The sequence below is a fragment of the Schistocerca piceifrons genome, chromosome 1 (genome assembly GCF_021461385.2).
Source record: "Schistocerca piceifrons isolate TAMUIC-IGC-003096 chromosome 1, iqSchPice1.1, whole genome shotgun sequence".
NCBI classification, from domain to species: domain Eukaryota; kingdom Metazoa; phylum Arthropoda; class Insecta; order Orthoptera; family Acrididae; genus Schistocerca; species Schistocerca piceifrons.
This window is the reverse complement of record NC_060138.1, coordinates 206201165-206273253: the sequence shown is the minus strand read 5'-3', so window position 1 is coordinate 206273253 and position 72089 is coordinate 206201165.

Below are 72089 nucleotides of genomic sequence, written 5' to 3'. Positions count from 1 at the left end.
AAGAAACAACATTGGCATTGTAAATGTACGTATATGAATTTTGTTTGCATTTGAGGTGGTTATTATTACCACGCTTGTATTATTTGTTGGACATTTCAGGATGGCGTACAACCTTCGTTCCGCTTTGGGATTCAGAAGAGCAGACTATGAAACCCTTGCCAATAATCACCAATTAACCCAAGATTCTGAACGTAACATTACTAATTCTACGCAGGAGCGCCGGTCATGTCAAGGTGTTACACAATCTGAATTTGTCGACGGATGGAGATATGAAAGACAGAGCTGTCATTTGTACTCAGGTGATTCATGTGAAAAGTTTTCCGATGTGGTTATAGCCGCACGACGGAAATTAACAGATTTGGAACGCGGAATAGTAGTTGGAACTAAAGGCATGGGAGATTCCATTCCCGAAATCGTAAGCGAATTCAACGTCCCGAGGTCCACAGTGCCAAGCGTGTGCCGAGAATACCACATTTCAGGCACTTCCTCTCACCACGGCCAACGCAGTGGCCGCCGGCGTTCACCTAACGACCGAGAGCAGTGGTGCTTGAGTAGAGCTGTCAGTGCCAACAGACTAGTAACGTTGCGTGAAATAGCCGCAGAAATCATTGTGAAACGTACGATGAACGTATCCGTTAGGAAAGTGCGGCGGAATTTGACGTTAACGGGCTGTGGCAGCAGTCGAACGACGCGAGTGCCTTTTGCTATCAGCACGACATCGCCTGCAGCGCCTCTTCTGGCCTCGTGACCATATCGGTTGGACCATAGACGACGGTCAGCTGAGCCCCGATTTCAACCGATAAGAGCTGCTGGTAGGTTTCGAATGTGGCGCAGACCCCATGAAGCCATGGATCCAAGTTGTCAACAATGCACTGTGCAAGCTGATGGTGACTTCATAATGGTGCGGGCTATGTTTGTATCGAATGAACTGGGTCCTTTGGGCAGTGCCGCCCACTTGGAAACAATTTGTAGCCATTCAGCGGTGGAATTTTATGGATGACAATCCACCGTGTCACCGGGCCACAGTTGCTCGTGGTTGGTTTCAAGAATATTGCCGGCCGTTGTAGCCGAGCGGTTCTAGGCGCTTCAGTCCGGAACTGCGCTGCTGCTACTGTCGCAGGTTACAATCCTACCTCGGGCATGGATGTGCGTGATGTCCTTAGGTTGGTTAGGTTTAAGTAGTTCTAAGTCTAGAGGACCGATGACCTCAGATGTGGAGTCTCATAGTGCTCAGAGCCATTTGAACCATTTTGAATAGTATTCTGGACAATTCGAGCGAATGATTTGGCCACCCAGATCGCCCGACATGAATCCCATCGGATTTTTATGGAGTATAATCGAGAGATCAGTTCGTGCACAAAATCCTGCACAGGCAACACTTCCGCAATTATGGACGGCTATAGAAGCACCATGGCTCACTATTTCTGTAGCGGACTTCCAAGAACTTATTCAGTGTATGCCACGTCGAATTGCTGGACTACACCGGGAAAAAAGAGGTCCGACACGATATTAAGAGGAATCCCACAACTTCTGTCAACTCAGTGTATATATACACACACAAAGCTGTTCGATAGTTTTTGTATTAAGTGTTGCATTCTTGGTGGTCGGAGAACATTGTAATAAATAAAGAAAAGGTTTCTTAAATCCTGATAGGGTGCCCCCGTCCCGAGGTTTCCGTAGGCAGCAGAAGGAGTACACTGCCATTTATCTGCAAGTGTCTGTAACTGTTCGTTGCACATTTTTGACAAGGTTTTAATATCTTTGGAAATACCTTTTTTGAGTATGTTATGTAAGTCTTGAAACGATATGTTCTGTAGTTTTGGCGAATGCTTGAAAAAATTTGTAACACCAATATTATACATTAATGTAAAGTTGGTTTTCAAAAAATGGTTCAAATGGCTCTGAGCACTAGGCGGCTTAACTTCTGAGGTCATCAGTCACCTAGAACTTAGAACTAATTAAACCTAACTAACCTAAGGATATCACACACATCCATGCCCGAGACAGGATTCGAACCTGCGACCGTAGCGGTCGCTCGGCTCCAGACTGTAGCGCTTAGAACCGCACGGCCACTCCGGCCGGCAAATTTGGTTTTCTGTGAGATGATTTGAAAAAGGGTCTTGGCCCGAAACTAGTCATCTAGTGAATAAAAAATAGTAAAGTTTGCAACTTCGAACTGGCTTTTCGGTGATTGACTAACAGAAGTTGCTGACCCACAGCTATTTCAGCTGGAAGTTCGTAAAGCTGCTTGCCTTATTGTTGATTATTGTTTTGACAGGACCGGCAACGGGCTACGAATGGCTTGAGTATCTCTTCCTTAAGCTCCAGCGTCCCTCACATTCAGATAACTTAACTGCCACAACTCTGCCTCACTGTCCAACTCAAAACCATTTATATGGTGTAAAAATTAAAGTTTTACATTCTGTTAAGAAAATCACAAAGATGACCCGACTGTAAATATTAGAACTCAACAAACAGGCGGCACAAAATGCCGGTTTAACATTGAATGATCTGACTCAATTTCCTTTTTCTCTTTGTTAAATTAAATTTTAGTTACGAATACTAGATTCATTCTGTAAATTCATATTAATTCTCATCAGTTGTTAACGCATTTTTGCATAAAAACTTTGTTTCTACCATTTTTAGTTTATGTAGTTAATTCTACATGACACAAAGGTAATTGTTTCCTATGTGAACACCCTGTGTAATATTTGTATCTTCTGTACGAATAATACTTGTGTGTGTCGCACGTCACGTTTATCTGCGTGTAAGACATTCAGTTGTCACTTCAATATGGCCTCAGAAGCTATAATCTGGTTCGTGACGAAATAAATACAATTTTTCAGAACTTTAGGCAATGTTTTCCTTTTTAATTATTATTTTCTTAAAACTTCTAGTCCCAAGTTGAATGGTCTATTAATCAGAGTTGATTTGGTTTTCAGGCGGTTTTCCATATCTGACTAGGTAAATACCAGGCTGTTTCCCACGTCCCGCCTCAGTTACACGACTCGCAAACATTTCAAGACAATTCACACACTTTCACCGTGTAACACTAGACCCAAACAGATATTCCTAGACCTGTGAAACTTCACGTTAAGCTCACCAGACCAAAAAACTAGGCACCCGTAAAGAAATCGTTACAAGCATTATCTGGTACAGTATAATTCCGCCACTTAACTTGCTAACGGTTACGACGAGAGTCGGCAAGGTTCAGCAGGTAAGCTACTCGCTGAGGATTTAAATGCGCAGTTCCACCAGTTTGCGGGAATGCTGATGTCGGCGATTTACCCGCTGTTCTAACAGGTCCCGTACATTTTCTATGTGGTTCAAGTCAGGTGATTTTGCAGGGCAATAGAGAAGTAACAGGGTACGAGAGTGTTCAGAAAACGAGCCACATAGTCTTCCATTCCGATGAACTTTGATGTTATCGTCTTCATACGCTTGTATGAGCAATAGACTCTTGCGAGGTGACCGATTCCAACTGTTCGTTGCATGCAGTTCCCGTCGCAATATCCTCTCGCTAACAGGTTGGGATGGATCTTTGCTCACTTCCTGTAAGAATTCCTGTCGGTGCTGGAAGCAATTTTGATTCGCAAGCCGTGAAACGCATCCTCGGTTCTTCTTAGACAGAATCTTTTTCGACCGCAGTTCTGGTGTCGTATTTCGTAGCCACGCGTGCTATACCACTGCTTGTAAATACGTTGAACAGTCCGTCGCGAAACGGCAACAAATCTAGCAATTTTAGACATTGTATGGCCATGGGTACGGCCAACCAAGGTTTCCCCTTTTGCGCTAGTCCATCATGTCCTTTAATTTACCAATTTTTATGTACAATGTCGGCTTGAAACATAAATAACCCGCTGACCGTTACTACCTTAGGCAGTACACTCGCAGCTGAACATGTGAATCGATTGCTCCGCGATCTCCAAAGACGTAAGAGTTCATGAGTGCATGCCCGCTGGAGGACGGAATTCTTTATCTTGGGGTTTATTATTAAGATCCATCCATCGGCCCCGAAAAGTAATGACACTAACAGCACTCAGCGATCTGGCAACGCTGTGTTGTTCTACGTGTGTAGATCATTGTGTTCATCTCTTCTATATGCTCAGTCCGAATTTTATCCCCGTACAGCGAGCACGTGATTTTTGAGAGCGCTATCAGTGAATTTGTATTATTGTTGTGTATTACGAAAATGGAACAGTTGAATTTAGAGCTACGTTATGCCATCAAATTTTGTGTTGAACTTGGTGCATCCGCGAGTGTGCCCTTTGATAAACTGAGACAGGCTTGGGGAACATTCCTTGCTAATAGCACAAATTTTTAGTTGGCACAAGTCATTTCTGAAAGGTCCAGGACGCGTTGAAGATGAAAATCGCTCAGGGAAACCTTCAGGTTCAAAAAGAGTCGAAAACGGCGAACGGGTACGTGTTCATAAGAGATCATACCGACGTTTAACAAAAAGGATGATAGGTTACCTGTTAACCTTGAACACTTTCACCGTACATCAAACTTTGACCAAAATATTGCATATGAGGAGCGCTTGCGCCAAAATGGTGCCGAAATATCTCTCAGCTGAGCAGAAGAACAATCAAAGAAACGTGTTCGTTGATCTTGAGAGGATTGGCAGCGATCACGAATGGTTCAGTCATGTAATCACATATGGTGAATGCTGGATTTTGGAGTACGTTCCTGAGACAAAAATGGTTTTGAACACTATGGGACTTAACATCTGAGGTCATCAGTCCCCTAGAACTTAAAACTACTTAAACCTAACTAACCTAAGGACATCACACACATCCATGCCCGAGACATGGTTCGAACCTGTGACCATAGCGGTCGCGCGGTTCCAGACTGAAGCGCCTAAAACCGCTCGATCACACTGGCCGACGTTCCTGAGACAAAACGGCAAAGTGAGAAGTGGCACACTGAGACATTCCCAGATCTGTCCACTATAGAAGATATGTGAGAGCAGCTCTATAAACTACGTCCTATTGGCAGTATCCAGGACATCAGGGATCGGTTCCAACAGTAGTGGACATGCTTGTAGCAGGGTAGGATACAATGGCTTTATGGCACCCTTCTCTAAAGAATCGCAGCATGCAACCAGACCAGAGGGGGTGCAACATCACGTTCTGTCAAGTTTCCAGAATGAGATTTTCACTCTGCAGCGGAGTGTGCGCTGATATGAAACTTCCTGGCAGATTAAAACTGTGTGCCTGACCGAGACTCGAACTCGGGACCTTTGCCTTTCGCGGGCAAGTGCTCTACCAACAGAGCTACCCAAGGACGACTCACGCCCGGTACTCACAGCTTTATTTCTGCCAGTACCTCGTCTCCTACCTTCTAAACTTTACAGAAGTCTCGGTCGGGCACACAGTTTTAATCTGCCAGGAAGTTTCATATCAGCGCACACTCCGCTGCAGAGTGAAAATCTCATTCTGGAAACATCCCCAGGCTGTGTCTAAGCCATGTCTCCGCAGTATCCTTTCTTTCAGGAGTGCTAGTTCTGCAAGGTTCGCAGGAGAGCTTCTGTAAAGTTTGGAAGATAGGAGACGATATACTGGCAGAAATAAAGCTGTGAGTACCGAGTGTGAGTCGTGCTTCGGTAGCTCAGATGGTAGAGCACTTGCCCGCGAAAGGCAAAGGTCCCGAGTTCGAGTCTCGGTCGGGCACACAGTTTTAATCTGCCAGGAAGTTTCTGTCAAGTTCTTCGCAAATTTGACTCGATACTGTAATCACTGAAATAACATCACATTCCGTTCCAACCCGCAAGTTTTGATTTAGTTTCATCCTCTACTTCTGCGTGCGTCGCTTTTTTGTCAGATGGTGGAACTGTGAAGTTGTCAGTGCGTAGCTTGGGTCGAACTATACTCGAACTTCAACTAAAATCTGTGAGATGAATTCCTGCGACAGGAATGCTGCGGCGAGTCGGGTGTGCCCTATGACGTGTTGTGGAGCGAAATAGAGAACGTCATTCGAAAACTGTATTCGTGAATCAGTCTACGTATGAAATTTTCTACAAAACACTCATGCGAACAATCCTCCAATGCTTCTCTAGCGTGGGGGACTAGTACCGAAGAGGACAACAGGGGAAACTGAACGTACAGAAGAAAGGGAAGCACGAACGGTCACAGATTCGTTTGAATCGTGGAAGAGCGTTACGAATATGCTGAAAGAACTGGGCTGGCAAACGCTTGAACATAGACCAAAACTGTGCCGAAAAAGCCAGCTTACTAAATTTCAAGACCAAATTTAACTGATGAATGTAGTATCGTTCTAGCAGTCGCTTCTAAAATAAGATTAAGCAAATTACGCCACGCATAGCGGCGTTTAAGCAATCATTCTTCCCTCGCTCCATACGTTAACCGGACGGGAAAGAGACCTGTTAAGTGGTATAAGTAGGGAAGTACCCTCTGACATGCACTTCACAGTGTTTTCCAGAGCTTGGACGTAGATGTAGGTGTACAATGCACACCAATACTGTAACTGTAAAGGATTTGCTCAAGTTAGAGCTATCTTTCAAAAACGTTAGTCGGTTTTACATGACAATATCTTCCACACAAACAAAGATAGAAACTTGGAGTAAACTTAATGCGTGCACTACGAGGGGTTCAAAACAATTATTCCAATTATACAAGAAGGGCATATCAAATGGTTCAAATGGCTCTGAGCACTATGGGACTTAACATCTGAGGTCATCAGTCCCCTAGACTTAGAACTACTTAAACCTAACTAACCTAAGGACAACACACACATCCATGCCCGAGGCAGGATTCGAACCTGCGACCGTTGCGGTCGCGCGGTTCCAGAACCGCGCCAAGATCCACTCAGCCACATCGGCCGGCGAAGGTCATATCTTTTACAAGCACGTACAACACTGGGGTACTTCGATCAGGATCACAGTTGTCATTTACCTTGCACAAATGTTCAATGTGCCGTCTTCCAGCTGCATGATAAACACCCGGACGATAGCCAAATCCGTCCCATAATTTTGCGAGGCTGTCTGGAATTGTAGAATTACGGTTTTTCACTGCTGTTGCTATGAGACGTTACACTGAAACCAAAGTTGTTTGAAGGTGAGATACATAGACGTAGTCATTCACAAAACTCCATATTGTAAGAGCTAGTTGCACCAGTGAGAACCCTACCAGCAACCACACGTAGCAGCAACAACACGAATCAGCAGCTGACAACTGGTAACAAGGTAAACTTACAGTTTCGAAGTAAAAATCTACCCAATGTTTCTGTCTTCCTCCATGTACAACATGAGCAAATCAAAGATCTGAGCAATGCTCATTTGCTTTTTTGACAGTAGTTCAAACTGTCAGTCAAGGGTGCGGCCCCTGCCGCTGGAGGTTCGAGTCCTTCCTCGAGTATAGGTGTGTGTGTGTGTGTGTGTTGTTCTTAAAAGCACTCCGTCTTCAGGCCACGAGTTGCCTACCGGGACCATCCCACCGCCGTGTCGTCCTCATTTTCATTTCATTTGGCTCTGAGCACTATGGGACTTAACAGATGTGGTCATCAGTCCCCTAGAACTTAGAACTACTTAAACCTAACTAACCTAAGGACATCACACACATCCATGCCCAAGGCAGGATTCGAACCTGCGACCGTAGCAGTCGCACGGTTCCGGACTGCGCGCCTAGAACCGCGAGACCACCGCGGCCGGCCGTGTCGTCCTCAATGGAGGATGTGGATAGGAGGGGCGTGGTGTCAGCACACAACTCTCTCGGTCGTTATGATGGTATTCTTGACCGAAGCCGCTACTGTTCGGTCAAGTAGCTCCTCAATTGGCATCAAAAGGCTGAGTGCACCCCGAAAAATGGCAACAGCGCATGACGGCCTGGATAGTCACCCATCCAAGTGCCGACCACGCCCGACGGCGCTTTACTTCGGTGATCTCACGGGAACCGGCGTAACCACTGCAGCAAGGCCGTTGCCGTGTGTTGTTCATAGCATAAGTTGGTTTAAGTAGTGTGTAAGTGTAAGGACAGATGTCCTAAGCAGTTTAATCCCTTAGGAATTCACATACATTTGAAAAAATTTTTTGTCAGTCAAGTGTTTTACAGAGATGTCCTTGAAATGCGCAGGGAAAGGTTGAATCACGTGAATCCGGACACAGCAGACAAGTGAATGCTGCATCACAACACCCCATGTCACACGGCCTCTTCCATCACGGAATTTTTCACCTTGAAAGGCATTTCTGTTATTCCAGTGCCCCCCCCCCTCCTCCCCACCCTCCCTCTGCCCGTTCACCGGATCTCATTCCTTCTTACTTTATTCTTTTCCCGAAATTAAAAAATGCCTTAAAAGGACGCGATTTTGGGCTCTGGAGAGCATTGAAAAGAATGTGGCCTACGTGTTAAAGGCCTACCAGCTGAAATTTACTTTGGAGGGGACAATATTGTTGTTAAAAAAATAGTTTGGTAAATAAAAGTTCAGTGTCATTACTTTTCTCATACATTTCGCAAAATCCCTCTCATTAATTGATACAGATTTTCATGTATTTTTTAGCCCGTGTAGGTTCTCCTAATTAGTTCTACGTAATCATGGGACACAACTCTGGTAGCGCATGCACTGGGGCGTGTAGCGTTGCAAGGAAGTGACATAACTGTTGCAGCGGACTGGTAGAGACACACACACAATCGAGGCTGAATTCCAGCGGCTGACATTCGCTACCTAGCCGGGCGCGCGCATGGCACGCTGACAGGACGGAAGGGCGGTGGTGGGGGGAATGGGAGAGGGCGGGGGCGGTTTGCAACAATGACCGTATTCCCGTCACGGAGCAGCTCTGCGGGAGGGGGGAGGGGGGTAGACGTGCCTCGCTATGCGGCGGGCACGTGCGGCCCGAAGAAACCTGCCCTGCGACGGCTGGTGCATACACAAGGCGCGGCTGCGTTCGCGGGAGGTCGGATTCGCTTTGAAGAAAAAGCGAGGGCGGCGCCGTGTCTCGATTTATGGCTGCCTTGGCGGCGGCGCGCCAACAGACACCTGCCAGCGAGCGATAAGTCGCGCCCGGTGCAGGCTGTCTGTCCGAGAGCCGAGCCGCCTGCGGTCTGCTGAATATGTAACGCTTGTTAGCTGCCTCACTTCACTGTCGAGACGCATTATCGTCACCGACTGACAAATAAAGTAAGGCACCCGGAAGACACGTAACTTCACAGTCTTACAGACCACCAGCGGGTTTGCAAACGATTAGTGTTGCAGTACCCTCTGGCACCTGGAACCGCCACCAGAGCCCATTAGCGATGTTACTACGTCTGCTAGGCTATGTGACAGTGGTTTTCAGACCGTTCTGAGACCATTATTCCTAAGTTTAGTCATATATACCCCCACAACTCTCCCCCCCCCCCCTCCGCCCCCCACTCCCGTGATCATCAACATTAATGCCTTACTAAACTTTAGAATGAAAAAGTATTTTCTTTGAACACTTCTGTATTTAAAATGCCAAAAGATAAGTGGTTATATAGGTTTTGTAGGTGTTTTACAATGAAGAGCCAAAGAAACTGGTACACCAGCCCAATATCGTGTACAGCCCCCGCGAGCACGCAGAAGTGCTGCAACACGACGTAGCACGGAAGTGCCTGTCCATAAACCCGTAAGAGTACGAGGGGGTGGAGATCTCTTCTGAATAGCAAGGCATCCAAGATATGCTCAATAATGTTCATGTCTGGGGAGTTTGTTGACCAGTGGAAATGTTTAAACTCAGAAGAGTGTTCTTGGCGCCAGTCCGTAGCAATTCTGGACGTGTGGGATGTCGCATTGCCCTGTTGAAATTACTCTACGTAGAGGGCGCCGGATAGCAAGACGTGAGTGACGTCAAATGAGAATCGCGTATAACATGAGCTGTACTGAGTCAGGAAGAATGATCATCCATAGCGTGGCATAAACACCTACTGGGAAGTACGACTATTATCCAGGATGAAGCTCCGCTCCATATTGCTGCACGTGTGAAAGATCTCTTGCGCACATCGTTCGGTGAGGAGTGGAAGCTGACCCGCTATGTCCGTCATGCTTGGCCTACCAGAACCCAGACCTCAACCCGTGTGATTACTGGTTGTGGAGTTACCTGAAATTGCAAGTCTACCACCATTGTCCGACGTCATTAGGGACGCTAAAAGACAACATCCGACATCATTTTCTCACCATACCATTTCTTCACCAGTGCTGTTTACAGCATTGGCATAGATGAAAGGTAGTGTTGATGAATGACAGCCGACATGTTGAGCATCTGTTATGAAGAATATCCTCTATGCTAGAAATCAATTGTTATGCTAATCATTGCTTTTGCATCAAATGAAACACTACCTTTTTGTCATTTTGTACACTCGATTTGGGTTTCAGTAAGACCCCATGTCATTTCAGACTTGTGTCTCAATCTCTACCTACATTATTCAGTGAAGTATTGGATTTTCAAATGTTAATCGACTTTTGTGTCACCTTGCATATTGACAAAACATTATTGCTCAACAAATATTCAGGGCGTTAGGCACTTTAAAACATGCATTGGCGGAAAAAATCGTTAACACCAAGAATGAGTTGTGGGAACGAGAATTGGAAAGCGTGTTTTTACATCTGAAAGATGATGTCTATTCCAACTTCGGACCAGTCGTGTAAAAGTGCATGTTCCTTCTGCGATATTGCAGAAACACTTGGCAGGAATGTAGCCACTGTACGTGATTGTTGGCAGCGGTGGTCGTGAGAATATATAGCCGCCAGAAGAGCGGCCTTCGGACAGCCACGTGGCACTACCGAGAGAGAGGGCTATTGTGTTCGGCGCATGGCCCTGGCGCTTCGTACTGGATCTGCAGCAGCAATTTGAGCATCATTTGGCACAATAGTGACACAACGAACTGTTACAAATCGCTTATTTCAGGGACAGCTCCGATCCAGACGACCTTTAGCGTCCATTTCACTGACCTTAACCCACCGTCAATTGTGACTTACATCAAGTGATAGCTCATTGGAGGGCAGGCTACAGGTCTGTTGTGTTTTTTGATGAATGCAGGTTCTACCGGTAACGGCCATGCAATGTTTAGAACGAGGCCAGGTAAACGCGTGCAACCAACCTGTATGTGTGCCAAACACACTGGACCTACACCTGGAGTTTTGGTTTCAAGAGCCATTTCGTATCACAGCAGGAGCGCTCTCATGCTTATCGCACGCGTCCTCACTACAGATTTGCACATCAGCCTGGTGGTTGGGAAGTTAAGCGCTGTCGGGCGTGGTCGGCGCTTGGATGGGTGACCATCGAGGCCGCCATGCGTTGTTGCCATTTTTCGGGGTGCCCTCAGCCTCGTGATGCCAATTGAGGAGCCACTCGACCGAATAGTAGCTGCTTCGGTCAAGAATACCATCATAACGACCGGGAGAGCAATGTGCTGACCCCGCGCTCCTCCTATTCGCATCCTCCACTCAGGATGACACGGCAGTCGGATGGTCCCGGTAGGCCACTCGCGACCTGACGATGGAGTGCTGGTCGTTGGACTTGTTATGGTGCCAATCGTTACTAGCACTCCAGGATGTGTTTTCCAACAGGATAACGCTCACCCACATACCGGTGTTGTAACTCAACATTCCCTGCAGAGTGTCGATATGTTTCCCTGGCCTGCTCGATTATCTGATCTGTCTCCAGCCTAGCACATATGGGACATCATCGAATTACAGCTCCAGCAGCATCCACTACCAGCATTAAGGGTCCCTGTACTGACCGAACAAGTGCAACACGAATGGAACTCAATCTTACAAAATGACATTTGTCACCTGTACAGCACAATGCATTCACATTTGCATACTTGCACTCAACATTCTGGCGGCTACATCGGTTATAAATGTACCAGCATTTCATTTTAGCAATGGCTTATTTCGCGCTTACGTTAACCTCTGATCTTACAATGTTGATCGCTTAAATATGTTAGCTAGACAAATATGTTCCCGGAATTTCATTACTCTACCGGGTGATCAAAAAGTCAATATAAATTTTAAAACTTAATAAACCACGGAATAATGTCGATAGAGAGGTAAAAATTGACACATATGCTTGGAATGACATGGGGTTTTATTAGAACACACAAAAAAGTATTGCTAGAAGCGTGAAAGATCTCTTGCGCGCGTCCTTTGATGATGATCGTGTGCTCAGCCGCCACTTTCGTCATGCTTGGCCTCCCAGGTCCCCAGACCTCAGTCCGTGCGATTATTGGCTTTGGGGTTGCCTGAAGGCGCAAGTGCATCGTGATCGACCGACATCTCTAGGGATGCTGAAAGACAACATCCGACGCAAATGCCTCACCATAATTCCGGACATGCTTTACTGTGCTGTTCATAACATTATTCCTCGACTACAGCTATTGTTGAAGAATGATGGTGGACATATTGAGCATTTCCTGTAAAGAACATCATCTTTGCTTTGTCTTACTTTGTTATGCTAATTATTGGTATTCTGATCAGACGAAGCGCCATCTGTCGGAACGTTTGTATTTTTTTGGTTCTAATAAAACTCAATGTCATTCCAAGCACGAGTGTCAATTTGTACCTCTCTATCTACATTATTCCGTGATTTATTCAGTTTTCGAATTTATACTGACTCTTTGATCACCCGGTACATTAATTACTTTTTGGTATTGCGATTTATTTCCGTCAGTGTATTTTCGCGCAATTTTGAGCTTTTAGAGTTCACACCCTTTCTTTGTCAGTGTATTTTCTTCAATTTTTCCTCACTATGAGTCACGTGACATGATAAAAGCACATGAACGCCAAGTCCAACTACTACACTGAAGAGGGCCAGTGGAGACGTTGCAGTGTATCAACCGACAGAGCGAGGAAGTCATTGAGCGACTTTTTTTTTGCCCTTGCCTCTTTTCGTCACGTACTTCTACAGATCTATGAGCCTGCCTCCCAGTCCCCCCCCCCCCCCCCCTCCCCAGCCTCTCTGTGGGTGAGAGTCGGACTTAAGGGACGAGTTACGGAAATTGTGTCGTTTACTTGCGACGGGAGGGGAGAAGAAACGCCGACGGGAAGTATTATTCCGCACGAAACGGCCATAAACAGCAACAAAAGCCGAAAACCAATAGACGGAAGCAGAAATAAAATAAGGGATGCGCACCGCGGTCCCGCCGGGGGATGCCGCCATAAATAGCGCGCGCCTGCGCAGTCGCGGCCGCAGAAATGTATTCGGCGCGCGCAGGCAGGCGCATCACGTCCCGCGAGATATTTCACCGGGCTATCTGTAGGGGGATATTTCTTGCGCGCGTGACCCGGCAGCGCCTGAATTAATTACTCGTAAAGAGCGCCGGCGGTCGCGCAACTCCGCGCCGGTGGTCAGCCCCGCCTGTCGCGGTCCGCTTAACTCTTCTGGCCGCCATGATTTATTTATTCCGAGCGGTTCACCGCAGAGCACGGCGTGCGTCGCGGAATCGAATTACAGCCGCAGTGAAACGCGGGCCGGTGTAAGGCACGCGTGCGCCATTGTCATGTGGCAGCGAGATGCGGGCCGTCGGGGCTTTGTTCTCTGTGGGGTTTTAAAAATCCGTCTAATGGAATTACCGAGCGCACGACCTGACGGCGTAATTGAGGCACTACAGTAAACAAACCTACGGTCAAATGGTTCAAATGGCTCTGAGCACTATGGGACTCAACTTCTGAGGTCATCAGTCCCCTAGAACTTAGAACTACTTAAACCTAACTAACCTAAGGACATCTCACACATCCATGCTCGAGGCAGGATTCGAACCTGCGACCGTAGCAGCAGCGCGGCTCCGGACTGGAGAGCCTAGAACCGCACGACCACCGCGGCCGGCAAACAAACCTACGGCTCTGACTTTTGAACAAAGGTTGATACACAGTGGTCAGCCAGAATATTACGATCGACGTACTATGGATATAAAGTCTTCCAGGCTATGGCAGCGTCACTTGGCGAGGAATGACTGCTAATCACACACACCCACGACACCTGTAGTGTCAGTCAGAGTGCTATCCGTGTGTGGAACGGGGAAAGCGCCAGATCTGAGTTTGACCGCTGGTAGATTGTGATGGTTCGGAGGTTCGTCACGAGCATTTCGGAAACTGCAAAAAAAAAAATGGTTCAAATGGCTCTGAGCTCTATGCGACTTAACTTCAGAGGTCATCAGTCGCCTAGAACTTAGAACTAATTAAACCTAAATAACCTAAGGACATCACACACATCCCTGCCCGAGGCAGGATTCGAGCCTGCGACGGTAGCGGTCGCGCAGTTCCAGACTGTAGCGCCTAGAACCGCTCGGCCACCCCTGCCGGCAACACACGTACAATATGCACAAGTAGCTTCGTTTCTTTGAGTGTTCAGCAGCACGTTGAGCTCGGCACGTTCAACGTTGACGTTCAGAAGCACGGTCCGTGTCTCCAGACCGATCGCGCCACCACCGGGTCTATTTGTGGCGTGGCACGATGTCGCCGCGGCCGCCCTCGCCGCGTGTTTACCGGCGGGATGACGGCCGCTGCTGGACACGTCATTTCCAGCGACGCTCCAGCGCGGAATTAAGCGGCGGGCGCGGCGTGGGAAGGACGGCCCAGGGCCCGCTGTTATGACGGCTCCCGCCCCTGACAAACGGCCGCTTTCTCAACTCTCGCTGATAAATATTCCGCTATAAATACGCGAGCTGCATTCCGCAGTTAGCTAACCGTCGCACCCTAAATAATTGTATCGCCGCGCCTTCATATATCCCACGACGACTTCATTTGACCTCTCAGAGATGCGCCGGGAAAGCACTCTGTAGCGTCGCTTCCAAACTGCTATCCGCACGTCATTAAGTGCGGTCTTGAAAATAAACTTAAACTGGACTATGACTGCAAAATTCTTTGTGGTAGAAATTAAAACAATTACCAGCGTCAGTCACTTTTCTTTGCTCCCATGACGCTTTTACATCATCATCTTCAGCTGGATCACTGGATTACATTAGAATTTCTTTTCCTGGGTGTGACTAGTTGTCTGTCTTAACCTTCATTTCGCTGCAGATATGTTACTACGTGTCACTCATTACCATAATATGCCACTGAAGTTACGTACTACAAACACAACATTATAACACTATAACAGTATGTTCTGAAAAGTAATGCGTCCAAATCTTTTATGGGAAAATCCTTTTGAGCTTTTTAAATAAGTCAAACTTTATTAAAATTCCACATATTTATTTTTCATGCCTACATATTTATTCCTGGACATAGTCACTCTGACGACGAACATATTTCTTCCAAGGAGAGACCAGTTTCTTGATATCGTCATTGAAGGATGTCTGACTTTGTTGACGGAGTCACAACCTCACCTTTGACTGTACCGCTTCACTACAATCAAAGTGAAGTTCTGGAAGGTGTTCTTTAAGTTTTAGAAGTAGATGAAAATCGGGTGGGGCTAACTAGCGACCGTATGGAGGGTGATTGATGATAGTGAACCCAAGACGTCGGATTGTTGTTGATGTCGAATGTCGTTTGTTGTATGGCATTGTCAGGCCGAGCGTACACCATGTGTGGACGAATTCTTCGAGTTCGTGCTTTCTGTTTTCTCAGAGTCTCGCCGTACCTTACTAAATTTATGGTGGTGCCTTTAGGCATGAATTCCAAATGCACCACACCTTGAAGATCCCAGAACACCTTGTTCATGACTTTGCCTGTTAATAGTATGGTCTTGAACTTCTTTGTCGTCTGTGATCCGTTGTCGTGGAACTCCACTGATGCACTTTGATAGTTACGTTACACGCCGCCATCTTACACGGTAAAGTTCGGACCCCTCTAGCGGCAGAGGGCTGAAACTTACATCAGCGACGCGGTAAAGTTGAAAGGTAATACCTCAACCGACATTGAGAACAGAATAAAAAGTTCGGAGGCGTTACTTTTCAACGCGCCCACGTAACGAAGCAACTTACAAGATGTTCGAGCGAAAAGAGCACTCTGGATCATTATACATACACGTTTCTAATATTGAACAGCAGACAAACTTAAAAAAACCTGTCCGTAGATCGTAGATGCGCAGAAGTATAGTGACTCGTCTTGTAGTTTATGTACCTTGGTGGATCGTAGCTCATGCAGCATTACCACCTTACATTGCGAATCAAAGATAGGGACTATATGCAAATATGTTTTCATATCTTTAAAACACCTTCATATAAACCATGAAATGGATTCATCAAGAAATAAACATACTGAAATACATGTACACAAGATTTTTAATCAGGCTACGAATACGTGAAAATTTTCTAAGGATGTAAATACTTTGCCGGCCGAAGTGGCCATGCGGTTAAAGGCGCTGCAGTCTGGAACCGCAAGACCGCTACGGTCGCAGGTTCGAATCCTGCCTCGGGCATGGATGTTTGTGATGTCCTTAGGTTAGTTAGGTTTACCCAGTTCTAAGTTCTAGGGGACTAATGACCTCAGCAGTTGAGTCCCACAGTGCTCAGAGCCATTTGCACCATTTTTTTGTAAATACTTTGTTGGAGTGTGTTGAAATTTTCACATGAACCACCGCACTGATTCATTAACAAATAAAATTTTATTTAAATCTATGTGTGTAACTTCTTAATAAGACAACGTTTATGTGAAAAAGATCGGAAAACGTAGACACACATATGTGTGTTGTCTGTATCTTTATTCGCTGTGTAAGCTGGTAATGCTTATAAGGCACTGTATTTCTACACATGCACTGTCTCTGGACTGATCGTGTTTGCATGCTATTCAGTGATACAAATGCCTGTTTACGACGATCCTCAGTACCCTTTTGCTATAACATCCTGTAAGTGTGTATTTTTTTTACAATATTGTATGTTATAACGTATGACTTCAGTACTACGTTATGATAACGAAAGACACATTGACTATTTTTACTGAAGTGAAGGTTAAAAAAGACAAATGGCTACATCTAGGAAAAGAAATTGTAAGATATCCAATGAAACACCTGAAAATATGTGTAAACCCTCGAAACGCGTTGTGGAAAAAAACGAAAATCGCTGATAAAGACGCTTGTTTTACTTGATACATACAAATAACTTTAAAAATTCCTACCAATGAACTGTATGACACACAATATTGAGGTATCTTCCTTTTCTTTTCAAAAATGGTTCAAATGGCTCAGAGCCGCCATGGGACTTAACATCTGAGGTCATCAGTCCCATAGAGCTTAGAGTTACGTAAACGTAACTAGCCTAAGGACATGACACAGATCCACGCCCGAGGCAGGATTCGAACCTGCGACCGTGGCGGTCGCGCGATTCCAGACTCAAGCGCCTTTCGTTTCATCCATGTATATTTACGGAGAAAGTTTTATTTTGCCCCAGCAAGTTATTGTTACATTTTCCGCAGTTTCTATGAATACAGCATCACAGGTTGAATTAAACCTCTTAGGTAGTCAAGACACATCACCTGGGGAATAAAATTCTGTGTGTGTGTGTGTGTGTGTGTGTGTGTGTGTGTGTGTGTGTGTGTGTCTGTGTGTGTGTGGGTGGGTGGGTGTGTTGCTTATCACATCTGAAATACTTACTCGTTCAGTGTATCATATTTGTATTTGCATCTCATGCATCAAATGAGAATAAGAGAAGAAAACTTACCTTGTGGGTGGAAGGAGACACTGGGAGCATAGTAAAATGGTGGAAAGCATACTGATAAATACGTAATATACAGGGTGATTCAAAAAGAATACCACAACTTTAAGAATTTAAAACTCTGCAACGACAAAAGGCAGAGCTAAGCACTATCTGTCGGCGAATTAAGGGAGCTATAAAGTTTCATTTAGTTGTACATTTGTTCGCTTGAGGCGCTGTTGACTAGGCGTCAGCGTCTGTTGATGCTAAGATGGCGACCGCTCAACAGAAAGCTTTTTGTGTTATTGAGTACGGCAGAAGTGAATCGATGACAGTTGTTCAGCGTGCATTTCGAACGAAGTATGGTGTTAAACCTCCTGATAGGTGGTGTATTAAACGTTGGTATAAACAGTTTACAGAGAATGGGTGTTTGTGCAAAGGGAAAAGTTCTGGACGGCCGAGAACGAGTGATGAAAATGTAGCACGCATCCAGCAAGCATTTGTTCGCAGCCCAGGAAAATCGACTCGCAGAGCTAACAGAGAGCTGCAAATTCCACAATCAACTGTATGGAGAGTCCTACGAAAAAGGTTACTTATGAAACCTTATCGTCTGAAATTGGTTCAGGCGCTGTCTGCAGCTGATAAGATTAAAAGAATCGACTTCTGTGATTTTATCCTTGCTCAAATGGAAACAGATGAATCTTTCGTTTCAAAGATTGTGTTTAGTGATGAAGCAACTTTCCACACTAACGGGAAAGTCAACCGTCACAATGTCTGTATATGGGGCACTGAGAATCCGCGGGAAACAACTCAGTATGAACGTGACTCGCCTAAGGTGAACATTTTCTGTGCCATTTCAGCCAATAAAGTTTTTGGTCCCTTTTTCTTCGAAGGTGCTACTGTAACTGGACTACAGTATCAGGAGATGTTAGAGAATTGGCTGTTCCCTCAGCTCGAACAAGACGCACAACAATTCATTTTTCAGCAGGATGGAGCGCCACCACATTGGCACTTATCTGTCCGTAACTACCTGAACGTCAACTACCCGAGGCGATGGATCGGCCGCCAGGCAGCCCGTGACAGAGCACTTCATCACTGGCCTCCAAGAAGCCCTGATCTTACCCCCTGCGATTTTTTCTTATGGGGGTATGTTAAGGATATGGTGTTTCGGCCACCTCTCCCAGCCACCATTGATGATTTGAAACGAGAAATAACAGCAGCTATCCAAACTGTTACTCCTGATATGCTACAGAGAGTGTGGAACGAGTTGGAGTATCGGGTTGATATTGCTCGAGTGTCTGGAGGGGGCCATATTGAACATCTCTGAACTTGTTTTTGAGTGAAAAAAACCTTTTTAAATACTCTTTGTAATGATGTATAACAGAAGGTTATATTATGTTTCTTTCATTAAATACACATTTTTAAAGTTGTGGTATTCTTTTTTAATCACCCTGTACATTTACAGTGAGTTGACAAAAGTCAGGAGGTACCTTCTAATATCGTGTCGGATCTTCTTTTGCCCTGTGTAGCCGGACCTCATTTTGCACGCCGTAGTGCAGCAACTCGACATAGTATGGACTCAACAAGTCCCCTGGAGAAACACTGACCCATGCTGCTTCTATAGCCGTCCATACTTGAGAAGGTGTTGCTGGTGTGGGAGTTTGTACACAAAATGAGCTTTCGTTTATGCCTCATAAATGTTTGGTGGCTGGCCAGATCATTCCCTAGAATTATCCACAACATTCTTCAAACCAATAGCGAACCATTGTCGTCCCATGACTTGACGCATTGTCATCTATAAAAATGCCATCATTGTTTGGGAACGTGAAGTTCATGAATGGCTGAAAATGGTCTACAAACAACGGAACATATACATTTCCAGACAATGATAAATACAGTTGGACTATTCCATGTTAACACCCCACCCCGTTATGGAGCCGCCTTCAGTTTGCACAGTGCCTTGTTGACTACTTGGATCCATGGAATCGTGGGGTCCTCGCCACACTTAAACCCCACCCTCAGCTCTCACCAATTTAAATTGGGACTCTCCTGACGAGGCCACTGTTTTACATGTTCCTTGGGTTCAACTGATACGGTCGCTAGCCCAGCAGAGGTGGTTCATGCGCTGCTGTGCTGTTAGTAGGGACACACACGTCGGTCGTCTGCTGCTGCAGCCAAGTAACGTCAGATTTCATCGCACTGTCGTAACGGATACGTTCGTCGTACGTTCCACATTGATTTCACGCAGTATTGCTTGTCTATTAGCACTAACAGCTTTACGCAAACGTCGCTGCTCTCGGTCGTTGAGTGAAGGCCGGCGGCCACTGCATTGTCTGTGGTGAGAGGTAATGTTGGAATTGAGATGTTCTTGGCACTCTCTTGACACTGTGGATCTCGGAACAGTGAATTTCCTATCGATCTCGGAAACGGATTGTCCCATGCGTCTAGCTACAGCTACCACTACGCGTCCAGAATTTGTTAATTCCCATCATGCGGCCCTAATAACGTCGGAAACCTTTTCACATGAATCACCTGAGTATTAGTGACAGTGCTGCCAACGCACTGTCCTGTTATACCTTGTGTAGGGGATGCTACCATTATTTATATGCGTGCATGCTGATATCCCGTAACTTTTGTAACCACTAGCGACCCGCCCTGGCATCGCAAGTACAGCACTATGTGTCTACGACCCAACAACTTCTTTGGCGCAGTGGTAATAAATAACGCACACAAACCTAACTGATGAATCAGTCTATCTGTTAGTGAAAAACGAACTAAAATCCCTCCAGCAAATGTTGAGATTAGCCTTCACATACAGACAGGAAAACACGACCCGGAAACTGTGTAGATATACAGAGTGCCAGGAGTGTAAGAACAGATATTTCTGTTGATGACTGAGAACAGTGTACTGAACAACATTACATCAGCATTTCCTTCATCTGCAGACTAATACGAGGGCTTTTCGGAAAGTAAGGAGCGATAGGTCGCTAAATGGAAACCACAGTGAAAATCAAAACTGTTTTATTTGCAACGGTTAGCTGCACCTTCCAGCTACTTCTCTACACAGTCGACGCTCAGACTTAGACATAGTAACGTTGTACCAGCTTTTCAATTGTCTCGTTATAGAAGACAGCCGCCAGTGCTTTTCGACAATTTTATACTCTGGACTGCAGTTCGTTGTCTGTGTCAAAATATAGTCTTCATAGTCACCGATTCATTTGAGCAGAGATGAACCTCAGGCATAGCCAATTACGGACTGTATTGTGGGTGATCAAACACTTCCCATCGAAACGCTGCAGGAGCATCTTCATTGCCCCTCCAGAGTGCGGCCGAGAATTGTCGTGTAGAACAAACCGCATGACAGTTATGTTATGTGGATTGCATAGCTTCAGGCGAAATCTTTCGCCAGGCCCTCGTACTTCGTGGGAGACGCTAATTTCTAGCCATCTTTCTGATGTCACCGTGAGCTCAGAACTGAAAAGAGCGACATGATGCGATCGACGGGCGTACTAGACACAGTGCCCAACACATTTGTGCAAAGCTTCATCAGATTTTGACTGTATTTTCCATTTCGCGATCGATAGTTCCTTATTTTCCGAATAACTTTCGTAATTATAGCTATTAATTAATGTTCATTTTCTCTTGGGCAGCAGGTCACTTACGGAAATGTGGATGCATGAACGAAAAAGAGACAGTCTATACTGACAGGTGTAGTCCACTTTGTGCCACAGTTATGACCGTGCAGGAAACATTATGTAGTATATTATGTAATAAGTTTGTGTTCCGGCATAACGACTAGCGCCGGAACGACGATCAAGAACTGAAGAGCAGAGAGGGCTGTGATATGACGTCAGCCAATAGTGCGCTGACGAACCTCTCTCTAGGACGACACCGAGACAGGAGCGGCCTCTACACGCAGAGAATATAAGCGCCGCGCCACCCAGCCGCAGGGAGTGGAAGACAATTCGTCATATAAACGCCACAGCAGTGACTTATGAATTGTATTGTTTTGCTCGAAATGAAATTGTGTATACCGAAGGATATTGATTATTTGTATGTCGCCATTTGGTTGCGACACATCTTTGTGAATACGCAAAGTTAAGTATTGTCAATTTAACTTACTATAACAAACGGCATTAATACGATTTGCTTGAATTGTTGTCTAACGATCCGAGAAAACAGCTTCCTAGGCACCCTATATTAGACGAGCGGGCAGAACACAGTAGTTTGTGGGAGTCGCAGAGAAAAAAAATGATCACAATATCTGTGCGTATAACGCTAACACCCTGTATGTGTAGGTTATATAGCAGGGGCGGGCCAACGCTGCACGCGGCTCGTGAGCACACAGCGCCGCACGTGTGCTGCTCGCGTGCAATCGTCGAACGGGACAGTGACGACAGCCTGCAGGTTGCGGCAGTGTAGTGCCAGGCTAAGCTGCGGACGTTGAAGCGAAGCGACCACTGCGTAGTGAACGTTGTATTTCAATAACCGGAAAATGCAGAGTGAATCAAGGAAACGAAGAATTGGAGATTTGCTATCTTTTAAAAAGAAATGGGAGAATCATTTGTTCTCTGTGGAAAAACGGGAAAATTGAAAATGTATAATATGTGACAGTATTGTCGCTGGTGAGTGGAAGTTTAATATTGAACACCATTATAATAAATTTCAGTATGTTGCCGTTCTTAGTGCAATAAAAGAGGAATTTCTCAAGCGATTTGGGGATATATCTTACTTATCCCAAGGTTTTGAATAGTTCTCGAGAGAATCTGGTTTCTGTAGATGGTATTCATCTCAGTTTGCAAATGGAATTAATATATCTACAGTGTAATTCTCGTCTGAGAGACAAGTTCCTTTTGGCAAGACGTGTAATAGATTTTTATCACGACTTTCCACAGCAAGAGTTTCCTCGTCTCCATCATGAAGCCATGAAGATAGTCAATGTTGGGCTTGACATACTTTTGTGAGAGATTCTTTTCTGTTATGAAAATTAATAAGTCTCGGTTAAGAGCAAACATCAGTAATGAAAATTTACGTAACTGTTTGCGTTTGTCTGTATGTAGAAATTTTGTTCCAGACATTAAACGTATTGTAAACTCCACCTGTGATAATTAAATAAAACGTATCATAGGTAATAGTTACTCTTTCAAGCCATGATTTCTGTCAAGCACTCCTACTAACCTTATTCCTTCATTTAATAAAGCCGGCCAGGAAACAAAACGCATTACAGAGGAAGAAGCGGAGAGACGGTATGGTGGGGAGGGGTGAGAAGCGGGTGGGCAGCTTGCCCCTGTGTGCACGCAGAACACCTGTTAACTGCACACGTGCAGAATTCCTGCCCGCCCCTGTTATATAGGGAGATGTATCTTGGGAACATATACAACAAAAATTAGAAAACGTCATGAAGGTATATATGAATTATCTGAATCGAAGCATTTAAAGGAACGAAAGCATTCCAGGCAGGCTAGTTCACACACACACACACACACACACACACACACACACACACACACACACAAAAGCGCACGAGCATACAATGCACTAAATAGTTACTGGTCGTTCGGTTGAGCTAACTTTTACTAACAATGAGAATTATATCGTAAACAAATAATTGAACCGGATGCTTTAATATTTTGCGTGATACTTGACAACTTATGTTTCCGCTCGTCTCAGGATATTGCCGCATCTAGGAAGCAGCCTAGTATGCTGTACCGTCCGGACATCCGTCGTGCATATGTGGGACAGCTCGCGCTGAAAGATTGCCGCAGTTTGTCTTCCGGTTGCCGACCACTTTACTCTGACTATGTTTGTTATCCTAGAGCAAGAAAAAGTACCTTACTAAAATTTATATGCGTGTGATCACAGTACATGAAACATGATGAAAAGAAAGAAAACAAATTCCTTTCGTTAGCCTAGACCAGTTTCAATGAAACTTGGTAAAGATGCCACTTTCTACCATGATATAATAGCAATGGGGGAAAGACACACCTAGCAAACCCATTTGTGGAGAGGGGGATGGAGAGACTTTAAAGTTTTTCCCAATTCTGAAAGATTTAGAGTTATTTCAAGTAAACTTGGTACATGTATGACAATCTGTCTAGAAAAACAAGTACAGTGGCACACCGCTAGCACTCCTTGGGGTGAGCCAGGTGGTAGGGGAGGAGAGGAGGTGACATCTGAGAAAAACTATGGAAACATCGGGAAATTTCAGCTAAACGTAACACATGCGAGGTACAGATATTGTGATCATTGGTACCTTAACGTGTACTCATTTCAGTGTATTTGTTGTTTTTTCTCTGTGTCTAATAGTCTTCCAGCAAATACGTCACATAATTTATTGCACGATGTCTTGTGCACAGTTGTAACGGCTCCACGATATGGAATACACCACTCGGTATAGAATAACCGTTTTGCATCCACACGCCCACGCTTCAATACCTGACTGCTACCCTGGAGAAAATAAACATTGATGATTTACTTGTGCCATGCGTACTTGGAGGTACTAATGAACCTAAAAACACGTAATAGCTATAATTATTAGTCTGCAAATGAAGTAAATAGTGATGTAATGATGTTCAGCGCACTGTCCTCAGTGATCAACAGAAATATCTGCACATATACCTCTATCGGCTTGTTACCTACGAAAAATACTGTGTAGTTAAGACAACTTTTAACACCTCTATTTATAGAGCTTCGGACGTGATAACATATAAGCATACATCTGGAACAGCTGGCGACATTTCCGCCAAATTCATTGGCTATTGGACTCACTATGCCTCTAGCACCCTAATGCGTGATTTGTAGGTGTAGTGGGAGAGGTAGTGAAAATAAACTCAAACAAACAATATTAGCATTGAATCCATAGTTTTCAAGGTCGACAGGCTGATTGATGTCAGCCGTGTTTATATTTAAAACATTAGGGGCGGTGATGTGCTAGGAAGAAATGACATGTAAAACGATTGGAAACATTTCGTCTACAGTAAATTGTTCACTGCAGTACTACAGAAGATCGACAGGAAGAAACCAGAATCTGAGTTCTGCCAACCTGCTCTTGGTTAGCGTTCGTCTTCTGTCAAGAGGCTTCTTAGCGGAAAATCAATAATTTCGCCATGTCTACCTTTCATTCCTTATTCACATACGTAGTAAATGGCGGCACAGGATTTAATGTCCCTCCCCACCTAAAAGTAATGTAATCAAGCAGTACCTACGTCAGCGGCAAAAAACAAACACTCACTCAAAAAAGAAAGCATAAGACAGAGAATTTAACATCTCTATAGCTTCCGTCCATCAGCTGTCTTTCGTCAGTAACTCGCTTTTTTCCTGCAAGAGAAATTTTATAGGAGAAAAACCTTACGTACGTAATTATTTCGATTATATTTCATTCTACATAAGCCACAACAGTCTTTTTCTCATATCTGCACTCGGAAGAATGTTTAATGTTTCCGAAACGTAAAAATCCATTCTACTTGTTCAATAATTTCTGTATTAACTGCTTATAAAAAGAATTGCCAAATGGCGATATTTCACACGAGGAACCACATTTAGCGGAAATTATGTGCTTTCGGATAAACTCAGAAATGAATAGGAACATTTATCACGTATCGTAGATGCCGTCGACACCCGTCATTTGTTATCGGTTTAAAAGTAATCGCATTAGAGCAGCCAGGCAATCTTCTTTAGTGATTTACGACACCAAATAGAAGAGAAAAACAGCCACATTTTACGTTGAAAAAAGTCGCTATGGTTTCTTCCGTATCGTCCGCAAAAACATACCTAAAATCAAGTCAGGTAAACCACTAGATGAATCACTATTGAACCCGACTGACTCATTTCATTAACCACCAACGTGCAGAACTTGCACTCAGACTGAATTTGACTAGATAATGTGATAGTCGTCTCCAAGATAGAATAACCAGTTTCTATCAGAAAAATACTTCAGAATTGAAAATTTTGCGCTCCATGTTAAGGAATTTGGGCCTCTGCCTTCTATTTCGTGTCTCTCGCGGATCTTTCTTGAGCTCAATTTTGATAGTACATTTACGATACATCCTTACTCTTTTAAACTACTTTGTTTATCGCACCATTATATGAATGAGCATTTTTTCCCTCAAAATTTTACCAGTGTGTTGACAACTTACTTTTTCTGGGTGCTTCATTTCAGACTTTCACAATTACATTCCTCGGCAATTTTCCAGATCATTTTTGGCATCTTACCACCACTGGCAAATATATTAAATAGCTATACATTACAGTAGTTTTTTTCATCGCTGTGTTAAGTGACTCATTGTAAACAACTGCAACGTTTTTCGAGTCTTTTCCTCCATCTCCCGCTCCTGACAAAATTTCTGCAGACACTCATTGTTGTATCCCCGGTCACTTCTAGGACTTTTAGCTGTTAGTCACCACTTCTTTCACCTCTGGTAACGTTTTCTAATATGAAAAATGCCGTTTTCTCCGTGGTGCGGAATAAATATTAAACTGAATGTCCCTAAACAAATGGCTGGATAGGTAAGCCCCATTCTTAGCCATATTTGTAATTTTTCCTTTAAGAATGGTCAGTTTCCTGAACGATTAATTTACTCAGTAGTAAAGCCGCTTTATAAAAAGGGAGAAAGGGATCATGCAGACAATTTTAAACCTACAGCTGTGCCATCAGTGTTTGCTAAAGGTCTTGAAAAGGCTGTGTATGTAAGGACAGCTGATCATTTTATATCACATAATTTGCTGTCAAATATGCAGTTCGGCTTTAGAAGTCGTTTAACAACTGTAAACGATAATTTTCTTTTCTCTGTGAGGTACTGGATGCATTAAACAAAAGGTTTCGAATGCTAGGCATGTTTTTCTATTTAACTAAAACGTTTGATTGTGTTGGTCACAAAAATATTGCTCCAGAAGTTGGGCCATTACGGAATACGAGTAGCAGCTCACAATTGGTTCACCTCTTACTTTAACAACAGACAACAAAAGGTCATTATTCACAGTATTGAGAATGGCTGTGGGGTACAGACAAATGGGTGGGGGTACCCCAAGGATCAGTGTTGGGTCCACTCCTGTTCCTTATTTATATAAATTATATGCCCTGCAGTATTACAGGTAATTCTAAAATATTTCGGTATGCTGATGACAGTAGCTTGATAGTAAAGGATGTTGTGTGCAACATTGGTTCTGTTTCAAATAGTGCAGTTCATGACATACGTTCATGGCTTGTAGAAAATAAACTAAAGCTAAATCACAGTAAAACTCAGTTTCTACAGGTTCTAACACACAATTAAACAAAACCAGACGTTTTAATTTCATGGAATGGGCATATGATTGATGAAACTGAACGGTTCAAATTTCTAGGTGTTCAGGTAGATAGTAAACTGTCGTGGAAAGCGCACATTCAGGATCTTGTTCATAGACTTAATGCTAACATTTTTACTATTCGAATGGTATCTGAAGTGTTCGTTCGACACGAAAATTTGTCTACTTTTCTTATTTTCATTTGCTTATGACGAACGGCATTGTATTTTTGGATAACTCTTCCCATTACCAAAGGATATTTTTGGCTCAGAAATGGGTAGTTCCGGGCAATTAGAGGTGTAAGTTCACAAACCTCTTGTCGCTCCCTGTTCACCAGTCGGGGTATTATATATATAGGGTGTTACAAAAGGTACGGCCAAACTTTCAGGAAACATTCCTCACACACAAAGAAAGAAAATATGTTATGTGGACATGTGACCGGAAACGCTTACTATCTATGTTAGAGCTCATTTTATTACTTCTCTTCAAATCACATTAATCATGGAATGGAAACACACAGCAACAGAACGTACCAGCGTGACTTCAATCACTTTGTTACAGGAAATGTTCAAAATGTCCTCCGTTAGCGAGGATACATGCATCCACCCTCCTGATGCGCTGATGCAGCCCTGGAGAATGGCGTTCTGTATCACAGCCGTCCACAATACGAGCACGAAGAGTCTCTACATTTGGTACCGGGGTTGCGTAGACAAGAGCTTTCAAATGCCCCCATAAATGAAAGTCAAGAGGGTTGAGGTCAGGAGAGCGTGGAGGCCATGGAATTGGTCCGCCTCTACCAATCCATCGGTCACCGAATCTGTTGTTGAGAAGCGTACGAACACTTCGACTGAAATGTGCAGGAGCTGCATCGTGCATGAACCACATGTTGTGTCGTACTTGTAAAGGCACATGTTCTAACAGCACAGGTAGAGTATCCCGTATGAAATCATGATAACGTGCTCCACTGAGCGTAGGTGGAAGAACATGGGGCCCAATCAAGACATCACCAACAATGCCTGTCCAAACGTTCACAGAAAATCTGTGTTGATGACGTGATTGCACAATTGCTTGCGGATTCTCGTCAGCCTACACATGTTGACTTTGAAAATTTACAATTTGATCACGTTGGAATGAAGCCTCATCCGTAAAGAGAACATTTGCACTGAAATGAGGATTGACACATTGTTGGATGAACCATTCGCAGAAGTGTACCCGTGGAGGCCAATCAGCTGCTGATAGTGCCTGCACACGCTGTACATGGTACGGAAACAACTGGTTCTCCCGTAGCACTCTCGATACAGTGACGTGGTCAACGTTACCTTGTACAGCAGTAACTTCTCTGACGCTGACATTAGGGTTATCGTCAACTGCACGAAGAATTGCCTCGTCCATTGCAGGTGTCCTCGTCGTTCTAGGTCTTCCCCAGTCGCGAGTCATAGGCTGCAATGTTCCGTGCACCCTAAGACGCCGATCAATTGCTTCGAACGTCTTCCAGTCGGAACACCTTCGTTCTGGAAATCTGTCTCGATACAAACGTACCGCGGCACGGCTATTGCCCCGTGCTAATCCATACATCAAATGGGCATCTGCCAACTCCGCATTTGTAAACATTGCACTGACTGCAAAACCACGTTCGTGATGAACACTAACCTGTTGATGCTACGTATTGATGTGCTTGATACTAGTACTGTAGAGCAATGAGTCGCATGTCAACACAAGCACTGAAGTCAACATTACCTTCCTTCAATTGGGCCAACTGGCGGTGAATCGAGGAAGTACAGTACATACTGACGAAAGTAAAATGTGCTCTAACATGGAAATTAAGCGTTTCCGGACACATGTCCACATAACATCTTTCCTCTATTTGTGTGTGAGGAATGTTCCTGAAAGCTTGGCCGTAACTTTTTGTAACACTATATATATATATATATATATATATATATATATATATATATATATATTCTTTACTGTCGTTTCATACTAACAATATCAGCTTATTCCCAAGAGTGAGCAGCTTTCACTCAGTCAATACTAGGCAGAAATCCAATCTGCGTTTGGATCGCACTTCCTTAACTCTTGCTCAGTATGCAGGTATGCAGTACACTGCCGCATACATTTTCAATACGCTACCACAACAATTCAAAAATTTTAGCAGTAATCCACGCGCTTTCAAATGGAAACGGAAGAGTTTACTCATGGACACTCCTTCTATTCTGTTGAGAAGTTCCTTCAAAAATTAAACTGATGCCTATGTCATATTGTTGATTGCGTTTACTTAAACTTATGGCTTGACTTTTTGGGTTCATAAACATTTTATTTTAGCTGTTACCACTTTTATGCTGTAATTTCATGTACTGACACGTTCCATGATCTTGGAATTTCCTCCTCAGTTTGGTTCTACGCAACTAGACGTGTAAACAAAACTAATAAATATAGGATGACGATACAGCATTTTCAGTAGCGTCATGCCTCAACTTGACGTTGACGACAGCTTTATTGTAACGCTTTCCTGAGCGCTGTTAGCACATGGAGGACTATTGTTTAGATGTACTCTGTTGCTTCGATATTTTTTTGTTGCAGTACTGTCCACAGCTACACAAAATGGCTGAACGATAACGAAATACATAACATGACTGTTGCTTTGTCTCACGGTCGTTCCCGTACGCCCACGTTTCGTTACCTGTAACTATTCCCGACATAAAGGACGGGGCATCCACTGTATGCAGACGGATTTCTTGAAGACTTCAACGCGGTTTTTAGCTGTTATTATGTAATTGTTTCTGGTAAATGTTATACTTTGCCCACTATCTAAATGGTTCGTTTAAATATTTTAAAAGAGCATTTGTGGTATTATCAGCAAAAAATCTCCGTTAAAAAGAAAGATATATTACTGAAAAGCGGCTTTTTGATCTGAAATAGTTAAATGAAAACAACGCAATAAATTTTACTCAAATGTTTATAATTTGTCAGCTATTTCTATGAAATAATAAAAAAGGAGGTTGCGGCATGAGTAATAAATTATAAACTAAACAATTCATTTCTAGTTAATAATTAAAAACAGAATTTAGTGGATCTACTTCCTGTGCGTACGTAAAAGGCCTCTCTCTGGTTGCAGCACATAGAAACTGACAACCTTACACGAAAAATAGAGTTCTCCAACCTTAGTTTTCAGCCTTCAGCACTGACTTATTAGCAATCTCCAAATACTGGTATCATCCTCGATTACAACGTGATTTTCCAGAGATATTTAAAAACTTAGAAATAGTAGGAGAATACTGGTAAATTCTCCGTAGTTTTCCAATCCTCGCCCATTACTTCTCGAGAAAGGTAGCGAACGGTGGACGGGATAAGTTTTCTTTTATTTACCTACTTTGTTTCATACTTTTATTCAGCGTATCTTGAAACGTGGAACGCAGAGTCTGAGAGAGTTGTATAATTTTTCAACCTTTGCGCGATGTCTACGCTTATTCTTGGAAAAATAGAACAATAAAAAATGGAAAGTCGGTTATTTCAGAAACCGTTTATTTTGAGCGATTTTAACAGTAACGTTAAACTGGATATGAAAATAACTGGTGTAGCCGAAATCTGGTTGTTCAGCGATAGCCACTAGCGGCGTGCTACGGCACTGTCGTGCAGACTATTCAATGTGTACCGGGACTGCGGATATGCACCTACAGACGAAGAAATAAAGAATTACTTTCCCAACTTATTTTTGAGGTGATATATAAAACCTGAACTGTCACTAGCAAATAACAGAAACATATGATTTCGTTACATGCTGGCTGGTATCATAAACATACAGTATACGGGGGTATCTTAAAATTTTGAGCCTTGTCCTGTTTACAAGAAAGTACGTTAACTACGCATCTCCGTTGACACACCGTCGCCTTTAAAATAGCCCCTTGGGAGGATTTCGTGACGCCTAATGGCGTGAATGTCAAAAAGGATGACGAGCTCGCAAGCATCTGAACAATCTTGTGACCGGCCTCGCCTTTTTATTTCTTGGAGATGTTGGAGTCCTCCACTATAAAGACTGTTGCTTTGTCTCCGGGTGGTTCCCGTACACCCACGTTTCGTTACCTGTAATGATTCCCGTCATGAAGGACGTGTCATCCACGGTATGCAGACGGATTTCTTGAAGACTTCAACGCGGTTTTCCTTCTGCTTCTGGACCAGCAGCTTCGGGACGAACTTGGCAGCAACACGCAACATGTGGAAATCACGTGTCAGGGTTGCCTCCACCGTCCCGTACGACACACCGACAGTAGATTGCTCTCCGACAATCTATTGGCCTGTTCTGCACAGTGACAACACGTCCAAAATTTTACCAATGTGCTTCAATGTGACAAACATAAGCATAAAACAAATTCACAAGAAATAAATTAAAAAATAAAGGTAGTACTCATTCCGTGACGAAACGTGAAGTCCATATGTTTTCTGTTGCAAAATTTACCTATAATTTTGGCGTTGAAACCAGCGTTTGATGCCATAGTCTTCTCAGTTTTTCTGTCTGCCCATACCCTTGGTATTCGCGACAAATTCGAATAAAACGGCCAAATACCAGTGACAAGGAAGAATACAAACGTCATTGTTGGTCCCAGAATCAGTAACAAACACGAAGAAGGGAAAAAAAGTTAGCATACAAGAACCTGCTCTCTTCGGTTTCGTAACTTGGCGTTTCTAACAACACTCAAGATACAGCATGTTTAACAACATTATTATTTGTGTTAGGATCGCCTGAAGGCTTTTACCGCTGGTGCGTCATTAACTGACGTTTCATTAGATGAAATCGTTCAAAAGGTGATGTGTTTGCGATAAATCTTCATCGCCCCAAAAACAACATTAGTAATATAAACCTGAAGCGGGTGTCTTATAGTGCTTTTAGATTGGTCTTCCAGTTCTGACTTCTCATTGGTCGGTTGGATATAGCTCAGATGGCGTTGCTAAACCCTGTGTTATTTTCGTGGTGCTGCGAGGATTGTAGCACAATTAGTGCCACTAGGGATGACGTCACGTCAGAGCACAAACACTAATAGCTGCGTCTCTTCTCTAAGTGGATCATAGCACGGCTGAAATCACTTTTAGCACTCGAGACGGTGGTTTCCAATTATCACGGAGAGAGCGCTACGAAACAAGTGCCTGTTAGCACACATTCGAATAGAAATGTCGTAATTTTAGTGAAATTTATGACTCACATTCGAAGAGAAATGCCATAACGATAGTGCGATATTTACAGTGTGCTGTAACACATTAGCACATAATCAGCGGCCGCCACTGGTTACAAAGCTGGTCTCGAAATATCTGGTACCCTCTCTTAGATACGTTTTGTCACAGTCAGCAACAAAAAGGAAATGTTGTTTCCGTATGAAGTCCTGCTCGAGTGAGGACAATATAGTTCAAATGTGTGTGAATTCCTATGGGACCCAACTGCTGAGGTAATCGGTCTCTAGACTTACACACTACTTAAACTAACTTATGCTAAGAACAACACACACACACCCATGCCCGAGGGAGGACTCGAACCTCCGGCGGGAGGGAAGTAAGGACACCATCGTCGTACCTTAGCAGGATAAGTCAATTCCTTTTTTTAGTTTTTGGGGATGTTAACATAATGACTATGAAGTTGCGACAGAATACAATACAAAAAAATCAATTAAAAATTAGTTTTTGTAAAAAAAAAATGGCGTTCTGATGCCCAACACACAGAGCTGCGCTCTACCAAAACTACGGATCGAAAATTTCAATTTTGCTATACATGCTGTTCATTTTAAAGTAAAGCACCGAAGGATAACTGTGTACAGCAAAAATGTTTCGTAGATTACGCAGCGATTTGCATGTCCTCAGGCAGAGTCTAGACTAGTGGTCGTCAAACTGCAGCCCCCAGGCCGCATGGGACCAGACTCAAGTGTTACTGCAACCCACTGTTGCTATCTAGCAAATAACGCAAATAACAGCCGAATCCAAAAACGTCTATTGATGTAAAAAGCTTCTGAGAACAGCAGTTTTCCTGCTGAGTAACTAACAAACTACTTATAGATACAGTAACATTTATTGATGTGCTTACTTTTAATTGACGTTGATAAATTTGGCCGTGAGCTAAGTAAAGTCGGCCGCTTTCCTGAGTCGCAGCGGGTTGAGTAGCTTAGTCAGTTCGAGGTTAGAGATGCGAGACGAGGAATGTTTTATTGTTTGTCTTCCAGTACTGACAACTTGCGTGCGTGCACAACACGTAGCGGTCCACTGCTACGGTATAAATGTTGACGCGACAGTAACACGGATTCGTCAATGAGCGATTTAGAGACATTCATTTTCAAATGAGGTACATATTTGGAGCAAGACACATGAAATTAAATTAAGGGTGCTGTAAAACAACACAACTAATAGAAGAGAATTGACGTTCTGAACACTTAATAAACATTTGTGGTCGCTTCTCACATTCAATAGCGCATTTAAATGTAACGAAATAGTAAGCAAACAGATGCGCAAAAGAAATTAAATTTCTTTACCGGATTCGGGCATTGATACCTTTCTTCAGGTTATACCTATCGCATTATTTGCGAGTGTCAACAATAAGAAGCGTACACGAAACTGCCATTGTCATGTGGTTCATAGTGTCTACATAGACACACGACTATGGAATTTTGCTTTATGCATCTCATTGTTGGCACTCGTAAAAAATGCGGTAGGTATAACCTTCTGAAGTATGGCATTAAGTGCTCGAAACCGGCAAAGAAATTAAATTTCATTTATGCAACTGGTTGTTATACACGACAACCGTTGATGAGGATGGATAAAATACTAAATTTAAATATAAGTGGAATTACTGTTACCCTCCCTTCACACAGACAGCACATCAAAAGTTCGTCAGACAATAACAATACTTTGAGATCGGTCAGAGTGGCAGGAATATGAAACAGAGAACAGTAGACACCAAGCGTTCCAAAAGATGCCGACTTTTAACGATTAGTGTTTGGGGGCTGGCGTCTACCTTATCATGTCTAGTCTCTTGGTGGCTCATAACATACAAACTTGTAGGTTACCAATTAATAATAAGATCGGAACGTACGCGGCTCGGCGCGATGTCAAACGACGTCAGTATTGGCTCTAGAACAAAAAAGTTTGACGACCACCGCTCTAAACGTTTCATCACTTCCGCTTTCTATGGGCAACGAATAAGACACTAATCGGATACGCAAAGGGGTCGAAATGCGGTAACGCCCGATAGGTATGCAACACACCCAACGTACATGTAACGCGGTTACGATCATAACTGACCAAAGCTACTAGGAAATCTACACTACTGGCCATTAAAATTGCTACACCACGAAGATGTCGTGCTACAGACAGGAAGAAGATGCTGTGATATGCAAGTGATTAGCTTTTCAGAGCATCCACACAAGGTTGGCACCCGTGGCGACACCTACAACCTGCTGACATGAGGAAAGTTTCCAACCGATTTCTCATATACAAACAACAGTTGACCGGCGTTGCCTGGTGGAACGTTGTTGTGATGCCTCGTGTAAGGAGGAGAAATGCGTACCATCACGTTTCCCACTTTGATAAAGGTCGGATTGTAGCCTATCGCGATTGCGGTTTATTGTATCGCGGCATTGCTGCTCGCGTTGGTCGAGATCCAGTGACTGTTAGCAGAATATGGAATTGGTGGGTTCAGGAGCGTAATACGGAACGCCTTGCTGGATCCCAACGGCCTCGTATCACTAGCAGTCGAGATGACAGGCATCTTATCCGCATGGTTGAAACGGATCGTGCAGCCACGTCTCGATCCCTGAGTCAACAGATGGGGACGTTTGCAAGTCAACAACCATCTGCACGAACAGTTCGACGACGTTAGCAGCAGCATGGACTATCAGCTCGGAGACCATGGCTGTGGTTACCCTTGACGCTACATCACAGACAAGAGCGCCTGCGATGGTGTACCCAACGACGGACTTCGGTTCACGAATAGCAAAACGTCATTTTTTCGGATGAATCCAGGTTCTGTTTATAGCGTCATGATGGTCGCATCCGTGTTTGGTGACATCGCGGTGAACGCACATTGGAAGCGTGTATTCGTCATCGCCATACTGGCGTATCACCCGGCGTGATGGTATGGGGTGCCATTGGTTACACGTCTCGGTCACCTCTTGTTCGCATTGACGGCACTTTGAACAGTAGACGTTACATTTCAGATGGGTTACGACCCGTGACTCTAACCTTCATTCGATCCCTGCGAAACCCTACATTTCAGCAGGATAATGCACGACCGCATGTTGCAGGTCCTGTACGGGCCTTCCTGGATACAGAAAATGTTCGACTGCTACCCTGGCCAGCACATTCTCCAGATCTCTCACCAATTGAAAACGTCTGGTCAACGGTGGCCGAGCAACTGGCTCGTCACAGTACGCCAGTCACAACTCTTGATGGACTGTGGTGTCGTGTTGAAGCTGCATGGGCAGCTGTACCTGTACACGCCATCCAAGCACTGTTTGACTCAATGCCCAGGCGTATCAAGGCCGTTATTACGGCCAGAGGTGGTTGTTCTGGGTACTGATTTGTCAGGAACTAAGCACCCAAATTTAGTGAAAATGTAATCATATGTCAGTTCTAGTATAGTATATTTGTTCAATGAATACCCGTTTATCATGTGCATTACTTCTTGGTGTAGCAATTTTAATGGCCAGTGGTGTACCGTAGTCTACGCTTACTTACGGTAGCCTATGTTAGTTTCATGACACCTCTGACATGGATACTCGCAGAACTGCCTACGTACGTGTACAAAGTCATGTCGACGTTTATTGGCGCCCGTGCTAAGTGTCCACGTCGGTGTTCTGGACGTGGACGCGGGCACCTGCGCTTAACGCAGTGCCGCCAGTGTGTTTGCTGGGGACGTGCGGGCGCCCTGGGGTAGTCCCACTGCCGCCGCGGTGCCACGATTGCCCCCGTATAACCGCGGCGCGGCGCGCCGGCCCGCGCCAGTCGTAAAGACAACGACCGCCGCCCGCGCCGCCCCCGCCGCCCGCGCCGCCCCCGGGGGCTTGTTATGGAGGGCGGCGCGGCGGCCGATCTTGTTTCATCTGTTGCTGCGCGTCGTAAAGCGCCGCCGCCTCCGCCGGCCCCAGTATAAACACGGCGCCGGCCCGCCTTATCGCTTCCGGCAATCACTGACTGCGCGCTTTCCCCTTTTCTTAACGTCGCGTGCACTTGTGTGCGCCGCGGCTAACTTCTGCCGAAACCACAGAACTGGCCTCCGGGACTGGCCTTTGTTAATATCTCAGTTCACCACGAGCTCGTTTGCGTCACAGCAAATCTAATTACGTGGCATAAAGAGGACACGAGACATGACGGAACAATTTATTTATGAGACCACTCGTTATCCTAGGTACAGGGTGTGGCAAAACGGGGACCTATTTTAAGCATTCTATTTGGCCATTAGACGTGGTCGTTACATACACCAGTGCTTTACAACCTTTCCTAGACCATTGCCCCTGTGTGCAGACAGACACTGGCATCCCCCTCCGCCCCCCCTCCCCTCCCACACCGGCCGGCCAAAGTCAAACAGAATGCAGATTCATCGGCAACGACGTTTTTCGTTACGCATTTCCACACTACCTTACGGTATCTTGTTTTTTATCTCGGTATAACCTTCACGCTTTCTCGGTAAAATGTGTGTCGAATGCATACACATTTGAGAATGTTCACATATTAGTTTCATTCCAAGTATGTTAATGGTTCATGTTATTCCACAGGCTGAAGTACAAAAAGTATGTTTCTTCAAAGTTTCTTGTTAGGTTAGATTCCTTTTTTTTTCTTTTTTTTAGCAGCTTGCAAGAATTTTATCTTCGTAAGTACTCCATCATATTCAGGATGTCAAATATTTTTTTCTGAATTCTTACTAACATTTGAAATGATCACGAACGGGCAATGTTGTAGGACGTTGAGAAGACACTGAGGTGCCTGTTTTCGTGACGGACCCTATAGGCATAATGTGGAGGGACATTGTAACCAATGGGAGGAGTTCGGCGAAGAGCTCAGCAGATGGTGAAAACTCATCAAGAATGGCACTACGGTGCCTGACTCAATTATTCAGCTGCGAAACGAGCATGTAGACAGGCGGCTACGACGAACCCCTCTTTTGGTGTAGCAGACACTTGCCCCGCCTGTGGACACCAAGTGATCTCGCGCACTAGACTCCCAAGTTACCAAAGAAAGTGCAGCGTGATGCTACTTCAATATTCCGTTAAGAATTACAGGCCGTTTATGATCTGATCACACATAAACACATCTTAACATTAATGGCGTGCATTGTTCGGAAGCACACTTCATACCCTTTCATTACTCATGCTACTTTTTAAAAATTATGTGCTTTAGGTGCCCACAGATGTTAGCAATGCGATTTTCACACGAACTGTCACACTCGCTTTAACCTAGCGAAGAGTGTCTCCTTTTACGGCCTCGGTTTCGGCATGAATGTTGCTTTTCAAGTCCTCAATAGTTACGATAACATATTGTTGTGCTTGTGTTTATAAGTAATACCATACCATGTTCCTTCGGACATACATGCATGAGCGAAGGAATAATGCATCGTACTTATTACCAACAGGGGCACTACAATTCGTATTTATCGGCCACTATGAGGCCAACGACTTCTAATTAAAAGGTCTCCCCTGAGCAGGAATTACGTGATGTGTACGAGTCCAGGTAGGAGACGCCTGGACGACAACATATGGAAGTTTGGGCCGTGAGTCGTGGTCGGATAGCCAAAGTAGTTACGGTGAGCGCTCGCGTAAGGCGGGGAGTTCAGGTTCGAAGCATAATCTGGTACAAATTTTCATTGTCATCATTCCGTTATACTGCTGAAGGTTGTCCTTATTTGCAATTGCTAATAGGCAACATTCCACGTATTCTCAATAGCTGTAGGCCTGTTGGCATACACTTTGGATTTCGGAAATCTCCACGGAAAAAAGTAACAAGGCGATAAATCGGTTGAAGTCACCAAAGCGGGAAAAAAGACGCTCTGGAGGCATGCTATGTAAGGTTGTATCAACTTTCAGGCTGCGTGAGCTGTTTCACCATCCTACTACAAGCAGAGCGACTGCATAAGGAAATTCTTTCAGTGCATTTCCTCCATTTCCAGTTATTATAACATTACACAATATCGATGTGATGTGATGTTACTGACGCAGTGCCACATGAATCATTATCAAAAAAAAAGTACGGACCATTAACACCGTGTGTAGACATGGCACATCACACAATAACTTTTGGGCCTGGCGTCCATCTGATGAGAAATGGTCGCTGCCCAGTACCTACAGTTTGTTTGTTCACACACTCCGATAAAGGAAAATGTGTGTCATCAGACATCAAGACATTGTTGAGAAAATGGTTTGTGTTTCGATCACCCCCAGAAGCTGCGAACAGAACTGATCTCCTGGCAATAGTTACTACACCACTTGGACCTTGTAGAAATGAGAATGAATATCCAGATGCAATGGCCGTCGCACAGTTAGGTACGAACTCTTAAGAACATGGGAATGCCAACCAACTGATCGCGGTGGATCTAACTGAAAAGGAGCTATTACTGATGCTGTGTAGCCGGGCTGCAGTCCGTTCGTATTCTGTCCGGGGTGCGAACTGTTGGTAGTCTACCGGACGGCTACGTGATCGTTGCTCTGAACTGCTGAACCCATCTTGTAATTTCCTTCTGGAGAGGAACTTGATGATTACGACCAGTGTCAAAATATTGTTGAAACAAACGCTACGTTCGTGCGGTGTTATCGACACATTGGAAAACATTTCAACTGCGAAAGCACGATGTTTGTTTGACCGACGATTCGCACTGACTCGTAATGCTTTGAACCGTATTAAGCTCTGAATACAATGTCAATTCTCCAGGGCAGGAAGCCGTGCTCAACTATGGAGCCCAACTTAAAACAGGTTACTGTTTCTGCTGCACCCTGTGTAATTAGAGAAGTTTGCTGAGTGTCGGCTTGTCGCATTTGCCACTGTAATACTCCACCATTCCATCGATGTGGAAATAGGAAGTCAAAGAGTTCTTAAGATATCCCAAGGTCACCTGACGACTGAATGATCATTAGATGTTATAGAAATACCGTACTGAGTGGAGAATGATACTGTAAACCTGATATTTTTCCGTGATGTATCGCCCACACGAGGAGAGTCCTCAGTGGCTGTATCGCCCAGACCCTACAAATAAAGAGTGATTAAATATCAGATTAATAATATTTGCAGTCATGGATTCATAAAACAGGCAAAATTACAAATCCAGTTACCGTGATCATGGAACGGGTATGTGCATACTTAATAGGTTGGGGAACTTGCTATTTCTGGAGGCACCAGTAGGTAGTTCAGACACAGGACGATCGGATAATGGGATCAAAACAGTCATAATATTCGCTAAACATATCGTTCCAAAAAGTCACAAAATAGTGTAAAAAAAAAAGATCCGTTGCGTTCAAATTGGAGACGCACACAAACTGCCACGAAGGGAGAGCCTTTTTTTACGGTGATGCTCTACTAGCGCCACCGCAGAATGACCAAGCTAAGTGCTACGGAGTCCTCCCACACCGCACTGGCTAGAAAGCGACAGGAGTGGTGAGCGCTGTGTCTTCCGTAAAATTGTCTACAGGAACTATTTTATACCTGGAGTAGGCATTTCACTGCCTCCACCGAGGGAGCACAACCACGAGACAAGCTCTCTGAGAGCACTCCGAGGCAGCTTTTTGACGGAGTCCATTGCGACCCACTTTCGCGATGGTGCTGTTAAATCGTTGTAAGGAGTTAGTGCCTATGTTGCCACCATCTGTTCTTAACATGTACTGATCTTCACTGCTTTGGAATCAGTCGCGTGCAGGATCACATCCGAAGGAATCTAGTTACACTGTGGGAGTGAGCACACGCCCCAGCTCCCATCCCCGATCATCATAATTACTCGTGGATGCAGACGCCTCTCTGAGTTGAGTGCACACCACACACAGATGACGGTGTAAGGGTCTCCACGCTTGTGCCCTTTGTATTCGAATCCCATATCCCTCATGGTCAACAATATCCACCAGACGGATTTCCTCGTTTTACTAGTTAGGGCTCTCTAGAGGCTGGGCGAACGTTTACGAGAGGGTGTTTAAAAGTAATGCCCCCGTTTTTCTTAATGTGAAAACTTAAAGATTTTTAAATAAAACGAACATCATTAAAATTCTACGTCCTTTTTCCACATCTACATGTACATCTACAATTCTCTATTTTCCAATCTTGTATAGCGAGCGGAAAGAATGAACACCTATATCTTTTCGTACGAGCTCTGATATCCCTTATTTTCATCACGTCTAAATATTTATTTCTCAACGAAGTCGCCCTGGCGATGAACACATTCCCCACCCCCAACGAGGGACCAGTCACCATAGAATGTTTGACTTTTTTGACGGAGTCACAACCTCACCTCCACTTGCATCGGTGCATCGCTTCACCGCTGTCGAAGCGAAATCCTTGAAGATGTTCTTTAAGTTTTAGAAAAATGCGAAAATCGGTTGAGGTCCAATCGGGACTGCTGGGAGGATAATAGATGACAGCGAAGCCAAGGCGTCAGATTGTTGCACGTGTCTCAGTGCTCGTGTGTGGTCTGGCATTGCCGTACTGATATACAAGGTGTTCAATGTTGAAGCCCATTTTCTGCGGTCAGAATCTCGATTACAGCATACTGTTTCTCACAAACTGGCGTAGTTACGTTACAGACCGCCACGATACACTCTACAATTCAGATCCCTCTGGCGGCAGAGGGTTGTGACTTGCGCCAGCAGGGAAGTCGACCGAGTAATATGCATGTCACGTAATACCTCAACCGATACTGTGAACAGAATAAAAAATTTGGAGGTATTACATTTCAGCATGCCCTCGTAAACTAAAGAGCCAAAGAAACTGGTACACCTGCCTAATATCGTGTAGGACCCCCACGAGCACGCAGAAGTGCCGCAACACGATGTGACATGAACTCGACTAATGTCTGAAGTAGTGCTCGAGGGAACTGACACCATTAATCCTGCAGGGCTGTCCATAGATCCATAAGAGTACTAGTGGGCAGAGATCTCTTATGAACAGCACGTTCCAAAGAATCCCAGATATGGTCAACAATGTTCATCTCTGGGGAGTTTGGTGGACAGCGGGAGTGTTTAAACTCAGAAAAGTGTTCATGGAGCCACTCTGTAGCAATTCCGGACGTGTGGGGTGTCGCATTGTCCTGCTGGAATTGCTCAAGTCCGTCAGAATGCACAATGCACATGAATGGATGCAGCTGATCAGACAGGATGGTTACGTACGTGTCGCCTGCCAGAGTCGTATCTAGATGTATCAGCGGTTCCATATCACTCAAACTGCACACGTTCCAGACCAATACAGAGCCTCCACCATCTCGAACAGTCCCTGCTGACATGCAGGGTCCATGGATTCATAAGGTTGTCTCCATACCCGTATAGTCCATCCACTCGATAAAATTTGAAACGAGATTCGTCCGACCAGGCAACATTTATCCAGTCATCAACAGTTAAATGTCGGTGTTGACGTGCCCAGGCGAGGAGTAGAGCTTTGTGTCGCGCAGTCATGAATGATTCGCGAGTGGCCCTCCGCTCCAGTAGCCAATATCGTTGATGTTTCGTTGAATGGTTCGCGCTGACACTTGTTAATGGCCCAGAACTGAAATCTGCAGCAGTTTACGTAAGGGTTGCACTTCTGTCACGTTGAACGATTGACGTCAAACACGGGCTGTTGTCACATTAATGTCACTGGATCGGGTAGTTTGCCCACGCTGTGTACTGCTAATGGAGAATTCATTACCCACAGTTTGCAGGCAGCTCATCAGCAGGTGGTCCTCCCTATCCCACGCTCTCTGGCAAAATATCTGTTTACGCAAAGGTGACACCTTCGTCCCCGTGCTACAGAAAGTCGTCATTACATTCTCTGACCAAATTAATAAAGAAGCACGTGTTCCTGATGCCCAAAACAAAAAATGGTTCAAATGGCTCTGAGCACTATGGGACTCAACTGCTGAGGTCATAAGTCCCCTAGAACTTAGAACTACTTAAACCTAACTAACCTAAGGACAACACACACATCCATGCCCGAGGCAGGATTCGAACCTGCGACCGTAGCGGTCGCGCGGTTCCAGACTGTAGCGCCAGAACCGCTCGGTCACCAGCGGCCGGCGATGCCTAAAACAGTTCACTGCTTGAGGAACGTCGATGATGAGACGGAATCTTCCCTTCAGCAGCTACTTCACCTGCCGAAGGTTGACGAAATACTAGCAGGGTGCTGGAGTTAGTGTGATTAATGTTTGTTGTCCTCCAAACCGGCAGTCAATCCACCTTTCAATGTTCTGTATTGTATGGTGCACTGAAGTCGTGCAGCTTTTTGTGCTGCTGCGAGCACTGGCAGTGGCTGAGATACGCGACAGCAAATGTGCATGACACTGAGATCTCTTCGTTGCAGCCGGCCGTGGTGGCCGAGCGGTTCTAGGTGATACAGTCTGGAACGCCGCAACCGCTACAGTCGCAGGTTCGTATCCTGCCTCAGGCATGGATGTGTGTCATGTCCTTACGTTAGTTAGGTTTATTTAGTTGTAAGTTCTAGTGGATTGATGACCTTAGAAGTTAAGTCCCATAGTGCTCAGAGCCATTTGAACCATTTTTTTTTTTTTTCGTTGCGTTCTCTCGAAAACAGGTAGAGATGGACTTGGATTTGCTGACCGCAGCACTTCCTGGCAGATTTGAAACAAGCTGCCATTGATTAGGTGTGACATTCTTGCCCACCACTATTCTTACACCGTGTTACATACGAGTGGTACGCCATTCGTTGTAGACACATTGGACGGTCCGTGATAATACATGAACGTATCGGGGAACTTCATTCATGATGTGGTCGTGGGGACGTGCAAGTATAATAGCTCTGCTCCATCATTCAGAAAAATTGGATGATTTATTCAAGAAAAATAGCTTCACAAATGGAGCAAGTCAATAACGCATTGGTTCACCTCTTCTCCTTATACAAGCATTTATTCGACTTGGCACTGACTGATAGAGTTGTTGAATGTTCTCATGAGAAATGTGGTGCCAAATTTTGTCCAATTGGAGCGTCAGATCATCAAAATCCTGAGCTGGTTGAAGTGCCCTGCCCAAATGTTCCAAACGTGCTCAATTGGTGAGAGATCCGGCGACCTTCTTGGCAAAGGTAGGGTTTGGCAAGCACAAAGACAAAATTTAAAAACTTTCGCCATGTGCGGACTGGCATTATCTTGCCTAAATGTAAGCTCGGGTTGGTTTGCCTTGGAGGGCGATAAAACGGGGTGTAGAATATCGCCGAGATACTGCCCTGCTGTCAGCGTGCTGGGGATGACAACGAAAGGGGTCCTAGTAAAGAAAAAAATGACGCCCCATGCAATCACACCGGATTGTCGGGCGATAGTCAGGTTGGTATACCACCACTGGTCTGGGCGTCTCCAGACACATCTTCGCTGGTTCCAAATGGTTGAAATGGCTTTGAGCATTATGGGACTTAACACCTGAGGTCATCAGTCCCCTAGAACTTAGAACTACTTAAACCTAAGTAACCTAAGGACATCACACACATCCATGCCCGAGGCAGGATTCGAACCTGCAACCGTAGCGGTCGTGCGGATCCAGACTGAAGCGCCTAGAACCGCTCGGCCTCACCGGCCGGCTCTTCGCTGGTCATTGGGGCTCATTTCGAAGCAGGACTCATCACTGAAGTTCTACTCCAGTCAGTGATATTCCAGATAGAAGAAGTGTGTAAAGTTACCAGACAACCAGGAGAGATGGTGCCACTTCTTTTCATAGCTTTATAACCGCGGCATCCTTACAGCTGAACGGTACATCAACGATATTCTACGACACGTTTTGTTGCCTTTCATGGCGAGCCATCCTGAGCTTACGTTTCAGTAAGCGGGAGTTTCTGCTGCTTGTCTTCGTGTTTGCTGAACCATACCTTGGCCAGCAAAGTCGCCGGATCTCTCTCCCACTGAGAATGTTTGGCGCATCGTGGTCAGCGCCCTTCAATCAGCACGGTATTTTGACGATTTAATGCAGCAACTGGACAGAAGTCAGCACGATATCGTGCTATCCTGAGAATATCAAACAACTCTCTGTCTATGCCGTCGTCGGGAGTAGCCGTGCGGTTTGACGCGCCATGGTCGGACTTCGCGGGCGCTCCCGCCGGAGGTTCGAGTCCTCCCTCCGGGACCGAGCGAGGTGGCGCAGTGGTTAGACACTGGACTCGCATTCGGGAGGACGACGGTTCAATCCCGCGTCCGGCCGTCCTGATTTAGGTTTTCCGTGATTTCCCTAAATCGCTCCAGGCAAATGCCGGGATGGTTCCTTTCAAAGGGCACGGCCGACTTCCTTCCCCGTCCTTCCCTAATCCGATGAGACCGATGACCTCGCCGTCTGGTCTCCTTCCCCGAAACAACCAACCAACCGACCTCCCTCCGGCATGGGTGTGTGTTCTGTTGTTCTTAACACAAGCTAGGTTAATTTAGTTTAAGTAGTGTGTAAGTCTAGGCACCGATGACCTGAGCAGTTTGGTCCCTTAGGTATTCACACACATTTGAACATCTCTCTACGCCAAGCCGAACACGGCTTGAATATGAGCCAGAGGTGGACCAATACGTAAGTGACTTGCTCTGTTTGTGATGCTCCTTCTCTTGAATAACTCATCCCATTTTTATGAAGTTGTAATCAATTGTTAGTCTTTACATGTACATCACATTCACCGATTTCCAGACCATTCCGATAATTCCTACGTGGTGCGTCTTTTTTCGTCTTTGAGTGTACTTTACGGGTCAGTCATATTGTGCCCACCCTGTATTTTCCCCTTGAGCTTAGGATCCTCAGATGACGCACATGTCACAAGTTTTTCCACGGAGGCATGCCACTAAGAGAGGGGCGTGTGACACGTGGTGAAGTTCCGTACGGTGGTAAGATACAGCTCTGAGTCGCCGGGACAAAATAAAAGTTTCCAGTTTCGCAGCAGATTTGCCGCGAGGCGGCTTCTATCGACACTGCGATATGAACTTCCGTCTACCTCAAGAGTGAACAACATACGCCCTGCAAAGACGTGGTCAGTAGGAAACGGGAGATACGTATCGCGTCCGCGAAAATGTTGTTATCGGGAAACGCTCGGCGTCTAAACAGAGTGGAGGAGGGCCCGGGCAGGAGTGGGTCGCAGCTGGCCGTGAAGAGGCGCTCGCTGCCGGAGTGGCTGTCGCCGCGGGGGCGGCGGGGGCGGAGGCCGCTTCTTTTATTTATCGCCAAACGGGCAGGAGGCGGCGGGGGCGGCAGCGGCTGCGCGTGGCGCGGCAATTCAATTAATGGAATGTGCCGGCCTCTTGGAATGAAATGTCTGGGTCCCGGCGGGAGCCGTCCCGAGGGCAGGCGACACACTGTGCCGAAACAAACGCGCCGCGCCGCCCTGCCCTCAAACTCCCAAACACTAATGGCATTGGGAGGGCCTCGGGGCAGGCGGGACACACAGGTGTGCGGCGCGCCGCTGCGTTTGACGGACGATGAGCGCTTCCGCCTGCCTCATCACCCGTACTCCAGTTTATGATGCTCGTTATTGCAATTGCAACTCCAGAAAGGACAGCAAGTGGCGAAATTTTCGTATTCTGCGTTTATAGTACTGTATGGTGGGAAGACTACGTCATTACATGTACTAGTGACGGTAAAAATGAACCCTTTTAGACCGACACCGGTATTTCAATTCTGAATAACCGTATTTTTCAGTATTTGTTTGGTCTCGGTAGTAACAGGTGTTTTTTATTTTTAAATTATTTTTCACTAATAAACGAGTTAAAAAATGAATACCTCCATTAGGCATAACAGCAATGCTAATTTCTTACGTATTTAAACAACCTTTTAAGAAAGAGTAATTTTCATTCGTAAAATCTGCATTGTTTGAATATGGCGTTATTGCAGACAATAGCCGGCCGGTGTGGCCGTGCGGTTCTAGGCGCTTCGGTCTGGAACCGCGTGACCGCTACGGTCGCAGGTTCGAATCCTGCTTCGGGCAAGGATGTGTGTGATGTCCTTAGGTTAGTTAGGTTTAAGTAGTTCTAAGTTCTAGGGGACTGATGACCACAGATGTTAAGTCCCCTAGTGCTTAGAGCCATTTGAACCATTTGCAGACAGTAGGAAAAGCGATCAGTGGTATTTTAATAACAGTGCCGACAGAAACGAGCAACAAACACATGGTACCACAACTGGTTGCTGAGACAATAATGTCCCCGTTGCCACGTACCGTGGCTTACTGTACGCGTGCACGTGCAGTGCAGAGACTTCATCTGCCCCCACCTAGTGTATACGGTAGTTTCCCGTTGTCGTTGCCAGACATCCATTGCACTGCAGATTGGCACCAACGCGAATCTGGAAATATTTTTCAAAATGGCTCTGAGCGCTATGGGACTTAACATCTGAGGTCATCTGTCCCCTAGAACTTAGGACTATCGCAGTAGGAACGTCCCCATTTGCACAACCTCGTTCAAACTCAGTCTGGTACTGATAATGCCATCTTCGTCGCCTTAAAGCCATTGTTGATTAACATCAACTCATCAAGTGCAATCTCGAAGGTAACTAACTCCCACGACAATTATTGGGTGTATGTAAAGCGAATCTGATTTGCATCCCCATAGTGGAGCTACAGGGTGTCCAGAAAAGGGCTCCCTGATTTCAAAATCAAATATCTCGAAAACAAACCTCGATAGAGGAATGCAGTAAACGGTATGTTTATAGTGAAAGCTGTAAGAAGTTTATACAGCAGTTTGAAATAATAGTTACAAAAGCTGCTAACAGATGGCGCTGTACGCTGTACAGCTCATATCAGCATACATAAGTGAAATAATCGTATGAAAACAATCTTTGCAAACAATCACATCACAATGTTTGCAAAATGTTCACCATTGGCACTACAGAGGTGGCGCAAACAAAGAATGAAATTCGCCATCACATTTCGTAGTGTCTCAACCGTAATGGATTCACATGCCACAGAGATCGCTGATTCAAGCTCGTCCAACTTGGCGGGATGCTTTGCGTAGACCATGTGTTTCACTGTGCCCCACAAAAAAAGTCACAGGGAGTCAAATCCGGCGAATATGGAGGCCAATCCATGCCTGAACCAGTAAATTTGGGATATTCCATAGCAATGGCTCTATTCCCGAAGTATTCCTCAAGAAAGCGAAACACTTGTTCGGTCCGATGTGGTCGGGCTCCATCTTGCATAAACCACTCAGTACCTGGTCGATCCTCTAACGCTTGCTGTGTGGCGACAAATTGTTCCAAAATTGCAACGTAACGTGCACCAGTGACCGTTTCTCGAATGAAAAAAGGGCCAATACTGCCTCTGCTGCATACTGCAGCCCACACAGTAACTTTAGGAGAATACAGGGGTTTCGCTTCACACCAATATGGCTTTTCGGAACCCCAAAATCGCCAGTTCTGCTTATTCACGTATCCATTCAGGTGGAAGTGTGCTTCACCTGTAAACCAGATGCAGCCAACATCAAATCCTTCCCTATCAATCATTGTGAGCATCTGTTTAGCAAAGGCAACCCTTTGTTGCACAGCTCGTACGGGTATGGCCTGGTGCGTTTGAATTTTGAATTGAAACATGTGTAGGCTCTTTCTCAGTATTTTCTGCTTGCTGGAACGCTTCAAACCAGTCTAAGATGCAATTCTACGGACGGATGACATTGGATTTCGCTGAATAATTCCAGAAACTGTGGCGATATTTTCAGGCGTAACTGCGGTTTGCTTGCGGCCAACATGCTCCACCAGATCATCAGTTACGCTGCCTGTTCGTTGAAATTTTGCGAAGAGCGTACGAATGGTTTTCGCATCGGGTCCTTTTGGAACATTAAATCGTGCTTGAAAACTTCGCCTTGTTACCGTAGGACTCTCGCATTCGGGAGGACGACGGTTCAATCCCGCGTCCGGCCATCCTGATTTAGGTTTTCCGTGATTTCCCTAAATCGCTCCAGGCAAATGCCGGGATGGTTCCTCTCAAAGAGCACGGCCGACTTCCTTCCCCGTCCTTCCCTAATCCGATGAGACCGATGACCTCGCTGTCTGGTCTCCTTCCCCAAAAACAACCAACAACCGTAGGACTCTCTTCTACCCTGTGGTACTCTAGCACCAGAAAAACGCGTTGTTCAATGGAGTACATTGTTTTAATCTCTTCCTTCGGTACGCTAACCTCCTTTCACGTTTCAATAGTGGAACTGATCGCTCTGGGCTTCGGATCACTATTTATACTAGGCATTACGTATGGCGATTACAGCGCCATCTGATAGCAGCTTTTGTAACTATTATTTCAAACTGCTGTATGAACTTCTTACAGCTTTCACAATAAACATACCGTTTACTGCATTCCTCTATCGATCTTTGTTTTCGAGATATTTAATTTTGAAATCAGGGAGTCCTTTTCTGAACACCCTGTACTAGCGCCACACTTGGGCGACTGGTGTGAAATTTGAATACACGTCATCTTTCCGATAAACACGCCTAAATGGTTCAAATGGCTCTGAGCACTATGGGAATTAACATCTGAGGTCATCAGTCCCCTAGAACTTAGAACTACTTAAACCTAACTAACCTAAGGACATCGCACACATCCATGCCCGAGGCAGGATTCGAACCTGCGACCGTAGCGGTCTCGCGGTTCCAGACTGACTCGCCTAGAACCGCTCGGCCACTCCGGCCGGCTAAACACGCCTACCAACTTTAGTTTATGTTACAGAATTCTTTCTTGGTGTTGTGTTTTTTCCATCAGAGTAGTTTCCCTTATATGTCGACTCAAGTAGCTGAAGTTTAACTATAATCTTGTGGTGTAATTGTGGTGTATTTTCTGTTTCTCTTGCTGTGTCTGTTTACTTGGGATGAGATTTGACGACTTCTGACTGCAACTGTTCAGAGTAGAGAGCTTTGGCGAGACCTTGTTATTGTTTTTGTGCTGATGACTGAGGCGAAGTTCTACCCAGAGAAACGAAATCGAGGTCACAGGAGCTCTTACCGTAATGCTCCGCTTGCGGTTAACGCGTTGGGGAGGAAGCGCGAGATATATCTTTGAGATCGGAACTGCGAGAGAGTAAAGTTACCGCAGAAGAACGGGCGATTTAAGCCTTCCAGCTCGCCTGTTCTCCCACCCTGCGCGGGGCGGGTTGTTTTTCCGGGAGCGCCGGTTATCCGGGTCGGCGGCAGGTAGGCGCCGCAAGAGAACCGTCGCCCTGCCCTGCCGTGCGCTGGAGCGAACGAAGCAAGCTCTGGCCGAGTTTGTAACAGCGAAAGCACGGACTGATCGCAGGCGACTTGGAACAGCGCCCGCTGGGCAAGGGAGGGGATAGCGGTCGCTTCCACGTGCGCTCACTACCCCTCCGGGACACCGCATCTGCCGAGGTGGCGCCACTTTCCGAGGGAGAGCATAATCCAGTGATCTCTATACTACCTGGATGTTGAACTTCAACTATCTGATCGTCCCAGCCATAGATGCTCATATTTCGTTTCTTGTCAAACTACAACATGGCTGCTAGGAAATGTCACTAGAACACGATAAGAAAATACTTTTCAATTCCGCTCCCTCATCAGCCTATTACATCACATATGGACATAAAGTTCAAAACAAGAAATCAGTCTGCAATTCTTTGTCACATGCAGACCGTTGGAAATTTGTTTGCCAAACTACAATATGGCGGACGATGCAAAGTACGTGTATTTGCAGACACGCTGCAGTTCTACAGTCAGAGACCATACTTCTACATCCAGGTTGTATAGAGATCACTGGCATAATCACAGAGTAACGTGGACTCTACGCTTGCATGCAACACATCTCCCGAAAGACGAAAACCGAATTTCGGAAATTTTTTTACGGTCTCGTGTTTCCATGTTAAGATCTGAAAAGGATTTTCCACCTCATTTAAATATGGTGTCCGGAAAACAGCTGATCCAGTTTCTGATTTATTCAAGACACTCGTTATTTCTCTTCGCTTAAATATTACAGGTAGAAAGCTTCATGGTCAGTCTAATACACTGAAGCGCCAAAGAACCAGGTGTAGGCATGTCTATTCAAATGCAAAAAAAATGGTTCAAATGGCTCTGAGCACTATGGGACTTAACATCTTAGGTCATCAGTCCCCTACAACTTAGAATTACTTAAACCTAACTAACCTAAGCACATCACACACATCCATGCCCGAGACAGGATTCGAACCTGCGACCGTAGCAGTCACGTGGTTCCGGACTGAAGCGCCTAGAACCGCACGGCCACCGCGGCCGGCTATTCAAATGCAGATATGTGTAAACAGTGTAAGTAGGCTGTTTAGGTTTTTATGTTGGTAACGTCAGGTGGCGCTCTGTATGAAAATCACTGACTGTGTTGTGTGCAGTCTGTGGCTGGTTTGCATTGTTGGAATTTGCTATTGTAGTGTTGGGCAGTTGGCTGTTAACAGCACATAGCGTTGCGCAGTTGGAGGTGAGCCGCCAGAAGTGGTGGATGTGGGGAGAGAGATGGCGGAGTTTTGAGAGCGGATGATCTGGACGTGTGTCCATCAGAGACAGTAAATTTGTAATACTGGATGTCATGAACTGATATATATATATATATATATATATATATATATATATATATATATATATATTATGACTTTTGAACACTATTAAGGTAAATACAGTGTTTGTTCTCTATCAAAATCTCTCATTTACTAACTATGCCTATCAGTAGTTAGTACCTTCAGTAGTTAGAATACTTTATTTAGCTGGCAGTATTGGCGCTCGCTGTATTGCAGTAGTTCGAGTAACGAAGATTTTTGTGAGGTGATTCATGAAAGGTATTGGTTAATGTTAGTCAGGGATTACTGAAAGTCAGATTGCGTTGCGCTAAAAATATTGTGTGTCAGTTTAGTGATGATCATAATAAGTAAAGAGAGAAATGTCTTGAGTACGTTCAGTTGTGCTCAGTTGTTTGAAAATCAAATAACATAAGGGGTTTACCAGCACAGTAATTCACTAATTTTTCTAAGGGGAGGTTTCAACAGGCAGAATATGGCGCTGCGGACGGCAACGCCTCTATAAGACAAGTGTCTGGAGCATCTGTTAGATCGATTACTGCTGCTACAATGGCAGTTTATCAAGATTTAACCCTGTGGCGCATAGCGTCCACTGCGGTAGACAGCTGTTAATGGTCGTTTCTTTGTCATTTTCAGTCAGTCCTGAGGCTGCAGTGGGCAGTCCCTACTGGTGTCGTGTCCTGCATGCATTTTCAGCCTCATGACTGATTAAAAACGCCAAAGATTTTACCACTAAATGTTGTCCACTACAGTGAAATTCATGCACCACAAGGTTAAGAGAGTTTGAACGTGGTGTTACAGTCAGCGCTCGAGGAATGGGACGCAGCACCTCCGAGGTAGCGAAGAAGTGGGGATTTTCCGGTACGACCATTTCACGAGTGTACCGTGAATATCAGGAATCCTGTAAAACATCAGATCTCCGGCACCGCTGCGGCCGGAAAAAGATCTTCGCAAGAGCGGGACCGCCAACGACTGAACAGAATCGATCAGTGAGACAGAAATGCAACGATTCCGCAAATTATTGCAGATTTCAATGCTGGCTCATCAACAAGTCAACGAAACATCATGGATATATGTTTTCGGAGCCGAAGGCCCACTGGTGTACCCTTGATGACTGCACCATGCAAAGCTTTACGCTTCGCCTGGGACCGTCAACACCGACATTCGACTGCTGATAACTGGAAACATGCTGCGTGGTTGGACGAGTTCTGTTTCAAATTGTATCGAGCAGATGGACGTGTACGGGTATGGAGACCGCCTCATGAGTCCATGGACAATGCATGTTAGCAGGAGACTGTTCGAGCCGGTGGAGGCCCTGTAGTAATGCGGGGTGTGTGCCGTTGGAGTGATACGGGGCCACTGATACGTCTATATACGACTCTGATAAGTGGCACGAACATAAGCATCCTGACTGATCACCTGCATTCACTGATGTCCAAGACTGCACCATGCAAAGCTTTACGCTTCGCCTGGGCCCGTCAACGCCGACATTCGACTGCTGATAATTGGAAACATGTTGCATGGTCGGACGAGTTCTGTTTCAAATTGTATCGAGCAGATGGACGTGTACGGGTATGGAGACCACCTCATGAGTCCATGGACAATGCATGTTAGCAGGAGACTGTTCGAGCCGGTGGAAGCCCTGTAATAGTGCGGGGTGTGTGCCGTTGGAGTGATACGAGGCCCCTGATACGTCTATATACGACTCTGATAAGTGGCACGAACATAAGCATCCTGACTGATCACCTGCATCCACTGATGTCCATTATGGATTCCGACGGACTCAGGAAATTTCAGCAGGACAACGCGACACCCCACACGTCCAGCATTGCTACAGAGTTGCTCCAGGAACATTCTTCTGAGTATAAACACTTCCGCTGGTCACCAAATTCCCCAGACCTGAACGTTATTGAGAATATCTGGATATGCCTAGCAACGTGCTATTCAGAAGAGATCTCCATCCCCTCGTACTCTTATGGATCTATGGACAGCCCTGCAGGATTCATTGTGTCAGTTCCCTCCAGCACTGCTTCAGACATTATTCAAGTCCATGCCACGTCTTCTTGCAGCACTTCTGCGTGCTCGCGGGGGCCCTACGCGATATTAGGCAGGTGTATCAGTTCCTTTGGCTCTTCTGTGTATTTCTACTTCTCCCTCACTGCACAGTAAGTCTACATTAACCAAATATTCTGAATACAAGACGTAACTTGGCAACCCAGTCTCGCTTCAAAACCGGTTGCGTTTACATGGCAGCGAAAATAGATCGCATAACTGGAAAATAGGCAACTAGAAGCGGATTTCCAGACTCGATTTCGAAGTGTCTACATGACCGCTCAGAAGCGGTATTGGGAATTCGATTTACGAACTCCTGTTTTGGGAGCCCCATGTAAACGGGGTGATTTAGAGAGGAAACGCTTTCCTCGTCCCTCGCCCCCGCAAACCACTGTCACGGACTCCGTATGCTCGTAATTCCAACAGATGTCAGGCGGGTCGCTTGCTTAGCTCCGGCATCCTACAGCGCTACAGCAAAGGCCTCTCTGACGTCACATGGTGGCATGGAAGGAGGCGGAGGGGAGAGAGCTAGTCGTAGCCTGTGCAGGTAGCACGGATAAGAGAATACACGAAAGGGATCACATGGTGTGTGCGCAGTAGCAAACCGCGCTGCTGACGTCAGAGCGAATCTGACCAGCTCTCACAGCCGACAATTGCCATAACGGGGATCATGTTCTAATCTAAAACAAAGTAAACTAATTGTGTATCATTTAATATTGTACAGGAGTAGAAAAGGAAAGAATTGTACATAAAAGTAAAAGTTACCTAAGTAATTTCATCAGCAACCCGTCTTGTCTAACAAGCACAACATACAGGACTGTATTTTGCGACTGCAGTCATTGTTTAAAATAGGTAGATGTAGGAGGTAGGTGGTATGAGGGAGTAGAGGAAATGGACTGAGGCTGACTGGACGAGGGGGAAGGAAGCAGGAGAGAGTAGTGGGGATGTCATGAGTTTAACAAGAGAGGTCTTGTTAAAATTAAAGGGCGTGTAATTATGCAAAAATACTCGTTGAAACACTAATCATTTAGAAAAATGAGCATGTAAAATGTAAGCTGTATAAAACAGTGAAATTATAAATGAACCAAGGTGGGAATGAGGGTCTTACACCAAAGTTCCACAAACTCAATCATTTCAAATATTTCTGTTAAGGTACCAGAATGGATGCATAAAACTGTAAAAGAGGGATAGATTAATATGTTTTAAAATTGGAAATTAAGTAGCGAAAACTGAATAAGAATTTTAAGATATTCACATTTTGAATCTATGGAAGCATCTTGTGAATATCTTCTACCTATTTAAAACATTGCCCGCAGCTGAAAAATACAGTAGTCTTATATCTTGTGCTGAGAAGAAAAGACGGGCTGCTGATGCAATTACTAGGTAAATTCTACTTTTATGTACAATTCCTTCCGTTTTTACTATTAGAAAATATTGGATGGTCCACATTTAGTTTTACTTTGTTTTAGATCTGAAGATGATCCAGTGTGATCGAAACATGTAATCGAATTTTGAAAGTGTGCAACTGAGACGGAACGATAAATGAAAATAACCTTAAATATCTACTCGAAAACAGTTGCTGAATTCTTTAAAGACGTTATGTTGACTGTAGTGAAAAATAATGGTTTGTTTCGCGATAGTCAGTTGTAGTAATCACAACAGACAAATAAAAAAGTTGGGAATCAAGTTTCATACATTTACTAAAAACAATGAGATGAAACGAAAATGGATAAATACTTGTAAACATGCAGATCCGTTTCCCGCTGAAAATATTCGTGTCTGCTGAACATCTTTTCCTGATTCTGATTATGAAAGGGATTTGAAAAGAAAACTGTTGAGTATTCATTCGAAACTGATACTCTTTCAACTGTAAACGTACTATGCTCCGGTGCAATGAGAGAAACATTAGGGTCTATGCGTGCCCTATGCGTCTAACTCCAGCTACCATTCGGCATTCAAAGTCTCATAATTTCCGTCGTGCGGCCATAATCACGTCGGCAACCTGTTTACGTGAATCACCTGAGTACAGTGACGGCTACGCCTGTGCACTGGTCTTTTAAACTTCGTCTACGCGATACTACGCAATTTATATACGTGCATATCGCTTTCCTGTGAGTTCATATCGCTTTCCTGTGAGTTGCTCACCTGAATGTATAACGGGCAGTCAGATCGAAATGAGACAAATGGAAAAAGTAAGTAAGTAATATATGTATTATGTAAAAGGTAATCGCCGTAACTTTTAATACATTTACCCCACTGTGAGAGAAGACGGCCAATGCCTTAATGGATAAATGTTTGTGGATGCCTGCGGAACCGTGGTTGTACTCAGGCTTGCACCTCTTCCTCCGAAGTAAACTGACGGCCAGGAATATAATTTTTTTTTCAGGGCTCAAAAAGTATGGAAATCAAGTGTGGAGAGATCAGAACTGTATGGAGGATGCGTAACGGCTTCCTAGCTCTACTTCTGCAGCGATGCACCAACACGTAAACGGGCATTCGTTGGCATGTCGTTTCGACTACGCTGCAGAAGCTGAACTGGGAAGACCGAGGAATGCCAACCCCTATTTCGCGATAATACGAAACGAGCTGCCCTTCTTTGAACTTTTTTCATGTCCTTCGTCAATGCTATGTGGTGAGGTCCCCTACTGCAGAGCTTACTCTAGCAGATGACGTACAAGCGTTGTGTACGCAACCTCTTTAGTAGACCTGTTGCATCTTCTGAAGTGTTCTGCCTACAAAAATCAGTCTTCGGTTCACCTTCTCAACAGCATTATCCTTGTGATCGTTCCAGTTTAAGTTGCTCATAATTTTAATTATTAGCTATTTAGTTCAACTAACAGCCTTTAGATCTGTGTGATTTATCATGCAGTGTAACCGAAATTTAATTCATTTTAGTACTCATGTGGATGTCCTCAGACTTTTCATTATTTAAGATGAATTGCCACCTTTCGCACCATACAGATATCTTTTCTAACCCATTTTGAAATTGGTTTTGTTCGACTTTAACAGGCGATAAATGGCAGTATGATCTGCAGACAATCTGCTGCTCATATTGTCTCCTAGAGCGTTTATGTGTATTACGAACAGCGGCAGGCCTATAACTCTTCCGTGAGGAACGCCAGGTATCGTGACCTTTCCGACGGGTAACCACAAATCCAGTCGCACAACTGAGACGATATTCTACAGGCAATCAATTTGATTATAAGCTGCAACGTATCGACAATTAAAGTTGAAGAGTGGGCTGTAACATCCCACGTAAGTACTCTTATGATTGCCGTTTTAAAGTTCTATTGCCTGTTTATTAAATCCGGCGTATTTTGTTTGGTTATTGGTTACTTTTAGTAGACTTCAAAACAAAAAAAACGTCGAAACTGCAATCACAGTTGCGGAATAGTTATATTTAGTAAACAAGTGTAAAGTTATTTCCTGATTGATAAAAACTGTGTATTCGACGATGTAACGAAGTTAGGTCTTTGCCGTTCGTAGGCATTGTTTTAGACAACGAACCACTGAGACTCCGTGGTACCAAGTCTTAGACCGTTCCGGCACACTTTTCTAATATGTCTCGAAGTTCACGGGGAGTGCAGAATTTTGTTCCGGATATTCCAGCTTCTTTTTTGACAATCGCATTAACGGCAAAAAGTCTGAGATGAAGCCATATTATTCGTGATCCTTTATTGGTACAGAGTTTGGGTGCAGGTGGATGTTTCTACGTTCAACGAAAATTTTCACCAATTTTCTCCCAGGCACAACTACAGAAACATCGCCGTGAAGTGCGCGAGTCGGATTTTACACCATCGGTGATTTTCCGTTCTAACTGACGTGGAGAAGGCTCTTTTGATTCACGCAATTCATTATTTCTGCTTTCAACATACGATCGAAGTTAGATGTCTACTGAAACGCCAGATTCATCTCAGCATAAATTATATCCCAACGGGAGCGGGAGCCAAAACGCCACGGAAACACACTCACAAGGAACACCTTGAGTGCGGGGTCGCAGAAGCCCAACAATGTTTACATGATTCGACGCCCCACGTATTGTCTACCGTGCAACCACAATATTGACTTATAATGGCAACAGGGCGCGGAACTAGAGGTATCCAATGGTGAGCACAGCATGAAGCTGTGGGGCATAGTTGAACTGCTTCGCCGACGAGTATCTCACAACAGTGCTACAGTGCTAGTGGTGTTGACACAAAGCAGAGCAATGGCAACGATAAACAAAGTAAAGTTTACATTATATCTACAACAATTGTCGAAGTTCACATTTTGTCAGAAAGGAACGCTAGGAATTTCACAGCATGAGAAAGAAGTGGCAGACGAAATATTAGCGTTTATGCAAGGTCAGTGGAATGTGTGGTGTCGTATACGCTCGACTGTGCGGACGGTGTACTTGTGGAGTAAAATGATGACGATACGTGCTTAACTGAAAGTGAAAGTGATAGTGAATCAGGTGTCGGGGCATATAGTTCATCGTCCTTGACGGACAGGGTGCCACAAATCCCGTCTGCAGTGAAACGTAACAAAGGACCATCATTGTCCAAAGAGCGGGTACTAAACATAATTATGTACAGGGAAGACAATCCTCAGCATAGCAAAAAAAATTGTCAACAGATTTCGAATAATTCCGCAACAATATGGCCGTGTAGTGCTTAAGAAAAACTTCGGATATTCAAGTGATGCTAGGGCGTACTTGTTATAAAACACAAAAGCTGGTGTTTGTGCGTTTCAAGGATGCTCGATACAATTTTCAGGATGTGCCTCATAGCGACCTACCCCATTATGCACATCAAACTGTCTTGCGCTACATACATTGCAATGATTTCAAGGAAAGCACAGGATGGTTGCAAAACTTCAAACAGTGCTATAGAATTGGAAGACGAAGATAACCAAATTTCGAACAAAGCCTCAACTCGACGATGCACCGGAAACTGCGGAATCAGCTGTAGATATTGCAGATGAGATGAACAAACTTATCCCATGATTCAGTAAGAAATTAGTTTTCCACTCCGACCAGTGGGGATTTGAAGAGGAAATGCGTATGAAAGGAACGTTGGAAATTTAGAGGTACGAAGAAAGTTGTACCAAGATCAACTAACATCAATGCCTTAACGCGCAATTATACCGACTGTTAATCTGGATTTGAAATTGGCTGGGAAGTTATTTGTCGTGCTCCGAAAACCTGGAGGTCCTCTACTTCCCTACAATTCTTTCTCGTGTGCGTGATCTTGCAGGGCAGTAGGGAAAATTTACGTCACAGCAAGCAAGAGTGGGAAAATGGACGTAAGAGAACTACAGCTACGGTATGAGCACTACTTTTGGCTAATACCTAATCAAAATAACGTGCGTTTGCTTGATTTCTGGTCTGCGTCTAAATATCATACTAATTCAGAGCAAACTATCCCACCTGAAATGCGTGTGACATTGCCAATCATGTCACTTGGAACCACTGGACAAATCCAGCCTCTGGGTGTTTATTTTTCCCTTGCCTGTAAAGCATATTGACGCACTGTCTGTAGGTACGACTTTTTCTTAGTCAGTTTCAGGATAAGACTGTTTCGCATTCGCATGGATGCTACGGCATTTCATCGGTTCTCATCACTCCGTTACACCAATATGATTCTATATCCATTCTTTTAGGGTGGATACTTAGCCGCACGGTTTGTAATTCCCAAAGAGATTGCCTTCGATTTTTATGGTGCGAACCTTTGCGATCACTGTGGCGCGCCATTTTTCATTCGGTGCTCATGGTGCGTGTTAATGGTTTGTTCTGAACATTTCTTGAATATCAACGATGTCCATTATGTGAAGTGTAATATATACATCACATAGAAGTTTGATCTCTGCACCTCCTGGAGACTCACTTTCTGTCACCCTCCTGATACACATGATGAGTTCATTAGCAGCTAACATTTTTCCTGTCGTAATTGTTAACATAACACTTTCAAATGTGTCTTACTAAAGATTGAACTTCAGACCGCGCACTCAAGCGGTTCCTTGTTATTATAGAATGAATGTCATGACGACAAAATCCTCTGTCATAACCTCTTGGCTGAGGTGTTTAGATATATCGTAGTAGCTGTCAGTGGGAAGTTAAAATTTAAGGAAAACATTAACCCTACTCTATCGACCCCTCCTGCTGGCGTAGATTCTTATTATGCTCAAACCCGATACTGCCATGAGTCCATAGACATGTAAACCTTGTTTCAATTAAGCACACGAAATTAAGTAATTAACCACCGAAATGGTTGTTTGAACACCACTTGCGTGCAAACGCCGGGTCTGTTGGAGGGTGGTGCGCCGTTGGCTTCATTAACCGCACGAAATGAAGGACTCACCAACTCAAAACGGCCTTGTGGTGTTGTCCGAACGTTCGATCCTCTCAGGGACCAATGCTTCCCGTCGACCTGTGAAGCAGTTCGCCTGTCCTTATGGAAAAACCTACATTTTGAGATGAATTGGTAATCAGAGGGTGCTTGGCGGTTTCAGAGATGAAAGTCACGTTATTTATTGAAAAATTATTGTATAGTTTCTAAATACACTCAAATTTTATATTTTTTTAGCTCACAGTCTTACAAAAATCGGTTACATCATCACTTGTTTCACCTGAAAGTAATGTCGATCATACGCATGTCGATATTCGTTTGTCATTTTTCGGCTCTTTGTGTACTTCAGAGTCGCGCTAAAGACATTTTAAGGTTAAAGTGATTTGCTTGGTCGTAAATAATTGAATCTTAAATGTTTTGCAATTTAAAGTGAAATGGTTAGCCATGCACCAGAAAAGATACCTGACGTCGTAAGCTTTTCGGGTTGCACAAGGGCAGTAATGCAAGAGTTGCTACCAAAAACATTTGGATGGTAGGCGTAACTCCATCTGCCTCTGAAAATTCCAGTAACCAGTAACTCCATAATCAAAGAGAGATTTGAAAGTGCATCGATTTCTCTCATCTGTCAATAACTGGGCTTCTACTATAAAGTTACACTTGTAGGAACTTTCTGTATCACTTAATATAATTTTTTAAGAAACCGTTTTTGCTTCATCTGAAAAATGTAACAAAATGGAATTACGAGTTTTTCATTGCCTACCGTCGATTGGCGATGTATACCCAAATGCATTAAACGTTCATAGATACCAAAGGTGGTTTTCTAAGTTCATATCCGGCAGTTTTGATCTCTCCTACTCACACCGAAGAGGAAGACCAACAACTTTAAATAATGACATGTTAAGGGTGGAAGAGAAAACAAATCTGTAACAGACAGTCGAGGAACTGTCAAACTCTTTTAACTAATCTTGGTCGACCATCCAAGAACATTTGCAGGAGATTGGCAAAGACAAACAAATCTAACCGACCTACCACATGCTGCCTAGTGCTTCGGTGGCACAGTGCAAAATAGTTTTTTGATCGCTTGAACACTGGATATGACAAATGAATCTTGTGTAATAATCCAATACACAGTTGCTTTCTCAGATTGAATCGCCACGAAGTGCAGTTAAGCCATACTTACATTCCAGAAAGGCGCGTTTGTGTGTTTGGCAGAGTATTCGCTGGGTCGTTCGTTTTGAAGTGATGATACCTAGAAAACATTAACTGCAGACCTTTACTGTAAATAACGGGATCGAGTAAATCAATCTTTAACTGAAAAGTGCCCAACCATTGTCAACAGAAAAGACGTTATTCTGAAACTCGATAATGCAAGGCCTCACGGTGCAAGACGAACCCTAGAAAAAACTAATGATTTAGAGTTGGAGGTATTAACCCACACACCAAATTCGACAAATATTGCGCCATCACATTCCATTTATTCAGCTGGATAGAGCATTTTCTAGGTGGCAAAAAAATTGAAAATGTAGATGATGTCCAAAATGCCATCTCCTGATATTTTACCCAAAAATCAATGTACTTTTATCGATCCAGCATTGAGAATTTGCACACTAGATGACTAAAGGTTGTTGATCAAAAAGGTAATTACATCACTGATTAAAAATTAAAACTTGTTAACTGTTTACTGACTTTGCATGCTACCAAAGTTTCCAACCAGAATGTGAACACTTAACATTCTAACTGAAAACATCCTTGTAATTCAGTAATTTGCTTTCTCAAGAAACATATTATCCAGAATTTCTGTTTTCTCATCAAAAAATAATTCTGTTTGCCTTGCGTTATGTGAAAATAATTTTTAAATAATCCACAAGGCTGCGCAGTTTTCGTTAACTGACGGAGACCTTCTGACGTGTATATAAGTATCGAAACAATCCACTAACTTTAAGTAGAAATGGTCAACACATTTTGTCATCAGTAACTTTAATGCAGCATTGCCTCTACAACCATCCGTAATTTTCGATTTTGCTCAGATCATGCGCTACAGATCATAATTCATCTGTTTTACGTTATAAACATACATATGTTTGTGATTTGTTCAGTTTCTACCTTTTCATTCTTGGGACTTCATTAGTGATTGATGGTAAAATCCTCTGAGACAGCCCGTGTTATAGTCCACATCTCCTTCAGTGGCCGTTGTTTCAGTCCCTCTGCTACCATCTTCCTCAGGATTTGAGTGCTGTTACTGGATGGCTGAACACAGTCGAAATGCAGTATAAGGTTCACTTACGAAAGGCTAGTTTACCGCGATTTCTCGCAGAATTGGAGTTACTCGTGGCTCGTCTTCACTGGATAAAATATTGAATACAGGTATTTAGAAGATGAATGCGGATGTGAGCGGTGGGCGTGGGAAATCAAAAACGATGTTGTTGTTCTGTTTATGTCCGTCGCTCGCCGTGACTGCGTGTTTGCTTCCTTGATAGCTAGTAGCCACGAAGCAGGAAGCCCTTAGTTTCATCTCTATTGAAATTGCATTAATTTTGCGATATTTCACTCGTTATCTGACATTTATTCTGTAAGAAGTAAGTTCTCTTGCTATGACTTGGACGTTATTGAAATCCATGACTCGTTTACATTCCGTTTGGCACTCCGCTACTGCTTATTTTACTTCTTGTCTTAAACTGTGTAGTGTTCGTCTATCTTAACGCGATATTTTACTGTCGTCAACGTGATTCACGTATCACACAGGAAATCACATTTTCATATATATCAAGTCAGACAAAAATAATTCCTAAATACGAAATTCGAACTACACTAACTTCATATGAAACAGTTTTAGCGACAGAAGGTTTGTAGTGCAATAAAGAATGACTTGGATTCGATGTGCTATTACCAAATCTACTACAGCATATAAATAAAAAACATCAGAACAGGAATGTATGTAAGTTAAGTATGCAGAAATAACTGAAATAATTAATGAAATGATTATATGAAATACGAGGAAAAGAGACACATTGTACAAAATAGGGCTATATATCTGCGCATAAATTCCAACTTTTTTTTCAATACATATCTCCCGTAACCAGAAATCCTGTTCATCCTTGACAGAACTTCTTCTAGGACCTCGTAATTGTGTTTTATTGTTTTTGCCCTTGTAGCAGTGCCTCATCAATATTTTGATACTACCCTTTTTTCTTTTTTTACTGGGAATATATGCATCACTTCAACGAATTTCTTACGCATCTGTTACTTACTTCTTCAGTTTCTTGATATGTTAATTACTCAGCAAAAGAATTGGTTTGCCTATTTTGATGTCTGTGTGTTAATTTTCAGTATTTCATTTTTTTAAAGTTGTTCCTTTCCTTTTTTGATACAGTGGATATCTCTTCATCCCGTTTACATATCTGTGGCGTCGAAAGATTAGCTGCTGCTGTACTTTTTGCTTGCTGGAACGCTTTTTACAGTAGCGCATGCTACTAGAGAACTGCCATTTATTCTATTGATTTTGTCAGTTAGATACGTCCCTTTCACAACTTTTTCTGGAACAAGGAGGACTCTTCTTCTTGTGGTGCTTCACGTCCTCCGCCTTCATCCGCTCCAGACCCTGGACTTTTATGCTGGAGACCATCCATTATTCAGTTTATCGAAGTGACAACGCTGCTGTTTGAGGCTCTTCCGGGAATACTTTCATTGACCTCGTCCAAACTCAATTTGCACTCTAGTGTGTTTGCTTTTTCGATTACCTCTTCAACTGCAGCGGGCTCAGAAACTCATTACAATTCCTCATTGCGAAAGTGCTGAAATCCCCGCACCCTTCTACCCGCATACTTGCTGGCGGAATCAACCAATCTTATCGTCTGACCCACAATCCATGCTCTTCATCACTGCCTACATTAATTTTAATATTTAACCTGATTTTAATATCGCTGAATGCACACAATTAAACTGCCACTTCTTCGAAACCCCGTAATTATTTACCACTGTGACGTATAAGTATGAAATTTGGCTCAAAGGTGCCTGCAGTCCTCCTCCGCAATTATGGAAAATCGTGGCGCCCTGCGACGTCACCCACGGGTTCGGGGATGCTTCAAACAACAAGGTGTTGACACACGAGAAAAATGACCAGAGCTCAGAAGTTCATATGAGGTATAAGGTGTGCTAATGGTGTCACATTGGCACTAAGTTTCACAACAATTCTACCCAACGCCACCGTGGACTTGTCACACAGTGGGATGGTCTTCACACTTTCTCTTGCCCACATTTCGCCCTTCTTTTGAAGCCTCTGTGATGAAGGTTCGAACCGTGACACCCGGTGTTGAAATCACGTGGTTTTCTCATGGGTGGCCGAGGAAAACATTTTAGATACACCGTCACTCAGAACTGATAAGAAAAGGCCTTAAGAGTGGCGTAAAGGACGTCATTGGCAATACTGCTTCTCCTCGGGCGTTGAGTCCCACACATTTCGCGGTCGAACAGACAGTACGCAATGCTATAAGGAACGGCACGACTTTCTAGACAATTTTTTTGACATTGCTGGCACCTCCTGGACGTTTCAACGCTTGTATAAGGACATCATGGGCCAGCAACCTCATTGAAAATGATCGCACCCGTATGAAGTGTAGCGCAAGCACAGTCATTGCTCTGGTGTACAGTGTGGAACCACAAGGGAACGTTCAAAACCACACGACGAAATTTGAACCCCATCCGAAGCAGCAGAGGCTGCTTATAGTTCTTCAGTTAGGTTTAAGTAGTTCTAAGTTCTACTAGGGGACTCATGACCTCAGAAGTTAAGTCTCATAGTGCTCAGAGCCCTTTGAACCATTTTTGAAATTATGATTAAAACAATCTTCACAGATATTAGACTGGCTCGATGGATGCATGACTGGAGTGAAAACGTTATACAGGACAAAGAAGTGTCAACACGACAAAACATCTGGCGTGCATCAAGGAAGTGTAATACCAGCCCTAATGTTCTCAATTACATACGATTTATCAGAGAGGGTCTGCAGCATTATCATACTATTCACTGTTTTCTACAGGGGATAAATTATCTTTGAAAGACACTAAGGAAATTAAATGTGGAGAAACTAAAGATAATGCTTATAAAAAGAAAAATAACCCTACAGATATCCACTTATAAAGTTAATTATGAACATTTCGAACATGTCACATTGTTTAAATAATTAGGGATTGTGTTACGAGGTGATATGAAATGGGACGACCGAAGGAAGGAAGACTAAAAAGTAAAAAATAATTTCTCGTAGCCCAATACAGATTCCTAACTCCATACAGATAGTTCTGAAAATGTTTGTTTGTGAATTTTTGATAGGTTTGAAAATACTTGTAAGATTTGTAATGAAAATCGTGGAGAGCGTACAACAGATAATAATTAGGAGCTGAACCATTTATGCAACAATTACGTATTGCATGCGCATGCATGAGAAACGATTGATCGTAGGATGATAAAAGTCTTGTGAAAACATTTGAAAGAGCATGCAAAAGAGAAATAACAAATAAACCATTGAAAGAACCACATTTTATTTTGTACATGACAGGATTACTTTTATTAATTGTATACGATGTTTAGGTTTCAGGTTACAAACGTTGTTCAATGTGTCGACCATCTGCATTCGCGACGGCCTGAAACCACACCACGTATTGCTCTTTTGCTGCCCGAAACAACGGTGTACCATGAAATGTTCAACTGTCTTGACACAACTCATGCACGGTCTGAATATCGCATATTGCATCCAGAATTCTCAGCCGTGGCTACAATAACATCTTCAACAATTTGTGGCCCAACTGGGCGCCTGTTTCTTCCAGAAGCAATTCCCAAATCGACAGTCAATTCTAAGTTCCCAATAACCTTCTCCAGCCTCTATGCGGGAACAGGACATCTCCGTATTCCTGTAATGTGTCGGTACTCAAGCAGCGGCGCTATTGTTGCTGTATGGATAAAACAGCTTTACGAGTAAAGGCCTGACCACATCGTTCAGACCCCTGTTGACTGCAAGTATAATGCACACTGATGCTTGTGTTTCAACCCTACTGGTCCCGGCGGAGGTTCGAGTCCTCCCTCGGGCATGGGTGTGTGTGTTTGTCCTTAGGATAGTTTAGGTTAAGTAGTGTGTAAGCTTAGGGACTGATGACCTTAGCAATAGAGTCCCATAAAATTTCACACACATTTTTTTTCAACCCTGCGTCACCGCATAAGTTCCGGAGCCTGACGGCAAGTTATGACACCAATGCTACAAGGTATACAGCTTTGCTTCCGCCGTTTTTTCCGACATTTGAGGCTTTAATGAAACAAATTGGTTACACATGTATCATTCAAAGTATTTACCATCGCTGGCCACTACTTTCTCCCATCTTTCGGACAATGTACGAATCCCGCGTCGAAAAAATTGTTCATCTTCTTAAGCGATCTACGAATTGATCCAATTTGTGACTTCTTCATGAGATCGGAAGTGTTGGTCAGCCAGGGCATGCGCCATTGATCTAAACAGGTGGTAGTCAGAGGGAGAAATATCTGGAGAATACGGGGGGTGGGGTAGGACTTCCCATTTTAACGATTCCAAGTACATTTTGACCTCTTTTGCAACGTGGGGTCGAGCGTTGTCGTGCCTCTCGCTGTATTGCGGCCGCTTGCCTTTTAATTCTCTGCTAAAACGCATTAACTGCGTTCGATAATGAGCACCTGTGATTGTTTCACTTGGTTTTAACACCTCATCCTACACGACGCCGAGCTGGTCCCACCAAATGCAGAGCATGATCTTGGAGCCGCGAGAATGCCGTTTGGCCGTCGACGTGGAAGCACGGCCGGAATATCCCCATGATTTTTTGCGTTTAGGGTTATCATAATGAACCCATTATTCGTCCCTAGTCACAACGCGATGCAGAAATCCATTCCGTTTTTGCCTCTGAAGCAACTGATCACAAACACACAAACGCCGTTCAACGTCCCTCGGTTATAGCTCACACGGGACCCAAGTTCCTTCTTTCTGAATCATGCCCATAGCCTTGAGACGTTTAGAAATTGCTTTCTGTGTCACTCCCACTAATCGTGCTAATTCTTCTTGAGTTTGAGGCGACTCTTCACTCAACAGCGTCTCCAGTTCTGCATCTTCGAAAACATTCTCTCTTCCACCACTATGCCGGTCTACCACGTTAAAATCACCGTTCTTGGCGCGTTGAAACCACAAACGACACGTTCTTTCACTAACAGCGTCCTTACCATACGTATGTGAGAACATTCTATGAGACTCAGCCGCTGTTTTCTTCATATTGGGCTCGCAAACTGACATTTTCAATCAAGAACAACTTTATGATAGCGACACAAATCGACAAATGTTTGAATGAGGTTATGTTGACCGAGGTCCAAGCTAACTACCTCACGTCTGCGATCTGTTTCTTTCGACCGCTACTTACCGTTGTCACCATCTACAGGCAAACGGCGGAAGCAAAGTTGTACACCTTATACTAACAACGCAGGTCCTGCAGCACGCCTTCTCAACAGCATTCCTATATCGTTAGTGCCCACACTGTAAATAGTTTTCCGTCTACACTGGCTCAAGTAGCGAAAGTTTAATAACAAACACCCTGTACACAGGATGGGAGATAGTGAGTGAGGGATTCAGTCGGCAAAGTACTGGATGCGGAGAGGCGGGTGTGTTATCTACAGGAGGAAGACGACAGCGGTAAGAGTCTCGCTCTGCGAGACGGCCTCGGGCAATAACTTGTCGTGCCAGGGCGGCCTCGCAGACGAGGTGGAGCAGAGGTGTCACGGGCAGGCAGCTATTTGTCAGATTGTCCCGGCCCCCCGATAGCGGTTTACTGGCCGCGAGGCGCCAGATAAGACACAGGAAGCGACGCACAATTTTTACGGCGTGGCAGTAGCGGAAGATAGCGGCCATTTACGAGCGCGCGTTACCTCGGGCGCTAGCACGGCCACACGGAGGCGACAATCGACGTCAGACATCAGCTGACACGGCAGCCCGGCAGGTGCTCCGGACGTCGTCTTGCACGCAGCTACCGTCTGTGTGGCCCTCTCATTCTGAAATTTGATTCACTCTTCAGCTGTTCCTCAAGGCACTATGCTCTGCCCACCTGTTTTTACAGTTTACACATTGTGTGTTTGTTTACGACATATTTATAAGATGCTGCTTTTTTTTATATATGACTTGCACCCTAGAAGCAATTGTAAGTCGTATTTCACATTATTATTGTTAGTAGTAGTAGTAGTAGTAGTAGCAGCAGTAATAATATCAGCCTATTACGAGGGTCGTTCGGTAAGAAATAATACACATTTTTCTGAGCCAGCTTCGGTTTAAAAAACGCGAAATTTGCTGTGGAACATCTTGGAATATTCCCGCCCTAGCCCCTGTAGTTTCATGAAGTCCCGATAGATGGCGACACCATACGTAGCCTTCAAAATAGCGTCCGTGATGGAGGTGCGTTCCACGCAAGGAGGTGTCATTCAGTTTCTTTTGGTGGAAAACCAAAATATCGTAGATACTCATAGGTGCTTGCAGAATCCAAAGGAGACTCGAAATAAACAAAAGCACGGTGAGTCGTTGGGCGAAGCGTCTGTCGTAATCGGAACAAGGTCGCGCAAACATGTCCCATCTCCCACGTGCCGACTGCGACTGCGACTCCTGCAGTGTTGGAACGTGCAGACACTCTCAACGAAGGATGTGCTCCGTGGCAAGCAGTACGTAGATGATGGGGAGGCTATTGGTGCAGCAAGACGCTGATTCCGACGTCGATAGTAGAGTGTTACCATACCGGCATACGGACCGTCCCAGTAAGATGGAGGAAGGTCATTACATAAAATGGAGATCATGCTGTAAAATAGGGTTTTGTAGCCAAAATGATGGGGAAGAACATGGTGCATTGGTATCCTGAATAAAACTAACCTGCTTTCGGAACAAAATGAACAAAATGTGTTGCATTGCTCGTTGAACAGCCCCCGTGTTATTACTGCTGTATCTAGATCTACATCCACACTCCGCAAACGACAGTGAAGTGCATGGTAGAGGGTATGTCCCATTGCACCAGTTTCTAGAGTTTCTTCCCATTCCATTCACGTATTGAGCATGGGAAGACTGACTGACTGAATTCCTCTGCGTGTGCTGTAATTAATCTAATCTTATCCTCATCATCAAAATCAGTAAGTAGTGGGTTGTAGAATAATCCTAGAAACGTCATTTAAAGTCCGCTTATGAAATTTTATAAGCAAGCTCTCTCGAGATGGTTTATGTCATCTTCAAGAGTCGACCAATTCACTTTTTTCAGCATCTCTGTGACACTGTCCCACAGGTCAAACAAACCCGTGACCATTGGCCGGCCGGAGTGGCCGTGCGGTTCTGGGCGCAACAGTCTGGAACCGAGCGACCGCTGCGGTCGCAGGTTCGAATCCTACCTCAGATATGGATGTGTGTGATGTCCTTAGGTTAGTTAGGTTTAATTAGTTCTAAGTTCTAGGCGACTGATAACCTCAGAAGTTAAATCGCATAGTGCTCACAGCCTGTGACCATTAGTGCTGCCTTCTCTGTAAACGTTCAATCTCCCCTATTAGTCCTACTTGGTACAGGTTCCACACACTTGAGTAATATTCCAGAATGGATTGCAAGAGTGATTTGTAAGCAATCTCGTTTGGAGACTGATTGCATATTCCAGACATTATATTAATAAACCGAAGATTATCACCTAAGCTACCGACGACTGAGCCTGTAAGATCATTCTGTGTCATATCGCCGGCCGTGGTGGGCGAGCGGTTCAAGCCGCTTCAGTCTGGAACCGCGCGACCGCTACAGTCGCAGGTTCGAATCCTGCCTCGGACATGGATGTGTGGGATGTCCCTAGGTTAGTTAGGTTTGAGTAGTTCCAAGTCTAGGGGACTGATGTCCTCAGATGTTAAGTCCCATAGTGCTTAGAGCCATTTTTTGAATGCCTTCATTGAAAAATGTTTGCTTTTGCACGCGGTTCTGGAAGTCCACGCAACACAGTCGCCCGCCAGGCTCATCATACTGTTAAGGCAGCGGTGACAGATCGTACAGCTACCACAGCACAGACAAAAGAGCTTGAGCGTCCAGACGTAGCAACACGAACTTTTGCTAACCTGTTATTAGCAGTTGGATTACGGGCACGCACACCTCTAGCCTGTCTTCCACTCGAGCCATAGGATCGACGTGCACAGCTTGAGTGGTGTCGTCAGAGTGACACTTGGAAGATGGAATGGTGCGCCGTGGTCTTCAGCAATGAAAGCAGATTCGTCTTGCAGGCAAGTGATGGTCGACTGTATGTACAACATGGAACTGGGGAGCGCTGTGTCGTAGAGTGCATTCGTCCAAAACACGCTGGCCACACCTCAGGCCTTACGGTCTGGCTTGGTTCAAATGGCTCTGAGCCCTATGGGACTTATCTTCTGAGGTCATCAGTCCCCTAGACTTAGAACTGCTTAAACCTAACTAACCTAAGGACATCACACACATCCACGCCCGGGACAGGATTCGAACCTGCGACCGTAGTGGTCGCGCGGTTTCAGACTGTAGCGCCTGGAACCGCTCGGCCACACCGGCCGGCTACGGTCTGGGGTGCGAAAAGCTACAACTCTCTTGCACCTTTGCTGCTTCTCGAGAGGACGCTAATCAGCGCTCGGTACTTACAACATGTTGTCAGACCCATTATTTTGCCATTCTTGCAACAGGAAGCTGATGTTCCAACAGGACAATGCTCACTCACATGCTACCCGTGAAACTCAACGTGCTCTGTAAGACGCGCAGCAACTTCCCTGCCCAGCATGATATCCAGACTTTTCTCCAATCGAGCACGTGTGGGATATGATAGGACGAGAAGTGACTCGTGCGACTAGCCAACGAACGGGTCTTACAGAACTACGTTAACAGGCCTGATAGGAGTGCTCTAACATATCCCAGGACAATATTCGCCATACGTACGATCGACCAGATGCTGGAGTCAGCGTCTTCATTGCCGTTTGTGAAAGGTACATCTCGTACTAAAGTGCGCGTCATTTACGACGGCGGCCGAGTTTAGGTTAGTTCTGCGTATCTGACGTCACAAAACGCAGTCAGCCAATGAACAGAGAACGACGTTGCCAGATCTCAACTGCAGTGCAGAGCACGGACGAGTGTCTTCAGTTTTAGAAACGTTGGGTCATAAATAAAGTAACTGAACAAAAGCAATGTCTTGCTAGCAGACTTTATTTTATAGAAAGTTTGGAAAAAGCATTCTTTATACCAATTGCTTCATATTCTACTAATTAATTAAACTAAATAAACAATAAGCCTCCTAATTCAGGCGATAGCAAGGAAATGTGTTAATCTTGTCCACATTTCATTCTCAACATTGTGGCAACTAAAATCGACCACACGGAAAGTATACACTATGGACTTTTACTTCTGCAAACTCTTCAAAATTTTGTGCAATGGTTTACTACATTTAATGCTGCACAATAACTGCGTTGAACATCGAAACCAAATTAAGTCATTTATGGGGGGAAGGTATCAGTCAAGAAGATGTGTAAAAATCAAATTTTTGGGCCAAATAGCTTTTTAGAAATCGAACGATAAGTGTCAAAGCAGTCGGAACACCGTGTGTCAGCACAGGCGAGCAGTACAGTGATGACAAAATCGCGCACAGCGCGGAATGCGGGGAGCACGTCTCTGTAGCAGCGAAAGGGTTAATGCGGCCGTGGTGGATTTACTTCATAAACTGCGCTCTCCCCCCAAACCGTATGTTTGCGAACTATACTATACTATGGCGCTGCTTCTCTTGGCGCGTGCGTCGTTTGCAGCTTGGCAACGCAGCAATCTCCCGCGTCTGGGCGTGCATGCGCGAGCCGCCAAGATAAAAGAATTGAACTATAGTATGCACGTTTCAGCACGGTTCGAAACCTGGTACGTCAGAACCGGTTGAACTATCAATCTGTATGGGTAATCATTTCATGTACAACATACACAACGTTGCAACAATAAATCTTGAGTAAACTGGAAACCTCTAAAAGGGTGTACTAACTTTTTTTCCAGAGCTGTATTAGTGCGGATATCTACGAACATAAATGCGTCCGCAGAAACCTCTATCCATAATTCAGTTGTTCACCTGGGAAAACCGTTACAAACAAAGGAACAAGTATAGAAGCTACACTGTTTTAATCTGTCCGCTCTGAGAAAAGGGAAAGGGGCGGGAGCCAAGTCGTTATTCCTGCCCGTCCGCAAGCGACCAGCTTCTAGCTGCTCCTGTGTTCCGCTCCGCCCGTCGCTGCCAAATTCCGCGAGAGGCCGGGCCCCTGCTACGCAGGCATCCCGCGCGGCGCACGGCGCATAGCTGGCCGGTTACTCACTTGGCACGGCGGCCCGCCACGCTGATGTATTGCGGCAACAGTTGCTGCCGCTCCGCGCCGCCTATTGTTCGCGAGCCCTTATTGTTGCCGCTAATGACCCGGCTACCTGCGGCGCCCGCCTCTCTTTCTCGCAATTTGTCTGCGTCTTCATTCCGTGGCGCCCGATCTCGCCTTTGCTCCCCTTCCCGTCTTCGTCCCTCTTCGCCGTACCCGCACGAACCTCGTCTCCGCTCGACTATTACGGCACGACGTTGCGAAATCAGCGCCAATTCTTCTCTGCGGCTTCGTACTGCGAACATTCCGTCGCAGTGTGATAACGCTTCGGGAAGTAAACAGTCAGAAAATAAACTCAGTTCGTGTGCTCTTTTTCTTTCCTACCCTTCGCGTGGTGTCAGTGCCAATATCGTGTGAATCGACGGACTCTGCTAGATACACGGGCCTTCTTGCGTACTGTTCGCAGTAGTTTGTACAGTGTTTACGCGTCAATGCTCGCTATAAACCATTGAATATAGTATGACGTAAATTCATTGTCATCAGATTCAACGTTGGGGCGCCGTCACGACAATTACTGTCTGCAGACAGCTGCCGCAACGTTTCTGCAGAAAATCGCTTTCACGGCTCCGTCTCCTACAGTTACGCTTGTTCTTCGACCTCAGTTTGGTTAGAAATAGACTATTTTTGTAATGTACAGAGGCAACTTTAATTTTTTTGTAGACCAGGGTTTGTAATGTAATAAAATAAACATTATTTGTGACTCTTTTTCTTTGCTATCAGTGTAATGTAATAGAATGAATATGAGCCGTGACTCATATAAAAAAGAAACACACATTAATGCAATGGCTCAGCATAAAAGAGAAATAACTAATGTAGGAATATTATTAACAGTGTAATATGTTGTTTAATTTAGC